We start from the raw sequence: 72,089 nt of genomic DNA on the forward strand, positions 1-72,089 counted from the left end.
AAAAGCATTATTTTAAAGGTCATCAAAGGTGACGCAAGTTGCATAAGTGTTGAGAAAAGTTTGCTCATGCAAATTGTGACCGGAGATAGAATTTGCCCTAGTTCATCTTTCTTGTGAAGAAGTTGCTGTATTTGTGCACCGTAGGGTTTTGTAACTAAGGAGCTTCTCGAACTTTATCGTGTGATGAACAGAAGAACTTTGCAACCAACAATCTTCTCTAATTGGTGATTGAAGTTGCGTGGGATCCGTGTAATTGGTTAGTCATGTACTGGGAGTCATGCATTGAAAAAGAGAGATTGTCACTACAAAACAAGTCCAATTGGGTAATGGGGTAAGGGTTCAACTGTAGGTTGGTATAAGGTCTGAGATTCCTTTACTTGTAATTTTTTGTTGTGATAATAGTGGATTCTAATGAGTGGTGACTTTAAAATCACCCGGTGGAGTTTTTTGCCATGTAGGTTTTCCCCATTCGTAAACAAGTCACCGTGTCAATTTAATTTCTGCTGCATACTTTAGTTAATTGGTGATTTATTTGTGCTACCATGTACTTTGTATGTTAATTTGATTAATTAATAATTGGCTAATTAATCTATTAATTTATCACAAGGGGTCAATACGTTTTTGGCCTATAAACAACAAAATAAAAATGATTTTTTTTTTTTTTATAGATTCTATTATTTTGTACATTAAAAAGAAATTTTTTACAACACTTTGTATAGAATCAATCATAGATAATTTTCAGATTTAAACAACGATCGAGTTACATTTTGATAGATCACAAAATGATTGAGCAAAAATGTATTAAAACAATTTAATATATTTTATTTTATTTATATTTTGTAATTATTGAATAGATATTAGTTTTGTTTTTAATATATTAATTTAATTATAGTTTTAGTATTTTTTTTTTTTTGAAAGGTTATATTATTTATGCTTTTCCCCTTAGGAAACTAATGCAGCAGAATACCTACAAGAAACAAAAAATATTTTTTTTAGGAAAATAACCTTGAATTCACAATGGGTTCCTTAAATCAGCAAGATTGGGAATCGATCATAGAAAACTAAGAAGAAACTTTGAATTTTTATAAATCTTGTTAGGACATATGTGTTTAACTTGTTAGAAACATATGTCACTATTTTATGTAATTGGGTTATCCTTTGACAAAACGCATTTTACTTGTATTTGGGTAGATTTAGGATGTGTTTAAATACTTCAAGAAACCATATTTCAAGATCAAGTGTTAAAACTTTCAAGTCTGTCCAAGAAAACAAGCTAATAGTGCAGATTCATTAAAGCAAGACAATTGGCTCGACAATTGCATCTATCGAGCTAAAGAAAGCTGTTCAAAGACTAGTGTGCTCGACACCTGCTTGACAGTTGCTCAACACCTCCTATCTGTCGAGGTTTTAAGAATTTCAGAATTCTATCTGATTTTCTTGGGATCTGTGAATATGTCTTTGAGCTTTCTTTTCTCCTAACCCTAGACATATAAAATGATTGTTTTAAGGGCCTTCAAATAGTTCACAAGTTGCACAAGTATTGAGCAAACTCTATTCAAGCAAATTGTGACTGGAGACAAAATTCTTACCCTAGTTCATCTCTTTCTCTTGAAGAAGTTGCTGTGTATGTGTATCGTAGGGTTTTGTGACCAAGCAACTTCTTGATCTTCATCGTGTGGATGAACTGAAGAACTTTGCAACCAACAACCTTCTTAGTTGGTGATTGAAGTCTCGTATTGGGATTCGCGCAATTGGTTAGTCACGTACTTGGGAGTCGTGCATTATAAAGAGGAACTGTCACTACAGAATAAGTCTAATTAGATATTGGGATAAGGGTTCAACTATAGGTTGGTAAGGTACTTGGGGTTTCTTTACTTGTAACTGCTTGTTGTGATAATAGTGGAGTTTCGAGAGTGGTGACTTAAAAATCATCTGGTGGGGCCTCATTCGTAAACAAATCACCATGTTATTTATTTTTCGTTGCATAATTAGTTTATTTGGTGATTTTTTGTGCTACCATGCATTTGCATGATAAATTGATTAATTAGTAACTTGACTAATTAATTAATTAATTTCTATCATAAGGGGTCATTCAGTTTGTGGCCTATCAAGTGGTATCAGAGCAGGCACACTCTGATTAGGGTTTAATCTTTACTGTGTTGATCCATTGACCCCTGTTTGTCATGGATAGAAGATAGTCATTAATCATACCTCCTTTATTTGATGGCACTAACTATGCATATTAGAAAGTATGCATGAGAGCTTTCTTGCAGTTTTTAAATGAGAAAGTGTGGCAAGCTGTGGAGATAGGCTGGACTAAGCCTACAGAAGCGCCAGCCGACTGGAATGATACCAAGATTAAGGCGGTAAACTTCAACAGTAGAGCATTGCATGCGTTGTTCAGGGTAGTCACCAATGAGGAGTTCAAGAAGATATCCTCAATTGAAACTGCCAAGGAGGCTTGGACCATCCTCTAGACAACTTATGAGGGTACAAAGGCTGTAAAAGATTCAAAACTTCAAAGGCTTACTACAAGCTTTGAAGAGATAAAAATGGAGGAGGATGAGTCATTCGATGGGTTCTATGCAAAGCTAAAGGACATAGTGAACTCAGCCTTTAATCTTGGGGAAACCATTCCTGAACCCAAGATTGTAAGGAAGGTGCTCAGATCTCTACCTGAGAGATTTCATGCCAAGATCACGGTAATAAAGGAATCAAAGGATATTGATAAGATTCCTTTGACTGAGCTAGTTGGAAATTTACAGACCTATGAGTTAGGGTTGATAAGGATTGGCAAGACAGGTAAAGGCAAGAGCATGGCACTGAAGGCCTAGAGCAGTGAAACAGATGAGTCTTCTGATGATAAAGATTCCAAGATGAAGTCCTATATCACCAGGCAGCTCAAGAAGTTTATGAAGAACACAAATGGAAAGGGCTTTGACAAGGACCATAAGCAAGCCAGTTCTTCTTAGTTTAAAGGCCAAGACAAAGGGAAGAAGGATGCTAAGGAAGATGGTCAGTACACTATTCCCGCAGGACCTAAGTGCTTTGCCTGTCAAGGCTTTGGTCACATGAAGCATGAGTGTCCTACATATCTCAAGAGCATTGGGAAGAGCAAGACACTTGCTGTTACCCTGAGTGACACCGAGCCTGAGGATGATTCTGACAATGAGGATGACGGAATCTTAAATGCCTTCACGGACACTATTAATCCTACTGATGGGATTGTTGAAGATGTGGTTGAAGAAGAGGAATTGGTGGAATCTAAGTTTGAGAAGATGGATGATCAAAATGACATTCATATATGAAAAACTGTACAAGCTTTCTGAGAAGCATGAGAAACTATATAGGCTAACCACCAAGAAGCTCAGTGATGTGGAACTTAATCGCGAGGAGCTTTCCACAAAGTTTGATGAGGCTAATCAGACCATTGGAGCACTGAGGTTTGAGAACAATTTCTTGGCTGAGAAGTCCAAGAAGCTTGAAGCAGAGCTATGTCAAGTCAGAGCTCAACTGGAAAGGACTTCAAGCGTAAAGTTGGATGAGATTCTAAGCATTCAGAAATCTGCTTCAGATCGAACTGGCTTAGGGTATGGTCTCTCTTCCACTAATATTGCTTCTTCTAGTACTACTGTTTTTGTTCCTCCTGCTAATAATGTTAAAATTGAGAACAATGAAATTAAAATTGAATTAGCTGGTGAGAACATAGACAAGGGTAAATCTATCTTAGGAGTACCCCTTAAACTTAAGAAGAAATATGTTAAAAACCCTAGGGTTAAGAAGGCTAACTCTCAAAAGCCTAAACAAAAGAAGTAACATCTCTGTCATCATTGTGGAGCTACCGGTCATACTCGACCAAATTGCTACAAGTGGCTTGCCACTCAACAGAGCAACAACATGATAGCATCTAGGAACTAGAATCAACTTTAATCCTCTCTTGCTTCCCTTGGAGATCTTCTCAAAGCCCTCATGTTCTTTTCGAACTTGAACGGCTTCTCTCCCTCACCACCGGTTCAAGAGTTTAACCAAAGGAAAGGTTTTTCCAAGGTGTGGAAGGAAAAGGGCTCCAAGCGATTCTGTCACTTTTCTCTCTCTTCCTGTTTTTGTATGTGCTGATAGGCCACAAATTGAATGACCCCTTGTGATAGAAATTAATTAATTAATTAGCCAAGTTATTAATTAATCAATTTATCATGTAAATGCATGACAGCACAAACAAATCACTAATAAACTAAATATGCAGCAGAAAATAAATAACACGGTGATTTGTTTATGAATGGGGAAAACCTAATGGCAAAAACCCCATCAAGTGATTTTTAGGTCACCACTCCCGAAACCCCACTATTATCACAACAAGCGGTTACAAGTAAAGGAATTCTAGTACCTTACCAACCTACAGTTGAACCCTTATCCCAATACCTAATTGGACTTGTTCTGTAGTGATAGTTCCCCTTTTAGATGCATGACTCCCAGTACGTAACTAACCAATTGCGGGAATCCCAGTACGTGACTTCAATCACCAACTAAGAAGGTTGTTGGTTGTAAAGTTCTTCAATTCATCCACATGATGAAGATCAAGAAGATGCCTGGTCATAAAACCCTACGGTGCACATACACAGCAACTTCTTCAAGAGAAATAGATGAACTAGGGCAAGAACTTCATTTCCGGTCACAATTTGCTTGAACAGAGTTTGCTCAATGCTTGTGCAACTTATGTACACTTTGACGGCCCTTAAACTGATCCTTTTATATGTCTAGGTTTGGGAGAAAAGAAGACCCAAAGACATATTCACGGATCCCAAGAAAATCATATTGAAATTCTGAAAATATTAAACCTCGACAGATAGCAGGTGTCGTCAGCTGTCGAGCAGGTGTCGAGCACACCAAATGAATAACAGCTTCCTTAAGCTCATTAGATGCAACTGTCGACTAGCTGTCGAGCTTTAATGACTTTGCATTCTGAACTTGTTTTCTTGAACAGACTTGAAAGCTTCAATACTTGATCTTGAAACAAGGTTTCTTGAAGTATTTAAAACATCCTAAATCTACCCAATTACAAGTAAAGTGCGTTTTGTCAAAGGATAAGCCAATTACATAAAATCATGACATATGTTCTTAACAAGTGAAACACATATGTCCTAACAATCTCCTCCTTTGGCAATCCGTGACAAAACCACAACAAACAAATGAACATATGAGAGAAGTCATAAATCACTCAACTCATATTCACTTGTTGAATACAATAAAATCTATCTTAACACAAACACTTGAAAAACTCTGCAAGAAGAGAGTTTATGGCAAGTAGACTTTGACAACTTATATTTCTGAAACATTTTAAACAAAACACATCAAGGCATCTTTGTGTGAAACAGAAATAAATAGATTACATATAAGTATAAGAAACATGTGTATAAAGGAAGAAAAGAAACAACACATGAAGGGGTAGGCGAAAGAAAAACATACATCAATATAGAGAAAGATATAAGTACAATGTATGTCTACAAATGGTCACAAGACCTCATGTACAAGAGTAATGTATCTAAAAAGAAAGAAAAGAAAAGATACATACTGTCCTCACTACATCCCTAAAAAAAAATGTATCAACACTCCCCCTAACAAAATGATCCTATACTAACTCTTCCCCTAAGATGGACTACTCTCATACCAAAACTACTCCTCCTTTTTGTCACGAATGACAAAGGGTAAGAGTGTCAAGTAGACATCTCATCGGCAGAGCTAGAATCTCCATCATTATCATCTGAAGCATCATTGTCATCACCATCTTCATCATCCTCATCCTCAAAAGCAGAAGCCATAGGAGAAGGCGGTGAAGGAGTAGCCTCAGGAACAAAGCCACCCACAGACACCTGTCGTCAAGCAATATGACTGACATGAATGTTCACTTGATACAACTCCGTAGAGAGTGTATCGAGGTGAGCATCCATGCGCTGTTGCTGCACCATAATATCTCCTAGAGACATATCGCTCGAAGAGAAAGGAGGAGTCGATGTGAATGGAGCCGAACGGGATAGAGCAAAATGAGAGGAAGGAGCTGTTGAATCTGATTGCCGCGACCGAAGCTGGGTCTCGCTACGTTTAATGGTAGCATAATCTATGACACACAAGACAGTGAAGTGGTCGGATGAGGGAAAAGGAACAGAAAAATGGTGTAGAATCCTCGTGATAGCGAAAGGAAAGATGAGCTTACCACGGGTCACCGAATCTAGATAAACATCTATAATAGACAAAATGAAATGGGAAGGGAAGTCTATGGTAAAATGCTCAAGAAGTGATAACAAAAACCGAGCCCGAGGCTCTGTGATGGAGTTATAGTGAGAGAGGGGATGCAAAACAAAAGTCATCACCATGTTCATGAATCTAAGATCTTTAACAAAAGGTTGACACAGTGTAAAAAGACGCTCACCCCAAGAAGTAGGGCGCTCATAAAAAGCAGACATGAACTCGTCCTTGGACACAGTCCTCAGATGCTTACAATCAGGATAGTCAAGAAAATCTATCCTGGGAACCTGATGCACATCCGCAACTAACTGCGGTGTGACACGAATGCGCGTACCTCGAACGCGAGTGAAGAAAAGAGGTACTGACCGATCAATCCCATGCATGTTGGAGTAGAACTCCTGGATCAGCACGTAAGGATAGGTGACCGGGGCATCACACAGTGACTCCTATCCCCTACTGTGAATGACAGAGGGAAGGTCGGTGTCAACAAAATCTGACAAGATGACACGGCGTTTCGAATGAATGCCTCGTCTAGAGAAGTTCTCCGAAAATGCCTTAAAGGCATCACCATCATAGAACCGGATATGAGATAAGGTGGGGTCAGATGAAGAAGAAGCACTGGAACGAAGAGGGTTCCGAGCTAGAGTGGATTTACGCTTATGTGCCATAGACATGACTAACGTAAACAACAGAGAGGGAGAAAAAGAGAGACAATCAGAAAAGTCCCAAACACTTTCAAATATATCAAATATATTGAAAGGAAGTACATATGCATGGGAAATGCATGAACATGTGACATGCAAAAGTAATTGCATCATGGGCTCAGCCCAATCCAAACCTACCAGCATACAATCATATAGCACACATCTAAATGCATGGCAAGACCATTATAATGCTAATGTGATGCAATGTATGAGGTTTTAAACACATTTAAGTGAAAACCTAACCTAAAATTTCAAGGAAATCTTATCAATTTTGAAAAACTCCAAAAATTTCCAAAAACCCCAAATCATAGGTTTCAAAACATGAAATGCATGAATAAGAAAGGATTAGAAGCTTACCAAATGAAGAATAACTTGAAAAACCTTTTTAAAATCGTTAAGAACCGAGATAGAAGTGAGATTGGAGAGTTTTAGGGAGAGAAACAGAGAAGTGTCAAGAGAGAGATCGAATGAAATGAGGACCGTATCACGCAAGGGCTTTAAATAAAAGAACCAGTAATTCTCGATAGATGAAGGTATCGATAGGTATTGAGGGATCTGTCGAGGATGTGTTGAGAAAATACACGTCGACAGTTGAGGTGTCGAAGAGATATCAAGGATTAGCACACCAGTTTTTAGAACAGAAGCTCGATCGATCCACCAGGCATCGAGAAGCTATCGAGCATACAGACCCAAACTCGATAGATCCACCAGGTATCGAGGTGCAAGCGAGATTGCGATTAGAAAAGCATAAGAAAGCTAGACAGATAGCTAGCTATCGATGAGGTATCAAGAAGGTGTCGAGCCAGCTTTTAAAAGCAGTTTTTCGAGATGTGAAAAACACAAACATGAATGCAATCCAACATGCAACTCAACTAATGATCCAATCAACACATTAAGCTCTTAAAATCATCTCTCAAATGAAAATTTAAGCACATGGATCTCCACAAACACACACATACTAAACAAGTCTAACCAATTTATATTTCAAAAACAAATCTAGACAGTTTAGTGAGCATATATTAATACTTGTAAAACCTCGTGATGGCCAAATCACATTGTACCTACACATGTATCAAGAATAGCAAAGAATATTGCGTGTTATGTGTGAAAAATATCGAAAGATTGCATAAGTGTATACATTTTATGACGATTTGAGATATGAGAAAATCACTTTAACTCACACACAATCATAACTGCTTGATGGGGACTATCACCTTTGAGGTACATCCTATAGCTTGCACATCTTCTAGAATACACGCTTGCAATCATATTTAAAGCATTTTTGATCTTTTTGCTTTTAATTTTTTTTTGCATATTTTTCTTTTAAACATATCATGCATGGGCTTATTATAGAAAGAAAAAAATACCCAATGATAATTGACATTCAAATTTTGCTACGCCTAGGCACACAAATATCATTGACACTGCATTTTTGCTATGCCGAAGTATACAAGTGTCTTATTATGATTGACGGGCAACAGTGGTGAGATGGTTATTTATGCCTTTCTCTCAGGATTTTTTAGTCCTTCCCGTCAAAAAGAGTAATATGCTTGTTAAGTTTAAAAGACAACTTAATCGTACACATCACAAACATGAGCCATAAAACTTACTTGCTTAGTTATGCATAGAGATGCTTATCTAAACTACAAAAGATACAAAGTTTTAGAAGAATTTGTTTCAATGGCCATCCAAGGTACACAAGTACCAATGTACAAAAACACACTATTTTTGTATTTTTTTTATTTTTCAATTTTTTTTTTAATTTTTTTTTTTATAAAGACCAACAAAAACAATGCAAAAACAGAAAAATGACCAAACAAAAACATGTTAGACAAACAAAGCATAAAAACTAGACTGACTCAAAACATGAAAATAGAACAAATAAGTAATGCACACACAAAAACAAGAAGAGAGAGAGAAAAGTGATAGAATCACTTGGAGCCATTTTCCTTCCACACCTTGGAAGAACCTTTTCATCTAGCAAACCTTTGAACCGGCGGTGAAGGGGAAGAATTAAAACCATTCAAGTTCGAAAGGAACATGAGAGCTTTGAGAAGATCACCAAGGGAAGCGAGAGAGGATTGAAGCTGATTCTAGTTCCCGGATGCTATTAAGCCGTTGCTCTGTTGAGTGGCAAGCCACTTGTAGCGATTTGGTTGAGTATGACCAGCAGCTCCACAATGATGACAGAGATGCTGCTTCTTTTATTTAGGCCTTTGAGAGTTAGCCTTCTTAGCCCTAGAATTTTTAACATCTTTCTTCTCAAGCTTAAGGGCTGCTTCTAAGATAGATTTACCCTTGTTTAAGTTCTCACTAGCTAATTCAGTTTTAATCTTATTGTTCTCAGTTTTAATATTATTAGTAGGAGGAACAAAAACAGTAGTACTAGAAGAAGCAGTATTAAAGGAAGAAAGACCATACCCTAAACCTGTTCGATCTGAAGCATATTTCTGAATGCTTAGCATCTCATCCAGATTTGCGCTTGAAGTCCTCTCCAATTGAGCTCTGACTTGAAACAGCTCCACTTCAAGCTTCTTGGTCTTCTCAACCAAGAAATTGTTCTCGAATCTCAGTGCTTCAATAGTCTGATTAGCCTCATCAAATTTTGTGAAAAGCTCCTCACAGTCAAGTTCCACATCACTGAGCTTCTTGGTGGTTAGCCTATATAATTTCTCATGCTTTTCAGAGAGCTTATACAGCTTCTCATAGGCTGTATGGATGTCATCTTAATCATTCATCTTCTCAAACTTAGATTCCACCAGTTCTTCTTCTTCAGCCACATCTTTAACAATCCCATCAGTAGGATTGATTGTGGCCATGAAGGCATTTAAGATTCTGTCATCGTCATTGTCAGAATCATCCTTAGGCTTAGTGTTGCTCAAGGTAATAGCAAGTGCCTTGCTCTTCCCAATGCTCTTGAGGTATGTAGGACACTCATGCTTCATGTGACAGAAGCCTTAACACCCAAAGCGCTTAGGTCCTAAGGGAACAGTGTACTGACCACTTTCCTTAGCATCCTCCTTCCCTTTGTCTTGGCCTTTAAACTGAGATGAACTGGATTACCTACGGTCCTTGTCGAAACCCTTTCCATTGGCCTTCTTCATAAACTTCTTGAACTACCTGGTGATGTAAGACTTCATCTTGGAATCTTCATCATCAGAAGATTCATCTGTTTCACTGCTCTTGGCCTTCAATGCCATACTTTTACTTTTACCCGACTTGCATATTCTTGTCAACCCTAACTCGTAGGTCTACAAGTTTCCAACCAGCTCAGTCAGAGGAATCTTGTCAATATCCTTTGGTTCCTCAATTGCCGTAATCTTGGCATAAAATCTCTTGGGCAAAAATCTGAGCACTTTCCTCACAATCTTGGGTTCAGGAATGGTTTCCCCAAGATTTAACTCTGAGTTCACTATATCCTTTAGCTTGGCATAGAATTCATCGAAAGACTCATCCTCCTCCATCTTTATCTCTTCAAAGCTTGTAGTGAGCCTCTGAAACTTTGAGTCCTTGACAGTCTTAGTACCTTTATAGGTTGTCTGGAGAATGATCCAAGCCTCCTTGGTAGTTTCAGTGGAGGATATCTTCTTGAACTCCTCATTGGTGACAGCACTGAACAATGCATTCAAAACTCTGCTGTTGAAGTTTACTGCCTTAATCTTGGCGTCATCCCAGTCGACTGGTGCTTCTGTAGGCTTAGTCCAGCCTAACTCCACAGCATGCCACACTTTCTCATCTAAAGACCGCAAGAAAGTTTTCATGCATACTTTCCAGTATGCATAGTTAGTGCCATAAAATAAAGAAGGTATGATTAATGATTGTCCTCTATCCATGACAAACAGGGGTCAATGGATCAACACAGCAAAGATTAAATCCTAATCAGAGTGTGCCTGCTCTGATACCACTTGATAGGCCACAAACTGAATGACCCCTTGTAATAGAAATTAATTAATTAATTAGCCAAGTTATTAATTAATCAATTTATCATGCAAATGCATGATAGTACAAACAAATCACCAATAAACTAAATATGTAGTGGAAAATAAATAACACGGTGATTTGTTTAAGAATGGGGAAAACCTAACGGCAAAAACCCCATCGGGTGATTTTCAGGTCACTACTCCTGAAACTCCACTATTATCACAACAAGTAGTTACAAGTAAAGGAATCTTAGTACCTTACTAACCTACAATTGAACCCTTATCCTAATACCCAATTGGACTTGTTCTGTAGTGACAGTTCCCCTTTCAGATGCACGACTCCCAGTACGTGACTACCCAATTGCGTGAATCCCAGTACGCGAATTCAATCACCAAATAAGAAGGTTGTTGGTTGCAAAGTTCTTCAGTTCATCCACACGATGAAGATCAAGAAGATACTTGGTCACAAAACCCTACGGTGCACATACATAACAACTTCTTCAAGAGAAAGAGATGAACTAGGGCAAGAACTTCGTCTCTGGTCACAATTTGTTTGAATAGAGTTTGCTCAATGCTTGTGCAACTTGTGAACACTTTGACGGTCCTTAAACTGATCCTTTTATATATCTTGGTTTAGGAGAAAAGAAGGCCCAAAAATATATTCACGGATCCCAAGAAAATCAGATTGAAATTCTGAAAATATTAAACCTCGACAAATAGTAGGTGTTAATCAGCTATTGAGCAGGTGTTGAGCACACCGAATGAATAACAACTTCCTTGAGCTCAATAGATGCAGCTGTCGACCAGCTGTCGACCAGCTGTCGAGCTTTAATGACTTTCCACTCTAAACTTGTTTTTTTGAGCAGACTTGAAAGTTTGAATACTTGATCTTGAAACAAGGTTTCTTGAAGTATTTAAAACATCTTAAATCTATCCAATTACAAGTAAAGTGTGTTTTGTCAAAAGATAAGCCAATTACATAAAATCATGACATATGTTCTTAACAAGTGAAACACATATGTCCTAACATGTGCATTACTTATGTGTTTTGCTTTCAAGTTTTGAATCAGTCTAGTTTTATGCTTTGATTGTTTAACATGTTTTTGTTTGGTTTTTTTTCAGTTTTGCTTTGGTTTTTTTTTTCATATAAAAATAGAAATAAAAAAATCGAAAAATCAGAAAAATACAAAAACGGAGTGTGTTTTGTGTACATTGGTACTTGTGTACCTTGGATGGGCATTGAAACAAAATTTTATAAACTTTGTACCATTTGTAGCTTAGATGAGCATCTCTATGCACAACTAAGAAAGTGAGCTTTATGACTCTTGTTAGTGATGAGTAAGATTAAGTTATCTCTTGTACTTAACACTCGTATCACTCTTTTTGACGGGAAGGACTAAATAATCCTAAGAGAAAGGCATTAATAACCATCTCACCACTGTTGCCTGCCAATCATAATATGACACATGTATGATATCATAATATGACACATGTATGATTCGGCATAGCAAAAGTGTAGTGTCAATGACATTTGTATGCTTAGGCATAGCAAAATTGGAATGTCAAATATCATTGGGTATTTCTTTTCTCTCTCTAATATGCCCATGCATGATATGCTAAAAAGAAAAATTATGTAAAAAGAAAAATTAAAAGCAAAAAGATCAAAAATGCTTTAAAAATGATTGCAAGCGTGTATTCTAGGAGATGTGAGAGTTATAGGATGTATCTCGAAGGTGATAGTTCCCATCAAGTAGTTATGATTATGTGTGAGTTAAAGTGATTTTCTTATATCCCAAATCGTCATAACTTGTATACACATATGCATTCTTGCAATGTTTTTCACACACAACACACAATATTCTTTGCTATTCTTGATACATGTGCAGGTACAATGTGATTTAACCATCACAAGGTTTTACATGTGTTCATGTATGCTCACTAAACTGTCTTGACTTGTTTTTGAAATATAAAATTGGTTAGATTTATTTAGTATGTGTGTGTGTTTTTGAGGATCCATGTGCTTAAAATTTTTATTGAGAGATGATTTTGAGAGTTTAATATATTGATTGCATCGTTGGTTGAGTTGCATGTTGGATTGCATTCATGTATGTGTTTTTCACATATCAAAACACTGGTTTTAAAAGCTAGCTTGACTGCTCCTCGATATCTCCTCAATACCTTGCTGTCTGTCGAGCTTCTTCAGCTTTTTCTTATCACAATCCCAATAGCTCCTCGACACCTGGTGGATCAATCGAGAATGCTTCTTCCTCCTCGATAGCTTCTCGACACCTAGTGGATCGATCAAGAATGCTTTTGCCTCCTCGATAGCTTCTTAATACTTGCTGGTTTAATCGAGATTTTGATCTGGTATTTGATGATGTGTTCCTCAACACCTCCTCGATACTTGTATCTGTCAAAGACCATTTGCTTGACACCTTCCTCGACAGATGTCTCAACACCTCTCGACACCCTCATTTGTTGAGATTTATTGCTGGTCTATTTAAACACCCTCGTGCGATCCGTCCCTTATTTTGCTCGATCTCTCTCTTGATACTTCTCTGATTTCTCTCCCAAACTCTCTCATCTCACTCCAATAATTGTTCCTCAAGGTTTCTTCAAGCTTTTTCAAGTTTTTCTTCACTTAGTAAGCTTCTAATCCTTTCATATTCATACACTTCATGTTTTGAAACCTAGGTTTTGGGGTTTTTGAAATTTTTTTGGGATTTTTCAAAATTGATGAGTTTTTATTGAAATTTTGGGATGGGTTTTCACTTAAATGAGTTTAAAACCTCATACATTGTATCATATTAGCATTATAATGGTATTGTCTTTCTTTTTCTCCCTTTCTCTGTTTTCGTTAGCCGTGTCTATGGCACATAAGCGTAAATCGACTCTAGCCCAGAACCCTCTTTGTTCTGAAGCTTCTTCATCCTCTGATCCTATTCTGTCTCATATTCAGTTCCGTGATGATGATGCCTTCAAGGTATTTTCGGAGAACTTTTCTGGACGAGGCATTCATTCGGAATGCCAAGTCATTCTGTCGGACTTTGCCGACATTGACCTTCCCACTGTCATTCATAGTAGGGGATGGGATTCACTGTATGACGTCTTGATCACCTGTCTTCTCGTGCTTATCCAGGAGTTTTACTCTAACATGCAAGGGATTGATCGTTCAATACCTCTTTTCTTCAATCGCATTCGAGGTACGTGCATTCCTATCATACTACATCTTGTTGCGGATGTACTTTGAGTCCATAGGATAGAGTATCCTGACTATCCTAGTCGTGAGCGTTTGAGGACTATGTCCATGGATGAGCTCATGTCTACTTTCTGTGAGCACCCTTCTGTTTGGGGTGAGCGTCAGCTTACACCATGTAGGCCTTTTGCTAAAGGTTCTAGATTCATGAACATGGTGATGATCTTTGTTTTGCATCCACTCTCTCACTATAACTCCATTACAGAGCCTCGTGCTTGATTTTTGTTATCTCTTCTTAAGTATCTTACTATAGATTTCCCTTCTTATTTCATTCTTTCTATTATAGACGTTCATCTAAATTTGGCGTTCCGTGATAAGTTTATCTTTTCTTCTGCTATCACGAGGATCTTACGCCATTTTTTTGTTCCTTTTCCCTCTTCCGACCATTTCATCATCATGTGTGCCATAGATTATGCTATCGTTGAACATAGCGAGGCCTAGTTTCGGTCACGGCAGTCGGATTCAACAGCTTCTCCCTCCCATTCTGCTCTATCCATATTCGCTCCTCCTTCTTCTTCGGGCGATGCGACTTTAGGAGACATCATGGAACAGCTGCAGCACATGGATGCTTGCCTAGATACACTCTCTATGGAATTGTATCAGGTGAACGTTTGTGTCAGTCGTATTGCACGGCGACAAGCATCCATGGGTGGTTTTGCTCCTGAGGCTACTCCTTCACCACCTTCTCCCGTGGCTTAGGATGAGGATGATGATAATGGTGATGACGATGATGCTTCGGATGATGCTAATGGAGATGCTAACTCTACCGATGAGATGTCTACTTGACACTCTTATCCTTTGTAGTCGTGACAAAAAAATGGAGTAGTTTTGGATATGAGAGTAGTCATTCTTAGGGGGAGAGTTAGTATAGGACTATTTTGTTAGGGAAAGTGTTGATATGTTTTGAGGGATGTAGTGAAGATAGTATGTATTTTTTCTTTTTTTTCTTTTTAGATACATTATTCCTGTACATGAGGTCTTGTGACCATTTATAGACCTACATTGTACTTCACTCTTATTTATACTGATGTATGTTTTTCTTTCACCTACCCCTTCATGTGTTGTTTCTTTTCTCCCTTTATACACATGCTTCTTATTACTTGTATGCAATCTATTATTTCTATTTCACACAAAGATGGCTTGATGAGTTTTGTTTAAAGTGTTTCAGAAATACAAGTTGTCAAAATCTACTTGTCATAAACTCTCTTCTTGCATAGTTTTTCAAGAGTTTGTGTTAGGATAGATTTTATTATATTCAATAAATGAATATGAGTTGAGTGATTTATGACTCTTCTTATATATTTATTTCTTTGTTGTGGTTTTGTCATGGATTGCCAAAGGGGGAGATTGTTAGAACATATGTGTTTCACTTGTTAGGAACATATGACACTACTTTATGTAATTCGCTTATCCTTTGACAAAACGCACTATACTTGAGTTTAGGTAGATTTAGGATGTGTTTAAATATTTCAAGAAATCATGTTTCAAGATCAAGTGTTGAAACTTTCAAGTTTGTCCAAGAAAACAAGCTAATAGTGTAGATTCATTAAAGCTCGACAGCTGCATCTATCGAGTTTAAGAAAGCTGTTCAAAGACTGGTGTGCTCGACACCTGTTCGACACTTGCTCAACACCTCCTATCGTCAAGGTTTAAGAATTTCAGAATTCTATCTGATTTTCTTGGGATCTGTGTATATGTCTTTGGGCTTTTTTTTCTCCTAACCCTAGACATATAAAAGGATTATTTTAAGGGTCGTCAAACAGTTCACAAGTTACACAAGCATTGAGCAAACCCTGCTCAAGCAAATTGTGACTGTAGACGAAGTTCTTGCCCTAGTTCATCTCTTTCTCTTGAAGAAGTTGTTGTGTATGTGCACTGTAGGGTTTTGTGACCAAACATCTTCTTGATCTTTATTGTGTGGATGAACTGAAGAATTTTGCAACCAACAAATTTCTTAGTTGGTAATTGAAGTCACGTATTGAGATTCGCGCAATTGGTTAGTCACATACTTGGGAGTCATGCATCAGAAAGTAGAACTGTCACTACAAAACAAGTTCAATTGGGTATTGAGGTAAGGGTAAAACTGTAGGTTGATAAGGTACTTGGGATTCCTTTACTTGTAACTGCTTGTTGTGATAATAGTGGAGTTTCGGGAGTGGTGACCTAAAAATCACCCAGTAGGGTTTTTGCCGTTAGGTTTTCCCCATTCGTAAATAAATCATCGTGCTATTTATTTTCCCTGCATAATTAGTTTTTTTGGTTATTTGTTTGTGCTACTATGCATTTGTATGATAAATTGATTAATTAATAACTTGACTAATTAATTAATTAATTTCTATCACAAGGGGTCATTCAGTTTGTGGCCTATCAAATCTAATTTGTCTTAGAGGCAACAATTTTTTTTTTTTTAAATACTAAAAAGAAATCCTTGGGCAACTACTAAAATGTATAACAAACCATAATTTACAGTAATCAGGAAATTAGGTGTCAAAAATAATAAATTTTACCAAAAAGAACCAAATTAGGATAATTATAGAATTAAAAACTACTATCTCTAACACATGTCCCAAGATAAATGAGACTTTATTTTGACTTTTAAATAAAAAATTATTAAGGAAACAAAAATTACTAAAAATGACAAAAACAAGGACTATGGAGCCAAAAAGAAGGTATTTGCCCAAAACGCTATGTGACTGAACACCAAAGATACTAATTTGTGTTCCCTATGCTATTTCCTTTTACATCACCAAATTTTACGCAATTCCATCACTGTAACTCCATTGACCCCTAGCTAACTTTTGTATTTCTTGTGAGTTGACTTATGGCACTTAGTTTGATCCAGGAAGGCATGAATAGTTTGATCCAGGAAGGCATGAACTATTGCTCAACATTTGATCCAGGAAGGCATGAACTATTGCTCAACATCAGAAACAATCATGGTTCAATCTCTAGTTAAGTATGCCAAAAATGATCTAAATATACAACATATTTTTTGAAAGAACGCACGCCTTATTACTAGGAGATAATTTAGACTCCCAATCTAATCATGGCTTGTTTAATTTTAATCTAATCACAATTAATGTGGAATTTACGTAATTGGCCAATTAATCAACCGAACTATCAAACAATTGCATGGATGAATATAAAGGTGCAACCCTATAATGTATAGGGTAGTAGGGAAAAAATATCATACCCAAGATAACACCAAATCTATTATTGAAGAGGAAAACTAAAGAACCCGGTGTAAAATCCTCTCTGCGGCCCTCCAAGTTAGAAATGATCCACTAGTAAATAAGTTGGAGTACAAGGAAAATCAAAGAGACCCTCCAACCTTAATCTACCTACTATACTTAAGCTCTCCAAACTTTTGCTACTGATGGACTATTCTGAGCCTTGTCTTCACTAGGTTTCCAGATCCTACAATATCGCCCTATTGCACCACCACGCCTTACCAGCTGAATATGTAGTCAAGCTCCAATGTTTCCCAAGCTCCAAAAAACTCTCAACACTTAGATTGTGTATGGGTTGTGTTTGGATGATATCTCCTCTCAAGGATTGTCAATGAGAGAGGGAGAGATTAGACACTACACAAGAATTCTCTATTAAGAAAGAGTAACTCTCTATAAAACGTGGGTATTTCTAATTTGTAAAACCGTCAATGTCTAGGTTAAAATTCATGGGAAAGAGAGTATTTATTGAGGAGGACAAAGATGCACAACTAGCCTAGAAACATTAGTTATAAGTATAACATGTGGTCACTCGCAGGTTGGCCTACTCAAGGCTTACTCGTGATTCGCTACAGTTATAATTGACTTTTGAAATTCATCACTTACTCCTCACATGTCAGCTCGAGGGTGCTGCAGTTCCGAGCTTCTCGCACTTTAGTCCCGAGTTTCACTAAATGTGAAATTCTTCACCAACTTTAGACTAAACTTATATACATTAAATCCAACAAAAATACAAGGAGATAATTGCATAAAATAAAAGTAAATTAACATGGAATAGAGCCAACAAAAACAACGTAGAAAAAATCACAACTAAACACTTTTCTTTTTTGCCTTTCTTCCTAGTTCTCCACATGCAGTGCTACTTACAAAAATGATTTATTTATTTTTTTCGGTTGTTGTTGTTTTGAGAGACTCCGTTGTATTTAATTTTTTCTTTCCTCTTTTCCGCCAAGTTGTTTCGATTTTATTAGAATCTGAGTATTTGTTTTAATTAATAAAATTGCTACCTCTATGCAGTCAAATAAGGTTAGAACTTAGAACTTAGAGCTTAGATATTTTTATTTTTTATCTTTTATTATTTTTTCGTGAGTACCACTAGAAAAATATTAGTTCAATATTATGCTGATGTAGCCCTGTATTGCATCCTTAAAGTAGATCACGGACCTCCCTCATCACTTATGTTGGTGCCACTCTATAGTAGATATGATTGAATATAACCTTCTGGGGGTATTTGGTTTGCTGTGATGTGCGCTTGATGTGATACATGTTATGATGATGTGATATTAAGGTTTTTGATTTATTTTATTTTTCTAACATTACCATAATCTAAAATTACAAAATATTACATTATCTTAATCTCATCATTTTCCTAAACAATGTAATGTTGTATTCTTGTATTAAGATTATATTAATATAAGATTACAATAATGTATTATTTCAATGTAACATAACATTACGGCAAACTAGACGCCTCCTTGAGGTTTTAAGATCCTCTGAAAGGGACACTAGAATTTTATTTTGGTAGTTTTTCTTAGTTATTTATTTATTTATATATTGATACCCATAATCAATGATAAATTTTTTTTTTTTTTATAAAAATAAATTTGAGCTCATTTAATAGGAAAATATACCAAACTAAAACATATCAATATTATTCAATTTGGATATGATGAGTTTACTATCGATTCTAGATTAGAATAAATTTAAATAAAAAATTTTAATCATTTAATGATTGGTGCGGTTAAGCTAATTTACAGACTTTGAAAAGGACAAGACACTTTTCTAAAATATCTTTAGATTCATATTTCAATTAACCTAATTTTTTTTTTTTTTAAATCTCTACAGTGAGTAGAAATGAAACTTTTCTTAGACCAAAATGTTGGGGAGATAAACACTTTGGGAAACTTCCCTAAATAATTAATATAACATATAGAAACACACTTTAACCCAAAAGGCCTAAGCCCAATGGGTATTATCGATATTGTATTTTGTCCGACCTTGATTCACGCATCAAAACAAAGACAAAAAAAATAAAAAATAAAAAAAATTAGAAAAGGTAAAAAAATCATGAATTTCAAATCCAAAAAGGGTAAAAATAAATAGAGCATGCTTGAACGATGAATCAAAAAGTCACAATATTTGAAAATCTCATTTTATAGAAAAATCTGACTAAAACCCTAATCGGGTATAGTAAAAAAGTTGACTTTTTTATCCAACCATTGGATCGTGTTGAATTTTGTACTGTCTCATAAGGCATATATTGCCCTTGGAAACAATAGTTTATGGGCCAAAATCGAAGTTAAAATGAATGAGATATCATAGAAATACTGAAACTCTAATAAATTATTCACTTTATTTTTCAGGAAAACAGGATGTTCTTTACCAGACTTTGTGCAATAAACTAAACTGATTGGGCAAGAACTAGGACGAGGGGCTGGACCATCTTGAATAACAAGGTCTTAGCTATTTTTCACCAGAAGGAATCGATGATATCAACTTCGAATTGAAATATATGAATTTTTCAAGGAAAGATGTTTAGAATTCTCAATTTTGCATCACTATCCTTCTGAGCGCAATATCTCGATGACCATTGGAAAATAGACAACCAGAGCTTTTCATGCACATTAAATTTGAAAAAAAAAAAAAAAAAAAAAAAAAGGAGCTTGGAAAGGCCACCAAACATCCGTGCAAAGATCAAGCTAGAAATCAAAAAAAGACAAAAAAAGTTGATAACGTGACGGATGAGAGGGGAGGCTAGCATTGGTGTATCAAGATATCTAAAAATATTTTCTAGGAAAATCAAAAATATTTTCTAGGAAATCCTACACAAAAAGCCTCATCCTTCCTTCATTGTTGTAATTTTTGTGGGTAAGGTTTTGGGATGGGTTTAGTTCATTAATAACTAAACCCATCCCTCCCCTTTTACTATTGTAATCATCTTTTCAGATGTTAAAACAAAAAAAAAAAAAAAAAAAAAAAAAACAAAACAAAAAAATCTTTCCTTTACTTTATCTAGATGGGTATTGGAGCATCTCCTAGGCTATGTATGGGAAGTACCCTTAGGGGGAAGAAATCCTAAGCATCTAGGGATTTACTTTTTGCCTTTAAATTTCTTGTCATCCCTAATCCCCCTTTATTTCATTGTATTTATATATATGTGTGTGTGTGTGTAAATATATATAGGCACAAAAAAAATCAAAAGATATTCTACTATCTTCCTTAAATGGTTTTTAAACCCCAATTAGAGCAAAATATGAGTATGTCTCATAAGAGTAGTAATGGCTTAGAACTTCCATTTCTTTATGTTGAAGGATCCATAAGGCTTGAAAGAGATTAGACTCTATTTAAGGGAGAATAAAAATAAATAAATAAACATTTTTAATCAACTTTACCATATTCCAAACTTTTACTTTTATGTCATTTACATTACAAGTTTACTTTTAAGCCTTTAAAATTTCAAATTTTTACATTTGTCATTTAAAATTCAAGTCCTTTACTTTTCAAGGTATTTATTTTTCTGCACGTTTTTTTGTTGTTGTTCCTTTATTTCTCTAGTTAAAAATGTGCCATAAAGAAAACATGCTTAGGTAAACATGCTTAGTCCAAGAAAAGCTTCCTTTTTTGTTAAACAAAGTTTTTTTCCAAAAAAAAAAAAAAAATCTTTTTAATCTCTTCTTTGTGCCCTTTTTGTAAAAATATTTTTAAATAAAAATATTTGAAGATATTTTTAAGTGGGAACGCGAACCTTTTCACCAAAAAAAAGGTTTTGTAAAAACTCTTAAAACTGTTAAAAAAAAAAAAAAAAAAATAACAACAACTTTTTACTGCTTTTATTCGGCCCTCAAAAAATTGTTTTCCTAAAAATCTGATTTCCAAAAAACCTGTTTTTCAAAACTGCTTTATAAAATCTGTTTTCAAAATGTAAAAAAAAAAATGTTTTATAAAATCTGTTTGCAAAATATAAAAATCTGTTTTCAAAAGTAAAAAACTGTTTTCAAAAATCTGCTTTTCTAAAACTGTTTTGAAAATCTGCTTTTTTATAAAACTGTTTTTTTACAAAACTGTTCTTTATGAAATTATTTTTTTTTTGGTAATTTTTTTTGCACAAATGTTTTTTTTTTTTTTTATAAAATTGTTTCTCTTTATAAAGCTGTTTTTTTTTAAAATTTTTTTTTTTTTAATTATACTGCTTTTTGGGTAATACAAATCTGTTTTTCTTTAAAAACTGTTTTTGTTAAAACTAAAAAATCTGTTTTCAAAGCCTTTTTTTTTTTAAAAAAAAAAAAAACAAAAACAAAAACAAAAACAAAAACAAAAAATTTGTTTTTTCTGAGAATTGTTTTCAAGAAACAAAAATCTGTTTTCAAAAAATATATATCAAAATTCGTTTTTCTTAGGAAGGCCAAAGCATAGAAGAAACAAAAAAAAAAAAAAAAAAAAAAAAAAAAGATTTTCCATTGTTTTCAAAAATGTGTTTTCTAAATATGCTTTCAAAACAAATGCTTCCCCAAAAAAAAAAAAAAATACATGTTTTCAAAAGAGGAGTTTTTAAAGAGTGTTTCCTTGAAATAACTCTTACCACGTAAAAAAAAAAATTAAAAAAAAAAACTTTTCTAAGAAAAATGTACTTTTTCCAAAATAGCAAAGTTAACGTGGTAATTTTTCTCTTCAATCTTTTCTTAGAATAGGTGTAGTTTGTGGATTTGTGTTCAAGGCTCATTCTCTTGAGTTTTTGAATATCCTATAAGCTAACGTTGTCCCTAACAATTCTTGGCACTAACAAGTTTCTTTTTGTCATCTTTTTGCATGAATGGAAAAAACGAGAAAATGGTGGATGACAACAAGATGCTATTCTTCCAACCCCCTCTTTGTATTTGTTTTGTATAGTTTTAGCATTCACATGCTAGTTATGTAATAAATAGATATTCACATGTTATTGTATAGTATACTTGTTTCTCTTCCTCTCATATGTTACTTATGTACATATATCACATTTTTTTACTGTATATATTTTTGGAGTTATTATTCACATGATAGTTATATATAAATACTTACTCACATGTATATATATGTGTAGATACCGTATTTTGTCCAAACTCAATTTTTGTGCCAAACTCCAAAAAGTCCAAAAATATTAAATTTTCTTCACGGGACCACTGAAACATCTAAATTGACGTGACACGACCCGTTTGAGCATTGAAGCACTCAAAGGACCTTTCAATCAACCTTGGGTTGACCGAAAGTCAAAGAAGGTCAAAATCATCCCAAAATAACATTTTTCATGTTTCTATATCAAAATCTAAGCTATTTGGAGATTTTTGTTAATTTTGACCAAGTTTGACTTGAGGTTGACTCTTGGGGGCACCAAAAACCCTTATTCTGATTCAATTATTAGAACAAGTTGAGACTAGTGTTCTTGCAAAGATTATTGAATTCCCTTTTTGAAGACCATTCATAGGTCGTGTGAAGCACACAAGCATGCTTCCCAAGGTCATAACTTTTGATCCATCTGCCAAAATTTCAATTTCTTTAGTGTTGTGGAAACTAGATATCCATACCTTTCCATGAACACCAAGATCAGCTCAATTGGAGTTCGGGAAGACGTTCAAATACGCAATCAAAGTTAGAATTGAAAAAAAGTCAAAGTTATTGATGTCAGCACTAGCTTGGCACACAAAAAGTGACTGACGGAAGTTGAAAGGCCACTTTTGGGCTATAAATACCCCAGACCCCTCTTAGATATATTTTAAAAAATAAAAAATCAAATTTGGGCATTTTTTGGGCAAATTCTCTCTTTTCCTCTCTAAACTCTCTCCCAAATGCATCCAAAAATCTTTGATTTCTTCTTTTTCTCAACAAACAAGTATGGGCACAAGGGGTTAGAGTTGCCACCTAGTTTTTGCAATGGTCTAGGAACCAAATATATAGCATCCTCTCGAGGAAGAACCTTTGATCTTACTATCAGAGCATGAATTCGGAGTTTAGGTACACTCTTAGGAAGGTGTTAGGCACCCAAGATCGCCCAACCTTAAGATTGGCCTCCCATCATTATGTCTCATGTCTTAACCCTATTAAAAACTAATTCAACACTTGTATTCTAGACTCACACTCACACTAATCATGCATCTAACATACAACATGACATCTTTATCCCTAAAGAAACATACTCATCTATCCACAAAGCAAAAGAGAGCCGAACCACACATAAGAAACCCTAGCATTCGTCTAACCATGGCATCAAGGCATTAGCACATTACAAACCCTAATCATATATCTAAGCATGCTTCATTATATCATCAAAATAAAACCATAACACCAATGCATGAACATTTCTAATGCATGACTTACCCTTTACTTACCTTGTAGTAACTTGGCACCTATAGCATCATGAATGGGCATGCAAATGAATGGCATGACACAAAAAAGGATAAACCCTAATTGAACATACAATGAGAAAAAAAACATGTGAACAAAAGGAAAAGAAACCTAAATGCAAATGAGAAGGTTAAAACAGGGGCATATTAGGTAAAACGAGCAAACCAAATAAAGCAAAAATCTGAATTAGGGTTTTAGGACAAGCTACGAATTCATGCTCATGACATGCATGTGTGGGGCTTATTCAAAACCCTAACCTAGAAACAAACAAGGTAGAAAACAAAGTATGGACTAAAATCCTAATTCTAACAATCAAACATGCATTTTAAGCATACAAAAACTTAAACCTAACCTCGAAAAGCATATTAAAACATATTTTAACAAACAAAACAAGCGAATAGGAAGATTTAAAAGCAAAAAATAAAAGAAAGAAAAAAGAAAAGCTTAAAAGAATACCTCACACAAAAGCTTTCCAAGCTTGATTTTTGATAGACCAAGAATGTATTGACCCATTGTGATAAATTAACCAATTAATTAACCAAGTTAATTAATTAATTCAATTAGCATGCAATAAGTGTGGTAGCACAAACAAATCACCAACTAAGTTAAATGCAGTGGAAAATAAATTTGATACAGGCGATTTATTTACGAATGGGAAAAACCATTGAGGCAAACCCCACCGGGTGAATTTAAGGTCACGACTCCCAAAAATCTACTATTATCAAAATAAGCGGTTACAAGTAAAGAAATTCCAGTACCTTATACCAACCTACAGTTGAACCGTTACCCCAATATTCAATTGGACTTATTCTGTAGTGAAAATCTCTCTTTTCAATGCATGGCTCCCAGTACGTGGCTAACCAATAGATGTGCAGATCCCAGTATGTGACTTAATCACCAACTTGAGAAGGATGTTGGCTGCAAAGTTCTTCAGCTCATCACACGATGAAGATCAAAAAGTTCCTTGATCAAAACCCTATGGTGTACAAACACAGCAGTTTCTTCAAGAGAAAGATGAACTAGGGCAAATTCTGTCTCATGTCACAATTTGTATGAACAAAACTTTGCTTCACACTCTTGCAACCCTAGATATCCCATAAAATAATCTTTATATATGTTTAGGGTTGTGAGAAAAGAAAGCCTAAATATATACTCACAAATTGGATGAAAATCAGTTTTGAAAAATTGAGTTTCATAAACCTTGATAGATAGCCATCTATTGAGTTAGCTGTCGAGCCACGAGCTGAAACAGCTTTTAAACCTTAATAGATGCTAGCTGTCGAGAAGGTATTGAGAGGACAAAAAGTTTCTCGATGGATCAAACTAGCTATCGAGAATGTGATAAAAAGCAGTTGAAGGGTCTCAATAGATAGCCTAGCTGTCAAATTCTATCGAGATTACTTAAAAACAATTTTTCAAAGAAGAGAAAAACACATATATGAATGCAATCAAGCATGCTACTCAACCAAAGATCCAACCAACATTTTGAGCTCTCAAAATCTCTCTCAATCAAGAAAAATGTTAATCACATAAATCCCAAAAAACACACACACTAAACAAGTCTAACCAATTTTATATTTCAAAAACAAGTTAAGACAATTTAGTAAGCATACATTAACACATATATTTCTTGTGATGGTCAAATTGTATTGTACATGCACGTATATCAAAAGTAGTAAAGAATACTGCATGTAGTGTGTGAAAAACATCACAAGATTGCATAAGTGTCTACATGTTATGATGATTTGAGATATGAAAAAATCACTTTAACTCACACATAATCATAACTATTTGATGGGGACTATCACCTTCGAGGTACATCCTATAACTCCCACATCTCATAAACTGCAGGCTTGCAATCACATATAAAGCATTTTGATCTTTTTTCTTTTATTTTTCATTGCATATTTTTCTTTTAATAAGCATATCATACATACCCAATGATGTTAAATTTTTGACATTGCACTTTTGCTATGCCAAAGCATACAGATGTCTTTTCATGATTAGCGGGCAACAGTGGTGAGATAGTTATTTATGCATTTCTTTTAGGATTTTTTAGTCCTTCCTGTCAAAAAGAGTGATACAAATGTTAAGTACAAGAGATTACTTAACCTTACTCATCACAAACACGAGCCTCAAAGCTCGCTTGCTTAATTGTGCATAGAGATGCTCATCTAAGTTACAAAAGATATAAAGTTTAGAAAACTTTGTTTCATTAGCCATCCAAGGTACACAAGTACCAATGTACACATATACACACTGTTTTTGAATTTTTATGATTTTTCAATTAATTTTTTTTTAAATTTTTATATGAAAAACAAAATAAAGCAAAACTGAAAATTAAACAAACAAAAGCATGTTAAACAAAGCAATGCATAAAACTAGACTGACTCAAAATACGAAAGCAAAACACACAAGTAATACAAAAACAAATACAAAAAGGGGAGATAGAAAAAGTGACAAATCACTTGGAGCCCTTTTCTTTCCACACCTTGGAAGAACCTTTCCGTTTAGCAAGCCCTTGATTCAACGGTGAGGGGGAAGAGTTAAAACTATTCAAGTTTGAAAGGAACATGAAGGCTTTGAGAAGATCTCCAATAGGAGTAAAGGAGGATGGAAACTGATTCTGGTTTCCCGACGCGATCATGTTGTTGCTCTGTTGAGTGGCTAACCACTTATAGCAATTAGGTTGAATATGTCCAGCTACGCCACAGTGATGATAGAAATGCTGTATCTTCTATTTGGGCTTTTGAGTATTTCCCTTCTTAGCCCTAGAGTTCTTAATCTCTTTCTTCTCAAACTTAGGGGGTGCTCCTAAGATAGATTTACTCTTATTTATGTTTTCATTAGCTAACATAGATTTATCCTTATTTATGTTCTCACTAGCTAACTCATTCTTAACATCATTGTACTCAGTTTCAACATTATTAGTAGGAGGAACAAAAATAGTAGTACTAGTAGAAGCAATACTAGGAGAAGAGAAATCATACCCTAAACCGGTTCGATTGAAAGCAGATTTCTGACATTTGAGCATCTCATCGAGCTTAGTGCTTGAAGTCCTTTCCAACTGAGCTCTAACTTGGAACCGTTCTACCTCAGATTTTTGGTCTTCTTAGCCAAAAAATTATTCTCAAATCTCAGTACTCCAATAGTCTAATTGGCTTTATCAAACTTTATGAATATTTCTTCTCGCTCAAGCCCTACATCACTAAGCTTCTTGGTGGCCAACCTATACAACTTATCGTGCTTTTCAGATACCTTGTATAACTTTGCATAGGTTGTGTGGATATCATCTTGTTCATCCAACTTTTCAAACTTAGACTCCACCAATTCTTCTTCTTCATCCACATCTTCAACAATCCCTTTAGTAGGATTTACAGTGGCAGTGAAGGCATTTAGGATTCCATCATCCTTATTATCGGAGTCATTCTCAAGCTCAGTGTCGCTAAAGGTAGCAACAAATACCTTGCTCTTCCCAACAGTCTTGAGATACGTAGGGCATTCTTGTTTCATATGACCGAAATCCTGACACCCAAAGCATTTTGGTCCTGAGGGAACAGTGTACTGACCGCCATCCCTAGCATCCTTCTTCCCTTTGTCTTGACTTTTGAACTGCGAAGAACTGAATTTCTTTCGGTCCTTGTCAAATCCTTTCGCATTGACATTCTTCATAAACTTCTTAAATTGCCTTGTGATATAGGATTTCATCTTAGAATATTCATCGTCTGAAGGCTCATCAGTGTCATTGCTCTTGGCCTTCAATGTCATGCTTTTTTTCTTGCTTGATTTCACGATCCTTGTCAACCCTAACTCATAGGTCTGCAGATTGCCAACCAACTCTGTCAAAGGAATTTTGTCAATATCCTTTAATTCCTTAATTGTGGTGATCTTGGCATGAAATCTCTCGGGTAGAGATCTGAGCATCTTTCTCACAATCTTGGGTTTAGGAATGGTTTCCCCAATATTAAGGGCTGTGTTCACTATGTCCTTAAGCGTGGCATAGAACTCATCAAATGACTTATCCTCCTCCATCTTGATTTCTTCAAAGCTTGTGGTGAGCCTTTGAAGTTTTGAATCCTTGACAGCCTTAGTTCCCTCATAGATTGTTTGGAGGATGGTCCATGCCTCTTTTGTAGTTTCAGTGGAGGATATTTTCTTGAACTCCTCATTTGTGACTACACTAAATGAAGCATTCAATGCCCTGCTGTGGAAGTTTGTCGCCTTGATCTTAGTATCATCCCAATCGATTGGTGCTTTTGTAGGCTTAGTCCAGCCTATCTCCACAGCTTGCCACACTTTCTCATATAAAGAATACAAGAGAGCTCTTATGCGTACTTTCCAGTATGCATAGTTTGTGCCATCAAATAAAGGAGGTATAATTAGAGACTATCCTCTATCCGTGACAAACAAGGGTTAATAGATCACACAGTAAATATTAACACCTAATCAGAGTGTGTCTACTCTGATACCACTTGATAGGCAAAGAATGTACTGACCCCTTGTGATGAATTAACCAATTAATTAGTCAAGTTAATTAATTAATTCAATTAGCATCCAATAAGCATGGTAGCACAAACAAATCACCAACTAAGTTAAAATGTAACAAAAAATAAATTTGACACAGGTGATTTGTTTACAAATAGGGAAAACCACCGAGACAAAACCCCACTAGGTGAATTTAAGGTCACCATTCTCGAGAATCCACTATTATCAAAATAAGTAGTTACAAGTAAAGGAATCCCAATACCTTATACCAACCTATAATTGAACTCTTACCCCAATACCCAATTGGACTTGTTCTTTAGTGACAATCTATCCTTTCAATACATGGCTTCCAGTACGTGACTAACCAATAGATGCGTGGATCCTACTACGCGACTTAATCACCAACTTGAGAAGGATGTTGGCTTCAAAGTTCTTCAGCTCATCACACGATGAAGATCAAGAAGCTCCTTGGTCATAAAACCCTACGGTGTACAAACATAGAAGCTTCTTTAACAGGAAGATGAATTAGGGCAAATTTTGTCTTAGGTCAAAACTTTGCTTCACACTCGCGCAACCCTAGACGGCCCTTAAAATAATCCTTATATGTGTTTAGGGTTGTGAGAAAAGAAAGCCTAAACACATACTTATGGATTGGATGAAAATCAGTTCTGAAAAATTGAGTTTCATAAACCTCAATAGATAGCCATCTATCGAGCTAGTTGTCGAGCCACAAACTGAAACATCTTTTAAACCTTGATAGATGCTAGTTGTCGAGTTTTAAAATCCAGCATTTCTTCACTCGATTATTGGACAAACTTGCATGGTTTTAACACTTGAACTTGAAGCCTTGTTCCTTAGAGTAATTATACTCATCCTAGATCTACCCAATTACAAGTAAAGTGTATTTTGTCAAAGGATTAGCCAACTACATAAAATATTGACATATATTCCTAACATTGAATCACATATGTCCTAACAATTTTGACTGTTCCCCTTAGTCAAGTCTATTCACAAACTAACAAAAAAGTGATTAACAACGTTAAACTAAAAGGATTAGGGCTAGAAAAGGTTCCAGTCAAATAAAATTGACTTGAGAGTGTTTTGTAAAAAACTCTCTTTTGATTCACTATTTTCTTGTAAATCTTAGGTTTTTCTCATGGGATTTCTATGTGTTTTGAAAATGAATCATGTAAGGCTTTATATAGTGGAAAAAAGAGATTTAGAGTGGCTTCCAGACGAGTGGGATTCATTCCAAACCTCAGCCATTATTGTAGAAAACTTGTATTTCGTATGTTTTTGAAACCCTAGTTGTGTACTCAGAAATGTGCTTGTGTATGCAAGCTTTGGCCCACGTACACAGGCCGCTGCCCACATACGTGGGCTGAGGGCCACTTTGGTCATTTTATTTTTAAAAATAGATTTTTGCTCATCTAAAATGTTATATTTTCCATTTTAACATTCCTTAATTCAATTTAATATCCGATTAGGCTCTAAATTGGCCTTGGGCCTTAGAGTTTGAGAATTATTGAGGGAACGAGGCCCCGAGTCGTAAGGGGTACAAAATGCAGTGTCTACAGATGCCCTTCTTTTGATTTGTGAGCTTTGCTAATAGAATCAAAAGAATAAAAGAGAAAACATTTTGTTTCAATGTACGGCTCTACCCAACCTATGCACATGACATACATCATGCATAAATGGGGAGAGGTGCATCTCTAAAGAGTTGTGTGGGATTCATATGTCCGAAGTCCCACCTTTTTTGCTCTAGAAACAAGCAACGACAAGTTTGCTATCCCAGAACCTGTTTTGCCAATTGCAAGTAAATAGCGAGTGACTCACTATCCTTGAGTCACTTAAAAAGAAAAAAGAAAACAAATAAAGGGTGCCTTTATTAGCTAACCCAACAAAAAACAAAATGATATAGTCTCTATGGTGTCTATCCAGGGTTCTTGCCTCAAACTTCTTTGAGTGACTTTTTCCTCTTATCTTCTTCACTTCTTTCTCTACCTTATATGGTGAGGCCCTTGCGTCGGGTTAACCTTAGCCTCTTTCTCTATTTCTACCTCTACCTTTTTCTATCATGCTTGCATGTTCAAATTTTCGAAGGATATGTGCACGAATAGTCTTGGTTGTTGGATCCACTAGGGATGGTGAAAACTCACTAAGGAGTGGGCTTGCATGGGAAGGAATCTTCTACCTCTTCATGACTTACTTGGGGATGAGAAACTTATTGAGGAGTAATAGGAATGGACTCGCTGAGGAGTAGTGTAGATGTATGATCCACAGGGGAAGAATCTTCTACTTCTTTTGTGGTTTACTGAGGACTTTGAGGAAGAATCTTCTGCTTCCTCACAGGGGATACTTTAGGTGTACCTAATTTATAGAGGATACTTTGGGGAAGAATCTTCTGCTTCCTCACTAGGGATTGCTTCAATGTGCTTAGGTCCATCGGGGAAGAATCTTTTACCTCCTCTATAGGGATGATATTCTAGACATGCTTCAACCATTATGGAAGAATCTTCTACTTCCTTTATAGGGATGACGCTTGATATGCTTGAAATACTGAGGAAGAATCTTATGCTTCCTTATTGGAGATATTGTTCTTAATATGCTTGAACCATTGAGGAAGAATCTTCTACTTCCTTACTGCTCACTGGGGAGTCCTTTGATGATTTCATACCTAATTTGGGCAATTTTAAGATGTTCTTCATTTTTGGAAGAAGGGAATTTTTTTTACTACTCATGACTAAACTACATGTAGTTTAGCCATCAGGTGTGTTCCTACCTTTTCATTTTCTCCAACAGTTACCGACCATTTCTTTTTCTTCTTCATTCCCTTTATCTTCTTCATCTCTTCATATTCTCTATAACTCCTATTCTCTCTACAAAAACCTGCTCCTCTCCTTCCTCTCACTTTCTGACTCTCTCAAAATCTTAAGCTCCCTCATTCTCTCACTTTCTCTCTAACTCTCTTCATCTCCTCCAACGGCACCCAAGGGCAAGAAGACCTCCTACGTCCTTTCCTCTAATACATTCCACCTCAATTGTTGGAGTGGGGCCATGAGATTGATGGGGTCTCAACCATGGACATACTGGCTAGAAAATCACATTCCCATGGCTGAATCTATAAGTTTTCAAACTTTTTCTCATTTTCAAGTTTCTCTATAATCTTCCATTTTAATGTGTTTTTGGCCATGTAAATGCTTGGGTTTTGCTGTTGGATGATTTTAGATGAAAACTTGACACAGTAGGAGGGGTAAGAACATGTCTAGGATTAATTTTGGATGATGTATCCTTGAAAATGTCAAAAAACTGCTTCTATCTGTGCTTTTGCATGTGTAGGCTTAGGCCTGCGTATGCAGCTTACATTTATGCATACGCAACTCCGTTCTTGCGTACGCATGTGTGTTCTTAAGGTTCTGCATACATGGGGATGGGCCTACATACACGAGGTCTTATCTACATAGGTGGGCTTTGACCCGCGTACATGAGATGCTTGGCAGAAACTCTACTCTGCCCATTTTCACTCCTTTTTCAACTGTTCCATATGCAATCCTAACACTCCTTTTTTGTCATTTTTGCATCTGAACATCAATGTATTCTTCTTTTTATCTTCATTCTTGCATTGAAAACACCATTTTCATATTTTTGCTTAAAACAAGAATCTAATGTCGTCTTCCCTTTTTTGCAATCATCATCCCTATATGCTTATAGGGGAAGTACTAATAAGATGGTGGAATGGTACAACCTTCTCGCCCCTAATACTAGCGCCTACATTAGGAAGGCGGGCTTTGAGCCCATTATTGGTCTTCTTCTAAAGAAGTTTGCGAGAGCCACTTTGGTGTAGTGCCTCATTGAGAGGTGGTGGGACATCACCCACACCTTTCATATTGTTGAGCGAGAGATAATAGTGACTCCTTATGACTTCTACTACATGACCAGCCTTAGCTTCGAAGGGGCCATCATCAACTTGGATGGTGTGTTAGGCATCTAGTTAGGTCTTGACATATTAGGGAGGAAGTAATCCACTAATATTCATCTCCTACCAACGACCATGGAGGAGTGCATCCAGATGGCTATGGCCTTCCTTATTCACTTGTTGGGGGCTTACCTTTTCGCCAGTGGTGGGCAAATGGTGTCTTTGAGGTGGTTGACACTCTTCTAGGACTTTGGAGAGGCACGGAGGGTTAACTGGGTACAGGCATGTCTTATCTATCTTTACTCCACCCTTGACACTCTCAGTTGGGGTACATTGTGGCAGCTTGTGGGGCCTTGGAAGCTCCTTGAGGTTAGTTTTCTTTTCATTCTTTGCACTTTCACTTGTAGCTTGTAGTCTTGCAAACTGAGTTATCTTGAAAACTGTCATCTTTCATTTGTCATCTTGCAAACTATCATCTTGCATCTAACCTATGGTTTATGCTTCTTTTTGTATCGATGGGTGGTTATGTATGGCCTCATAACCCTGGGCACCGACCTTATTTTGAGGGATTTTCCTCTAGTAAGGGCCCACCTTGCTGGGTTGACTTCTGATGAGTTAAGTTCATAGTTCTAGTTTTCACACTTCTTTATACATTTTCCATAGGATACCCTTCTTCTAACCTTGTGTCACTATAGGTTAACTAGACTCCATGGGCTGGCCAGCCCCTTCCTACTTCTCGAGATTTAAAGCCTACTGCTCTCATTGCTTTAGAGATCACCTGAGCTTTTGAAGGAGCGAGCTTGAGGGTGCTATATTTGGGGGAGAGGGTGTGGTGCTAGTTGGTGGGTAGGGATGACCTCTAGATTCTGATGGACCCTCCTGAGTTCATGCTTGCCCCACACTCCATGATCGATGTTGAGTACCATTCAAGGGGGAGTGGTGGTCCCTACACTGGGTGGCCTCTCGAGGGGTTGGACTACGAGGAGTTCAACATCACCCGCCTTATGCTTTCCCTCACTGCTTGAGTATGTGCTCAATCTCTCCTTTTTCTCTTCCTTTACTTTACCTTGTTTGTCATGCCTTCTAATGTGGAAAACTGTAACAGGAGGAGCCTACAATCTGTGAGCTTATTAACCTTCCACCCCTTGCTTGGACAATCTATGCCTATAGCTCGGATGGCTTTGCTCGGAAGCGTGGGGTGCCCCGTTACCCTAATGTTGTAGGCTCTCCTTTCCCTCCTAACATTCGGGTGGTGAGTTCTTTGTTCCCTTTGTTCTTTCTCTTTTTGCCAATCCTACCTTTTTTTTTAGTCACTAACCATTCTTTCTTTGAATTGCAACCCACTATCCAAGAGCATGAGGAATTGGTATGGTTTGCTGAGAATCTCAAGTTAAAGGTGACCAACTATTCGAGGGAGCCATATGGTCTTGGAGGAATGACCTACCCAGGTGGTGGTGATGATGATGATGATAGTGGCGAGGAGGAGGATTCAAAGGTGACTCCTAGCTACCAACCAAGGAAAAGGCGACACCATTGATTACCTGCAGTTCAAGATATAGTCATACACATAGATTTTCTTTTTCTTTTTTTTTTTGCTTTTAATTTTTTTCATTCACTTAGCAAACATTTGGATTTAAGTTTGAGACAAAGGATTGTATTTAAGAACATCTTTTTACATTTATGCTTTTGATTGGGACCTAGCACTTAATTTACGAAATATATGATAAATTGTATGTTTTTATATAACTTTGCTTCTTGGATGCTTGAAATCTTGTGCTTGGAATGTGCTTTGGATGATCCTTTAGGTCATAGGAACCCTAGGAATGCTTTGGAGTGAAAAACTCTGCTTGAACAGGGGAACATGGGCTTCTGCCAAGCGCCGTACATAGCTTTGACTTTGTGTGCACAAGATTGACTTTGCGTACGTGGGTCGCGAATTAGAAAAACCCTAACCAACTTACTTAAGAATAAAAATAGCTATTTGAGTTTAAAACCCTTGCCAACGAATTTTCAACCTAGGGAGCCCTTTTTTAAGATCCGTCAATGGCAAAAAACTCTCCTTTTGATGTTTTAGCTTGGATTAGTAGGCTTGGTATTGATTTCAAGGATTCCACTGCTCCCTATGGTCTTTCTTGTGTCTTTACCTACCATCAAATCAAAGTGAATGAGCCTCTTCTTCATGTTCCTGTCAACTATTGGGTTCATCCTCAGCATATATTATGTTTCAATGGAATAGAACTATACCCCACTATTGAAGAGTTTGGTGCTATCATGGGTGAACTAGAGATTGATGATCACATCTTTGCTACCATGGATGGGTGTCTTCCTTCTTTACTACGAGTTGTGTAGGTGTCTCTACTGCCATGGCAAATAGGTGGTGTGTATTTGGCAAACTCAACCTTAGGTTGGTCTTTGAGTATTTTTCCGGTTGGTCTTTGCAAGGTATTTCTTGGTTCAAAAGTCATATTTTGTGGACCCCCGAATGTGCATGGTGGCTTATAAGCTAAAGAGAGGTAATCTAGTGGGCTTGATCTTGGCGAAAACCCTCAATGGTTTGGATGCCTTTCATAGGAAGAAAGTTAGCTTCTCTACAGGAAGTCCTCTTCTTCTTCAGGTATAATCCCTAACTTATGCCCAGGTTCTTGACCTAGCGGGATTCCTCAAATTTTTACATGGATTGCCTTTCAGTTTTCAACCCATCGAGGCACCTTATATCGTCTTTCAATTTTATTTTTATTTTGTCTTACTCATGCTCTCCATCTTTTCTTCCCTTTCTTTTTTTCTTCTATCTCTCTTCTTTTTACCTTCTCTCTCTCTATTTTTTTTTTTTTTTTTTAAAGATATGGCTAAAAGAGAGGCTTTGGTTGCTTCAACCTCCGACTATACCCCTCAACACCTACCTTCTTAGGCATCTTAGGGACCATCAGCTTCATCAAAATGACATGAGCTTTGAGGTGTACATGGAGCTTATGGGCTGCCTTAAGGAGACCAACATTCAGTGGGTCATGGAATGGGGGCACATCTCAAGCATGGTCCATAGTTGCTGCAAGGATCGTTGTATGACTTTAGTCGGGCTTCGTTATTGCTCCTACTACTCTACTTGTCCCTTCTCAAGGAAATTTGGAGAATGTCAAGGAGCTCCTAACGATAAAGGTGCCTTCCACACCGTGGTGTTCACCAATAGGATCCTGGGTAGGATCAGTGAGGCTTGGCCATGCTATAGGGTGATGAAAGGCATTGTTCCTCCTCGATAGATCTACCCCACTGTAAGGTACAAGCAATGGTTGGAGGATGACATGAAGTGGATTTTGAGGGATGAGAAAGCTTACATGAGGACTAGCAAGAAAGCAAGAAGAACTAAGTGACCACCTTCATATGCCCCATATTTTAATTTTCTACACTTTTATAATTCTCGTATTTTTGTTTTTGAAGTTAATAAAGGATTATAATGTTCCAAATCTCCTATGAAAACAATCTTATTATCTTTTAATTTCAGCAATGAAAGAATCACTTTCTTATTATCTTCACTCATCGTCATATCAATTTTCTTTTCTTTTCTTTTCTTTTTCCTTTACCATGTAACTTTTGCCCTTGACGTCCCTTTAGGAATTTTCGCCATGCCATGGTCTTTTCCCTTAACTTTGGCCTAGACTGCCCTTTTGGGTTTTCAATCTAGCGGGGTTCTTTTGCCTTAATTTTTGCCTAGGCTGCCTATTTGAGCTTTCAACCTATCAGCCTTTTTTTTTTCTATTTTTTTTTAATGTGGTATTTTCGGAGTCTATCCATATTAATCGGGCAAAGCATCTCTTCCCCATCCAAATTTGTGATCCTTATGGCGCCTCCATACGTGATCTTGTTAATGATAAAAGGCCCAAACCACATCAGTTTTATCTTTCCTCTTGGATCAAAAGTTTCATCACTAAGCACCTCTAGGACCAAGTCCCCTTCTTTAAGGATTCTTGGTTTCACCTTCTTATTGAATGCTCTAGCAATCAATTATTGGTACCCTTGTGCATGATATTGTGCCCTAGTCCTCTTCTCATCTATCAAAGCTAATTGTTCATATCTTGCCTTAGCCCAATTCTAGGACCTTGGTTTTCACCAATACTCTCAAAGATTGTATCTCTACCTCAATGGGAAACATCGCCTCACTACCATAAACCAAAGAATAAGGTGGTTCCCAATTCGAGGCACAGATAGAAGTTCTATAACCCCACAAGCCAAATGGAAGCTTCTCGGCCCAATCTTTGTATGTCACTACCATCTTGGCTAGGATATTCCTCATATTCTTATTAGCTATTTCTGCAGCCCTATTAGCTTGTGGTCTATATGGTGAAGACTTGTGATACTCAAGGCTATATCCTTTCATGACCTTTCGGACTTTGCCCTTAAAGTGGGAACCATTATAAGAGATGATCTCTTAAGGTACTCTAAACCAACATATGATGTTGTTTTCTAAAAACTGAGTCGCATGCTTAGCCTTCAATACAGAGTAGGAGGCTACCTCCACCCACTAAATGAAGTAGTTTGTAAGGTTGAATTTATTCAACTATGTGTTGGTTTTATTTCGTGTCAAATTTGCTTGTAATTCAGTATTTAGAAACCATGTATTTAGGTGGGAATTGTGTAAGGGTTGTGAGTGAGAGAATGTAAAGATTTGATCAAGTGTGTGCATTCAAGAGCATTCTCGCGAGTAGAACTTGCGACTAACTTGCAAGTGGTGACTTGCCAGAAGTGTCACAACGTGTGGAGCATGCAGGAAGTTGAAGGGTCAAGATAGTGACAGTTTTTAGACCCCTTAAAAAATTGATTAAACCTAGGTAATTAGCCAAGTTATTACTTAGTCCAATTATGCAAGTCTAAGTTATCACAATAATAAAGATCAAATCATGCAAAGCAGCAGAAAATAAATAACACACGATATGATCACCCAGGAAACCAAACCGATAAAAATCTGGGGAGGATTTGACCTAGCTATCCTCAAGGTAAACTTGAATCCACTATCTTGAAAGAATCGAAGTTCATACAAAAGGACTTACAAGCACCCCCGCTTGACTTCCTAATGCTACCAACCAGTAGAACTTACTGACACGACCACGTGCAAGCTCCGAATCCACGGACTCCTTCTTTCTTTGGATTCCCACCAGCTACAAGCACCCCGCTTGTGTATTCTTTAAGCTTTAATGGCAGCAACTGTTTTGATCATCAAGGTGTAGAAACTATCTCCTCCTTGAAAACCCTAAATTTGTGTAAATGAAAGCTCCTCTAGATCTCACAAGAGATTTACACAAACCGCAATATGAGCAACACTAAAACGTGGCTAGGGTTTACCTTTTATACTTAGGACAAATAAGAAAGCCTAAAAATGTTTTAAAAAAACTAGGGCTGAGTTGGAAAATTCTACAGAAAAGCAATCTGCCCGAGCTTCGATCGGTCAAGCCTAAGCTTCGATCAATTGAGCCAGGCCGAAAGCCACAGTGCTTTCTGCTTTACACTCGATTCCAACTTTACATTGACATACAACTTCGAGCTAGCTTTAAACACTTCTAAACACATTGTTTTAATCATGGTTTGCCAACAATACAAATTAGAGTTCTAAATACACAAAGTCTTAAACTTTAGAACCTAACAAACTCCCCCTTTGGCAATCCGTGACAAAACACAACATAGAAGCTCAAATTTTACAAAAAGAAAAGCCCTTTACAAAATAATGCTCATAAACCAAATTCAATCCTAACTACTATCCATCAGTTGCAAGTGTAGACAGCAGCTCAATTGAATCAACCTGTATATTTCCTGAAACACTAAACAAAATGCATAACCGCATGTGTGGAAATAATACAAGTAAACAAAATAACTTCTTGAATTCAAACAACACACTAATAAAGACATATATCAATGAATAACTCATAAATATAAATCAATAAGTAGTTTGAAACAAGAAACAAATAAAGTACCAACAAAAACATAAAACTCCCCCTAACATGAATAACCCATCAAAAACAAGGTAAGAGCTAAAAATGTTAAGTACACAGTGAAGCACCTAGATACAATCTAAAACTCCACAAGCTCCAACCAAAATCAAAAAGTCTCCCCCTGAAAACAAAAAACCTACAAGTACTCCCCCTTTTTGTGACGGAATGCCAAAGGGCAAACAAGATATCCATCATCAAAAGGGAGGTGGTCTAAATTGCGCCAACTCCGCACGCAAAGCTCGGATCTCATCAAGCACGTCCACCAAAATCTGTCCTTGAGCCGCCTGAACGGTCAAGACATGATCCAACTGACGACGAATGTCTGAATCATCCGAAGCAGTCGATGGAGGAACATCAGCCTCAGCAGCAGTAGCAACACCTGAAGTCTCAACAGCAGCTGTACCTGTAGAAGAGGGAGGAGGGACAACACTACTAGATGATGCACCTCTAGTACGAGAAGGAGCAACTTGTAACTGAGTAGCCCTCTGACGAAGAAAGGTGGCACCTATGGGAGCTATCACATGAATAGGCTCACCTGATGGAAAACCATCTAAACCTAAATAGAGCAGAATCCTATGAATGAAAATAGGATGAATCAGTGCATGCCCTACGGCAGAACTCCTATGAACCTCGTTCAAAGAACGAAGAAACAAGTGAGGAAAACTGATGGATGCTCCAAAAGCAAAGGCATGCAAAAACACACATCGTTCTAAAGGGATGGTGTGTAAGTGAGAGATAGGTCACAAGGAATGACACGCAATCCTAAAGAAAAGATAGGCAGTCTCGGTGAGCTCAGCGGACGTGATCTGAGGATCAGAACCCCCCTGGATAGATGACCCAGTGATGTAAGACATGACAACATCTAAAGAGGGTGACTCATCATAGGGATAGTCAGCATCCTAAACAACCTGCACCCCAAGAGCCTCAGCCACCACTCGAGGGGTAATGGTGAACTCTACACCTCGTATCCAACTCCTAACTAAGGTGTTGGAATCATAGATGTGGCAAGAGAGGTTCGAGTAGAACTCTCTAATCAGGGTGGTCAGAGGGGATGATCTATCTCTACGAGAGGCAACCAACCCCTAGACTCAAAATTGGCCCTAATGGCTGGATCAAGTGCATCTAACACAACGGCTCGCTCAGACCAGATCTTACGCCTACAGTTCAAGGTGTCATAGGCTTCTCTACACTTATCATTCTTAAACAGCTCTACTCTAGGTGGAGACTCAAAGGAAGTGGAAGTGGTCCTGTGAGCTCTAGTTTTCCTAGGCATGGTGCTAAGATAAGGATCAAAACACAGAGCGAAAAAGAAAAAACCACAAACCAAAAACCAAGGGCAGACTGCAAGTTAGCACAAAAAACAAAAAAAAAATCAAAATCTATATGATGCATGAACAAGTTTAAATGTCATGATGCATGTGCTAATGCAGTGAATTAAGTCAAAAAGATTCAAATTACTAAATTGGCTAGCACATAAAGGTTTTTAACACAAAAATCCCAAAATATAGAAACCACTTGATCAATTTTAAAAAAATTGACGAATTGATCATTACACATGATATAATAACAAAAATAATGACCAAATACATCAATTGGAGAAGCCAATTTCATCAATTTAAGTCTAATTTGACAAAATCCCCAATTCGGATCAAATTCAAAACCCTAGAATTTCCAATTTTTCAAAAACGACAAAATTGATCAAATTAAACTATAGGGAACATCAATATAATATCATGGCACAAAAACCCATTGATCAATTACACAAGAATAGGCTTGAATCATCAAAAACCCCAAAAATTTTGAAGATGCCGAAAATAGCCATGAGAATGCATGAAAAATGCATGAAAACAAGAAATAAACTTGAAAAAGAAGGGCAAAAGGGTCTTATCGACTTCTAAGAACAAAAACCTTGCAAAAATCTTGAAGGAAAACGACAAAAATTTGATGGTGGAGCCAAGAGCCAATGTGGAGAGAGAGAAAAGCTTGAAAAAGTTTGAATAGTGACTTTGAAAAAGTCCTATTCTGCTTTTTAAAAAACCTGATACACGAGTTTCGATCGGTCAAAAATCAGCCTCGACCGGTCGAAACAGACAGAGACTCCCTCTCTCAAAAATTTTAAAAATTTCGATCGGTCGAAAAACAAAATGGACCGATCGAATTAGGCAGAGGCTCACCATATTTTTCTGGAAAAACACAATTTTTGAAAAACAAGTTGATTTAACTCAAAGCATTAAAATTTAAGACCAAAAGTGCATGAGTATGAGATGATATGATTTTCCAAACAAGAATTTTAAGCCCAATATTCCCAAAAGCAAAATTTTGCATTCTCCACAAATTTTCAAGCAACAAATTTAGTTTGCACATAATTCAAGGTGATTGAAAAAAAACTTGGTTGGTCAAACCATAAACACACACAATAACATGTACAATGTTTAGCAAAGAGTAACTCGTGTAGTGTGTGCAACTAGCAAAGATTTGAGATACATGTGAGGTGATATGTAAATAGAAATCAATCACAAAGTCTACAAAATTCATCACAAAGAATTTAAAAGAGACTATCACCTAAAGAGTTACATCATATAACTCCCACGTCTCCTAGATCATAAGCTTGCAATCATATAAGTTTCTTGTATTTATGCCTCATAATATACATTCCAATTTTAAGTTTATGTGAGTTTGGCATCAAGCCTAATAGTACACACCAATTAGATTTTAAGAATTAAGCACTTTTACCGAGGCTTCACCTCATGTTCTTTTTGTGCATGTGCTACACTTTCTCGAGTACAAAATCTTATGATATGCACTAAGGTGTTCATGATTGGCTAGTGAACAGTGGTGAGATGGTTATTTATGCCTTTCTCTAAAAGTTCAAGTCCAACATTTAAAAACATGTGACTTCAAGATTAAGACATAATAATCAAAAACCATACACATCTTTCCCACACAACATGCACTACAAATCTTCAACTAGTAAAGTGCAATAAATAAGCTCATTAAAGTTAAACAAGGTACAAAAGTCATGTTATGTGAAAATAAATTGACCATCCTCGTTCTCAAAAACCAAGAAGAATAATGCAAACAAAATGTGCTTCCTTTTCCCCCTTTTTGTTTATTATAAAAATAAAAATACCTAGAATGAAATGCATGAATGTTATGCTATGCAAATCCTAGAGACAGAAAAACAAAACCAAAGAACAATGGTCACAAATGGTAAAGCAATGAAGCACAAGGACCAAGTCAGAAAGACTCAGTTAGGTCGAGTCTTTTGCATCCAAAACTTTTTAGATTCACCACAAGCATTGGAGTTCTTATTCACTTGAGAATGATTACCAACTCTAGGATTGGAATAAAGGTTTAAAGCCTTTACCAAATCACCAATAAGTACCATAGGATCAAGTGCTTGAGGCACAGGTACTTTTGGTTTGTTTGCTCTCTTTGCAGCTTGCAGCTTGTAGCAATTTGGACGTATGTGTCCATTCTTTCCACAAAAGTGACAAACCCATGCAGGTTTATCATGTGTCTTGTCCTTAGATAGGGTAGGCTTCTTAAGCTTAGATTCTTTCAGATCAACCCTAATCTTCCTAAATGATAAACCTTCTAAGGATTTAGCAACCTCACTCACAGAGGGATTGACAGTCTCACTCACTATCTCACTCACAGAAGGTTCAGAAGAAAAAGATGAAGGAATAAATTTAGTGGAATGGGGAGCGGACACACAGATGCTATCAACATATCCTAAACCAGTTTTGTCAGAAGATGACTTTTGAACACTCAGCATTTGATCAAGTTTAGAACTAGCAGATCTAGCAACAGATAAATCAAGTTCCAAAGATTTAACTTTATTAAGCAAAAGCATGTTTTCAGTTTTCACATTGTTCAAAATATCATTAGCATCAAGCAATTTAACAAGCAAATTTTTCTTTTCAAGCTCAAGAGATTCAATTTTCTTTAGGCCAAGTTCAACATTCATAGCATCCTTTGCAGCAACTTTGCGAAGTTTGTTATAGGCCTCTTGAAGATCTGCATCTTCAGAGAGTTCCCTATCAGAAGGGTTCTCTTCAACAGATATACTCTCATCAACTACAGTAGTAGTAGTGAAAGTAATGAAGTTTTCATCCTCATCACAATCAAAATCATGATCAGAAACTTCATCATCACTAAGGGTTACAGCCATAGCCTTACCCATAGACTTCAAATAGGTTGGACATTCAGATTTCATGTGTCCATACCCTTGACATCCAAAACATTGAGAGCCCAAAGAATTATTGGAAGTTTGACCTACTCTTTCTCTAGGTTTATCATTGTTATTAACCTTAGTGGGATCATGCTGCCTAAAATTTCTAGGTTCAGCAGTGTTTGTACCTCTTGCCTTTCTATTGTTATTCCTGAGAAAGTTTCTAAAGTTCTTGGCAAGATAGGCAATCTCTGTAGCAGAGAGCTCATCATCAAATCCACCACTATCAACATCATCAACTGACTTAAGAGCCATTGATTTGGATTTGGTAGTTTTGGGTAGATCCAACTCATAGGATTGAAGAGATCCTACAAGCTCATCCACAGGGATGGAGTCCACATCCTTGCTTTCAGTAATGGCAGTCACCTTGGGTCTAAAGTTCTCAGTCAAAGATCTAAGAATTTTCTTAACAATTTTATGTTGATCATAGATTTCACCCAAGTTAAAAGCAGAATTAACAATATCATTCAGTTTAGCATAGAATTCATCAAAGGATTCATCATCAGACATCCTAATGCTTTCAAATTTAGAAGTCAATTGCTGCAATTTATTTATTTTGACAGCCTTTATGCCTTCATGTACTGTCTGGAGGATATTCCAAGCAGTATAAGCGATCTCAACATTCGAGATTCTCTTAAATTCCTCCATAGAAACAACATTAAAAATCGCATTCATAGCCTTGCTATTAAACGAAGCTGCTTCTTTCTGAGAAGTTTGTCACTCACTAACAGGAGTAGTGGGCTTCTCCCATCCATATTCAAATGAGTTCCACACCCTCTCATCAATGGATTTTAGGAAAGCTTTCATCCTTACTTTCCAGTAAGCATAATTATTCCCATCAAAGTGAGGAGGAATAACTAGAGAGTGTCCGTGTTCCATGACAACAGGGGTCAAGGATCAGCTCAGTGATCAAAGGATTAACAACAAAAGAGCAACCCGCTTTGATACCACTTGACAGTTTTTACACCCCTTAAACAATTGATTAAACCTAGGTAATTAGCCAAGTTGTTACTTAGTCCAATTATGCAAGTCTAGGTTATCACAATAATAAAGATCAAATCATGCAAAGCAGCGGAAAACAAATAACACACGATATGATTACCCAGGAAACCAAACCGGTAAAAACCTGGGAAGGATTTGATCTAGCTATCCTCAAGGTAAATTTGAATCTACTATCTTGAAAGAATCGAAGTTCATACAAAAGGACTTACAAGCACCCCCGCTTGACTTCCTAATGCTACCAACCAGTAGAACTTACTGACACGACCACGTGTAAGCTCCGAATCCACGGACTCCTTCTTTCTTTGGATTCCCACCAGCTACAAGCACCCCCGCTTGTATATTCTTTAAGCTTTAATGGCAGCAACTGTTTTGATCATCAAGATGTAGAAACTATCTCCTCCTTGAAAACCCTAAGTTTGTGTAAAGGAAAGCTCCTCTAGATCTCACAAGATATTTACACAAACCGCAATATGAGCAACACTAAAACGTGGCTAGGGTTTGCCTTTTATACTTAGGACAAATAAGAAACCCTAAAAACGTTTTAAAACAACTAGGGCTGAGTTGAAAAATTCTGCAGAAAAGCAATCTACCCGAGCTTCGATCGGTCGAGCCTAAGCTTCGATCGATCGAGCCAGGCCAAAAGCCACAGTGCTTTCTGCTTTACACTCGATTCCAACTTTACATTGACATACAACTTTGAGCTAGCTTTAAACACTTCTAAACACATTGTTTTGATCATGGTTTGCCAACAATACAAATTAGAGTCCTAAATACACAAAGTCCTAAACTTTAGAACCTAACAGATAGCTAGATCACTACAGGACAAAAAGTACAGTCTGGCCATTCTGGTATTTGGCGATTGGAACTCATGACTCATCCCAGTCGTGAGTCACTCGCCAAAGCCCCCTTTTTTTGCAGAAAAATGACTTTTCTTATTCCTTCTCATACCCTACTATAAATACCCTTATACCCATGAAATGTAGAGAGCTTCTAAAGGGAATATTTAGAGATAAACCCTAGAGAACAACAAGATTGATTCATCTAGAATCTTATACCTTTGATTCTCAAGTTCCTCTACTCTCACCCTTTCCATTGTCATACCCTTGAGAGGATCTTTAGCCAAATCCTTACCTCACCATATACATATCAGTGGGAAGGTTATTTGGTGCTTAGGAAGCAATTTAGAGAGGACCAATTCATTTGGTTAATGCATTGGGCTTATTGCAAGATTCGAAAAACTAGAGAAGACATGGTTAGACTTAACCCTGTTGGAGCAAGAAGCTTGGAAGGCTTACGTGCATCGGGTAGATTAGGGTTGGAGAGTCTATTGCTATTCATGTATCCCAGTTAATTTTCTAGTAGATTATTTTACTACTTGGAGGGCAGCGAAGAGGTTTTTCGCCAAGATTTTTGGTTTCATCTTTGGTAAAATGTGCCAATGTTGTCTTGTGTTTGCATCTCTCTAATCCTTACTCTTTGCCTTTAATCACAGCTGTTTTGTGATTACATTATGGCTTAGAGTAGTTCAGTTGTTTGGGTATAGCTTGTACATATCATTCTACACATATATTGTTTGAGTTTAAACTTGTGTTGATTATTTAGAAATTAGAGGTCTAAACATTTACTATTGTTTTATACACCAAGTGAACTTTTACAATCAATTGCCACCAAAATGTACTTGTGCCCATTCAAGGTCTTAGGAGCTATCCTTCCAATCACATCTATGCCCCAAACTAAGAATGGCCATGGAGAAGTCATGCTATACAACTCACTAGGTGTTACATGGTTCAAGTTTGCATGTGTTTGACAATCATGGCAACTTTTCACGTAGTCCATGCAATCAATCTCCATTGTATTCCAATAATACCCAATCCTTGGGACTTTTTTGGCTAACATTCTTCCATTCATATGAAGGCAACAAATCCCTTGATGAACTTCTTCCATTACCCTCTCTGCTTCTTCTTTCTTAAAGCAATGAAGGTGTATATCGTCATAGGACCTTTTATAGAGTTGTCTTCCACATAGGATGTATTGTGTTGCCATCATCCTAATGGAACAACGTTCTCTCTTGTCGACACCATTTGAATATGCCCCTAATCCCAAAAACTTTACAATGTCGTAGGACCATGGAACTTCCTCTTCCTCTACGGTTATTACTGAAGCTTCAGTCTTCCTTTTGTGCACTTCCTCATAACTTTGCTTAATCTCTAAGGGTCATGTCTACACTCCTTTAGGTATTTCAACCACGAAGGCCAAGTAGCTAAGGCATCTGCAAATTGATTTTAAGCTCTAGGGATAATTGTATACTCAATCTTGTCAAAGGTTTTGGTCAAGTCTTCTAGGTATTGTTGATAAGGCTTTAAGTGTTCCTCCTTCACCCTCCATAACTTTTGTACTTGGGCTATAACCAAAGTAGATTCTCCAAAAACTTTGGCCTCTTTTACCCTCAACTCTTGAAGAGCTTCCATTCCAATGATACAACCTTCATATTCAGAGTTCAACTTGATTGCCAAAGGTATGTGAGATCCCTTAAGAGTGATCAAGAGTACTCCTATCCCATTCCCTTATTGGTTTATGGCTTCATCAAAGTACATCTTCCAAGTCCCTAACTTAACATCCAAAATGTCCTCATCTAGAAAGTCTTCTTTGCCATCTTCCCCCTCTATAGGATTCTTGGCACCAAATATTGACACATATTTAGAAAGGTAAAATGATATGTCTCAATTTCTGGACAGCCCAAACTAGTACAAAGCATGACTTTTCTATGGGAGTGTATCTAGTCCCATAATCATGGAACCTTTTGCTCAAGTAATATATGGCCCTCTCATTCTTCTCATTATCTTCTTGTGCTATCATACCGCATCCCCTATGATAAAGTCGTATAGGAGTAAGGGTTTTCCATGTTGTGGAGGCACTAGGATAGGCGGATGGAGGAGATATTCCTTGATAAGTTCAAAGGCATTTTGGCACTCATCATTCCATGTATGTGGTTCATTCTTCCTTAAGACTTTGAAGATGGGCTCACAAGTGGAAGTGAGCTTGGCAATGAATCGACTAATGTATTGTAATCGACCGAAGAAACTCCTTATTTCTTTCTCACTTTTGGGTGGAGGCATCTCCAATAAGGCTTTGATTTTAGATGGGTCAACTTTTATCCCTTTGTCACTCACTGAGAAGCCTAGCAATTTTCTTGTAATTACTCCAAAGGTGCACTTTTGTGGGTTCAACCTCAATCTATATTCTTTAATCCTCTCGAAGAACTTACTCAAGTTTATGGTATGGCTTTCTCTATCCTTGGATTTCACTATCATATCATCAACATACACCTCTACCTCATTATGCATCATATCATGCAACAAGGCTGTGGCCATCCTTTGGTAAATTGCCCCGGCACGGCATTCTTGAGACCAAACGGCATCATCATGTAACAATAGATTCCCCATTTGGTAATGAAAGTGGTTTTGGTCATGTCCTTGGGAGCTATCTTGATTTGGTTGTACCCTAAAAAACCATCCATGAAAGACATCAAGGCACTTCCTATCGTGTTATCTACCAAGAGATCAATGTGAGGGAGAGGGAAGTCATCCTTAGGGCATGCCTTGTTCAAGTCTCTAAAGTCCACACACATTCTCACTTTCCCATCTTTCTTAGGTACAGGCACGACATTGTCTATCCATTTGGCTTGGTGTACAGTTTTGATGAACCCTACTTTTAATTGCTTGGTGACTTCCTCTTTGATTTTTATGAGCCATTAGGTCCTCATTCTTCTTAACTTTTGCTTGATGGGTACCATGTGATCATGAGTATCAATGTAATGTTGAGCTATCTTGGGGTCGATTCTAGGCATATCTTCATAGGACTATGCAAACACCTCTTGAAATTCCATGAGGAGTTCTTGAAGATCTTTTCTTTGCTTTTCTTTTAGAGTTGAGCCAATTCTGATTAAGCGTGGATTCTCATCATTGCCTAAATTAATAGTTTCAAGAGTTAGTTCCATAGGTTCAATTTTCTTTTCCAATTGTTTATTAATTTCATTTTCAAATTGATTTGAATTATTTAAGTGCAGAATTTCAATGTTATGGGACACATCAACATAATCCAAATCAGAATTCATCTTATTGAAAAAATTGAAAAGTACATTGGAACTTGCATTACAAAACTTTTTTCCCATGTTATCAGAAAACCCAACCCAAGTCCAACTATTAATGGGCCCCACAATAGGCATGATGAATTTGAGAGGGTCACTTGGCTCTTCATTAGTGATGGCAAACACATCCCTACTCGTTTTCATCATGGTCTTCATTGCTTTGGCATCCATGTAATTCACCCAATCAATTTCTTCTTATATCTCTTTGATAACCATAGTAGACTTCTCCTTAAAAGTGAGTTTTTCAATGAAGAACATCTCCCAACCTGGATACACCTTTCCATCCCTACCTACCCAAGGTTTGGGGAAGCCACAATAAGGGAAGTCTCCTCCTTCTTTCATGAAGTGCCTATTGAGAGTGCCATGGTCTTTCTTGATTTCGTTGTAGCCTTTAAAGAATTCTAGACCTTCCTTAGTCACTTAAGTCTTGACATTAGGGAACTCAAATACTCCTCTTCCTTCCTTCCCAAGGCCCATTCCAGGCATGTATCCCATGTTCTTCATCATTGCAATCACCTCATGGCTACAATATGGGAACAAGTCAGTAGCATACTTTTCATCCTTCAACCCATAGTTAGCCATATTCACAAACTCAAAGCCATTCATTTGAAGCTCACTTCCTCCTTCCTTGAGTCTACAAACCAGTACTAGAATTTCATCGTCTCCAAACACTATGGAAATCCCTACTTTCGATGGGATCTTCATCTTTTGGTGTAGTGAGGAGGGGATTGCCCCATGGGGGTAAAGCCAAGCTCCTCCTAAGAGAAGGTTGCAATTTGGGGTAATGTCCATGACATGAAAGTCTACAATAGTTTCTGTTAACCCAAACTCGCAAGGAGCCTTGAAAGTACCCATGACCTTCCTTGAAGTATTGTCATATGCCCTTACGGTTAAGGGAGAAGGGAAGATAGTCTCCATATCTAGGCCAATAACGAGGGTCGTCCTAAAAAGGCAAATATTCAAGGTGGACCCATTATCAATAAGAACCATTGGAACCTTGGCACCCATACATTCAATGGTGATTTGCAAGGCTCTAGTATGAGTTGCTCCTTTGGGAGGTAGATCTTCATTAGAAAAGGCAAGGAGGGTGTGTGAGGAACCCTCGACTCCCATGAGAGACAAAACCTATTATGGTGTAGTTTCTATAGGTACTTCTTTCCCATTCAAAGTGTCTAAGAGAGCCTTATAATGCTTTTGAGAAGCCATGAGTAGGCCCCATACGAACACATGAGCTTAGGTTTTCTTTAATTGCATTAAGACCATATCTTTTTTTTCTTTGTCTCCTTTAGGTTTCGTGGGCCTGGATCCTTCCCTTAAATCTCTACCAAGATGATCCTTTTCCAAAAAGAATGGCTTGTAGTGCTTCCTATGTTGGAAAATATGGTTTTGTATCTCATACAAAATACACAGCAGAAGTAACAATTAGGGATCTACTTCATTCATGAGAGATAATAAGTAACCTTGAATTCTAGAATAAAGAATAGAAAGCATACCTTGATCCTATGAAAATCAAAACTAGTACTTTAGAATACCTTTAATCTTCATCTGAATTCCACATGTTGCCCAAGAAGTGTGGTCTTTCAATCAGTATTTTATGTATGTTGATTCTCAAAGAAAGTCTTTCTTCTTCTCCTTGTAAAGAAAAACTATTTTCTTTTCTTTTCATTATACGTACCTTTTAACTACCTTGGTAGTTACTTTATTTAATAACTCTTATTAAATAAAAACTGATTATTTAATTGGGTTAGCCTTTTGGGCCTACCCAATTAGGCTTTAGTGTGTGGCTTAAGATGGGACCAAAGGGAACAAATTAGACTCTGGCTCCAATGGGCCTTGGGCTTTTCTGTCAACTCTTGACAAGTCCAAAGTTACCATTAATTATATTTAATATCACTATATAAATATAATTTCACTCTAGACCTTATTAATAAATTATATCCTAAGACTCTAATGATATCATTTGACCCCTCCTTGAAATATCCATAGTGAACGAAGTCATAAAGAGCTATCACTTTGTAAACAACTATTTTATCCTTGAATACCCGGTTTAATCTTTTAGTTATTCACATTTATTGAAATTCAATTTCAATAAATATAAGCTTTAGTAATTTCTTACTAAAGTAGGCGCCCTAAATAACCAATTCCTATTAAACTTATCTCAAGTGGATATTTCGTGTCTCTACAAAGAGATCATGGATTCCATCTTGAGAATATGTGTTCCCTCAACACTACGTGTGGTTACCCAACATACTAAGGTTTTGACTGTGAATATTAGATCTCACTCCTGATATATCAGAGTAACCTATATTTCATGATCAGGTCCACTACCCTCTCAGGATTAAGAGTCTAAAAAATTAAGTCGTGAGATTAATTATTCATGTGATAGTTGTTGATTGAATAATTAATCTCATAACGGTCCAATTCAATATGTCTTAACTCTTAAGACACATCAACACATCAACTAGAAGTCTCCACTTTCATGATAAAGACAAACCATCTTAGTTAATGTGTTATAGTCTTCGCAAATGAAACGCCCAATTTCATCATCAACTACAAACTATATTTTGAGTTTACAAGGAACTTGTGATTTATATTTTTGTGACTAAATCACATAAATCACATACAATGCATCTCATGGACTATGATAATGTCCCATTAGTTCATTTATAAATAGTCTCATATAATAAGCAATTTAATTATTTATGACATGCCAATAAATTGAATTTTAGGGCATAAACCCCAACAATCTCCCATTTGCCCTCAAAGACAATTTACCATATATCTGACACTTATTTGCCTTTTAGAGTCATTCATAGTCACCCTAAGGCAAGGTTAGGGAACAAGTTTCAACCAAATTTATTGCATAAATTATCTTTTCTACTACTACATCTCATGTACTCATATCTCTCTAATGAGATAATACATATGCTTAATTTGTATCTTCACCACCTATGATGAACACATATCTTGAAGTCCAATTTCATAAATCACAATCAAATTACAAGTCAATATTTGTACAACTAGTAACTATCAAATCCTCACTTTGGTGGACAAGTATATAATCAATCATTCTCCTAAGATATTTGAGTATATGCTTTACTCCCACTAAATTAAGTGATCTTAGATTCAATTGGCATTTGCTTACCATGCCCACCGCAAAATAGATATTTAGCCTAGTATATAGCATAGCATAAAGACTTCCTATTGATATGGTATAAGGAGCTATCTTAATATACTCTTTCCTTTATATGTCTTAGGACAATAGTCCTTTATAAAGGAACTTCAAACTTAAAAGGAAAGAATCCTTTCTTGAAGTATTACATGCTATACTTGGCTAGAATCTAATCTATTTAAGCAGTATGAGATAGACCCAACATCCTCATTTTTGAATTTAAAAAAGTTTAATTCTTAGGATATGACCAGTCTTTCTCAAGTACTTTATATCGAACTAGACGAGATAACAAAAAAACTTCATTGATGACAATAACTCTACATCATTCTAAATGATTAGAATGTCATCAACATACATTAAGAAATTTATTATTCTATATAACTTTTACACACATAAGGCCTTTTAACGCTTGATCAAAATCAAACAACTTGATTGCTTGATTAAAAAATGATATTTTATGATTTAGATGCTTGCTTTAGTCCATAAATAAACTTTCAGCAACTTGCATACTAAACACTACTGGTTCTCTGCTATGAACAAGTCTAATTACATCATATAGATGTCTTCCTCAAGATTTCTACTAAAAGAAACTTTCTTGATATCCATTGCCATATTTCATCTGAATGAAATATAATAAATAAGAGAATCTAGATAGAGTCAAACTTGACTATTGGTGAAAAAATCTTTTCATAGTCGAACCATTTCTTTTCGAATAAATCTTTTCGCCACTAGTCTTGACTTTGAAGGTTTGCACCTTCTAATCTATCAATCTCATTTCCTTGTAGAACTATTTGAAAACAATAAGCTTAATGCCACTAGGTGCCTCTACAAGTTGTAGACTTTAAATAGAATCTAATTCTATTCACATAACCTTGATCTAGTAATCCATATTCATATCATCTATTGCCTTTACGTAGGACCGAGGATCAAATTCATATCCTTGTGGAATGACTTCAAAAGTTTATTCCAAAAGTAAGAATCTATTTGGTAATCCTCCCACTAGGGTATTGTACAGGTGTAATAGTTATTTACAGAATAATGTCTTATGATGTATCTAATACAACCATCTCATTTCTAAATGTATTTTATAGTCGTCCTATAGCAAATTCTGACATTTTTCTTCTAGAACAATCTACCTTTAAAAGAGCCCTATTCCTCCTTTGTAACACCTGCCTCACTTAAATTACTTCTGGAGTGAAATTGATGAATTATTTAATTTATTTTGAAGGTGATATTATTTTATATATTGATATCTACAAAGAAAATAAATAAAAGAGAATGTAATGTGAGAGTTATTTTGTGGATTATTCATATTTAACTTTTAGTCTCCTTATTAGTTAAGGAAAAGGATAAGAGATTTCCTATTTGGATTAGGAGTTTAAGCGTTATTGGAATTCTTTAGAGTTTTATCCTATCTAAACAACTTTAATATGAGTTTTAGTGGGAATTAAAGTCTTGGAAGCTTATTTAAGTTTTAGTGGGTCTTAAACTCTAGTCTAAGTAGGAGTGTTATTTAAAAGTACTAATTGGAGTGGGATTGATCTTCCTAGACTGAATTGGAGTGTTATTTTAGAGGTATATATACTAGGTCTTTTAAGTTAGTCACGTGAAAGGTAGAGAGAGATGCTGGATGCTAAAGCTACGGCAAAAAGGATTATTGCCAAACTTGACAAAGACAACATCAAGGTAACTATTAACAAGCTGATTATTGATTGTGTGTGGTATCATAGGTTAAAGATACGTGTTGTTTATCTCCATACAGTAGAGTTTATATTACAATATTACATGGCCAAGATATCTCTAAGTTGATAGTATAAGATTTCTTGAAGTTTCTGCGTTATGACTTTATTAAGTGATATGATAGGTATCTATATATATGTAGAGAGTAAAGAGTCGATATTGATGTACATAGCATAGTGAGTCATAAGATTACATGATATCAATACCCTAATTGAAATCGAATTCCCTATGTCCAATTTAAATAGACTATCATGAGATGTAAGTAATACTGATGCTTGTGGATGATTTCAGATCTGATGGTAAAGTATCAAATACTAATGATAGGCCTTTGGTTAAAAACATTGTTAGTATCTAACATGTAAGTATGATGTATAAAGGTCCATATATGATTTTGGAAGAGGGATAGCATGAATGGTTTATATAAATAGTGTAAGTATGGCTTAACACAGTAAAATCATCTATTTGTGTATTAGGTTCAAGTGACATCGGCTTGGATAGTTGAGATCTAACGTGTTTGGTGATTTGAGGTAAATGGACTTCAAAACATGATGTCTCTCAGGATGTATTTATCTATATATATTTGTGGTGTATATATATATATATATATATATATATATTTATGTATACATAATTACAAAAGTGAAGTTTCCAAAAACTTATACCATTGTCAATGCTATACACATACCTAAATCTTATTATTTCTTGTATATTACTTTAAAACTGTATAAGTTAAGAATGACTCAAAACTATATTTTTGAGAAAGTATTTGGTTATATGATATATGATTGGTATTGACAATGTTGTGTTAAAGAAAGAATGTTTTCAAATGGTTAGCTAGATAGTCTGCAACCTTTGCCAACATAGGGTTAAGTGTTGGTCTTCGGCCGATGTAGTGTTATTGTGGTGTGGTGCAGTGTTATCGTTTGCTCTTTGGAGCTAGTGTTGCCTCTTTAAGGTTAGTGTTATTGTTCCCCATGGGAATCACCCACCGAGTGTTTAGTAGTTTATGTCTCTGTCTCGCTAATGTTTAATATTTTCCATATCAAACTACTATTTTATTGTTACTGATCTTTACAAGTGGAAAAATTGTTTATTGTCATAATATATTGTTTCTACCTATTTAGTGTATTTTTGGCTAACTCATTATTTTATTTAATGATTATAGTGTTATAGTAAATGTCTTATTCTTGATAGTTTTGTAGAATATATTATATTACTATTAACACTATATGCAAGTGTTTTGTAAAGACTATATTTTGTCAATGATACTAATGTTTTGTTTTGAAAGACATCCTCATGTTATGTAGTCTCTTATTGGGCTTTCAGATTAGAGTAGTGGAATATCTTTTGGTGGTAGATCATTGGAGACATAGATTGAAGATTTCTTTTGAAGCTATGTTAGTTGATGGAGTGTTTTAGTATATTTTCTTAGGATAGTGAGTTTGGCATTTGTGGAACCCTTTGATATTGTATTTTTGGAGACAATATTGTTAAATTTTTGTTTTTATGGATTTCATAGGAAAGATTTTCATGGTTTGAAGTATATATGTGGATATTTAATTTCACTCTGTTCCATTATATTATTGTTGATTATTTATAAAACAAGTTGTGCATCTAAATCCTTGGTATGGGTTTGGGGTGGTACATCATTTATGTATGCACTAACTTAAAGCAATCATTGGAACTTCATTCCTTTACGAAAAGGAGCCCTAGAACACATTATACTCTAAATATAATTCATAGACTGGGAATATAACAAATAATGGTTCTAAAATCCCATCTTTCACCAATCTTGAATATCATTTAGATTAATAAGATCTAGACATAAGTGCCAAAACATACAATACCAAAGGATGGAAACTTTCTCTTTAAAAAGTAAAACATGTAAATTTCCATCTAGAAAACAATCATGGACAATGCTTAACTTTACCAAAACATAAACACTTTCCTTTTGGTCATAGTTTTGAGTCTAATTTCTTTTTGGCAACTGCTAGGGCAACTAGCTTGTCAAACTGTTTGGTACTATAATTCCTCTTCTTACAACCCTTACCTTTTAGTTCGGGCTAAGAATTTGAAATAAATCATATTGATCATAGCCTTAGTTTTTACGATGTCTTCCATTGCATAGAACTCACTTGTGGATTATATCCATATGAAATTAACATTTAATCTCTACATCCAAGAATTTCAATTCATTTTAAAATAAAACATTTTCATAAAATGGTTTAGAATTGGAACTCCTTGAACCTTTCTTAGCACTCAGTATGATTCATGCCAAACATCTCATTTAGACTTAATATAAAATCTAAGTCTAGTACTAACTCTTGCATCTCATGCTATAGCACAATTGAGATAGAAGCTAATGTAACATTTTAGCATTTCAATGGAGACTATGATCACATCATTGGCTATTTTCCATAAATGCATCATGTATAGGAAATTACGACAATGCTAAATCGAAACATATTTATGTACTTTAGCTCCTTTAAGCACTATGTCTAAAATTATTTCTTAGTTAATGTGATTCTATTAAAATAGCAGTTAGAGAACAAAAATTTATGACAACTATATTTTGAGACTATGAACATAAATACAAGGACATTATATTTTGCATCCATAACCATAAAATATGGAACCCGAAAACCATACTATACTAGGTGCAATGACAACCTAATCCCGCAATTAATATTCCTTAGCATAGAGTGAATACCAACCACTATGATCAGGCGAGAATTATTCTCATTGTTAATGCTATCATGATAACTCTTACCAAACAAAAATAATTTGTTGCTTTTCCTTTAGCCTCTAAGTAGTAATAGTAATAACTCAGCATAGAGGATACTATCAAACTTAGTCTAGTGTACACTGTTTCCTAGACCCATGTGTAGCCACATGACTCTACCATTGTAAGGTTTAATCTTGTAGTACCATGATGCAAAACACTCTCCGCATGGAACGCAAGGATCAAGGCCAAGATGAGGTGTTTGCCCACACCACTGTAAACTAGGAAGTTCAATCTTGTAGTACCATGGAATAAACACCCTCCACATGGAACGCAAGGCTCGAAGCCAAGACGAGATGTTTATCCCACACCACTATGAACCAACAATGGAGGCCATGAGATCCAACCCTTGTATCTCTCTCCCACTAGAAATTTTAAAACAAGTGGATTGTCTTGAAATCATTGTGATCTTATCACAATTTTAACCCTACACATCATAGGTGTTTAACTGTTTAAATTCAATGTGATCTTACTAAGTTACGTCACAATAGTGTAACAAATATTCGCTAATCACAAAGAAGCTTAATCATGTAATTTGTGAAGTAAATACCCTTTGCATGGAATGCAAGACTCAAAGTGAAGACAAGGTATCTATTCACATTACAATAAACTTAACAAAAGGGTTATTTCAGCACTCCCACTCATCATTTGGGTTTTTCTTAAATAATTGTGATCCCATCACAAGTAATAACCTTGCACTTGATAAAGACTAATCTCATTAGAATCACTAACTAAAATGGAAGTCCTAAACTAATTAGGATTCCTTAAAAACTAATGAATCAAAAATTAGTTATATAGAACTCTATTCTTAATTTACTAGATAAAGTATTCTAATCTCATTAGAAACTATATAACTTTAATTAGAATTTTAACCTCATTAAAAACCTCTAATTAAAAAAATTAAGGACTTTTAATCATAAAACACTTTAGGACTAAGAGTTCTATTTAATTAACATCTTTGATCTCATTACATCTTTTAGTTAGATAATGATTAATATATGTCCTTAACTTTTAAGGACTATAAAATTAATCATCTAGCCTTGCTTTTTATCAAAGTTTTAACACCTAGTCAAAAACAAGTGAAAATTTAAAATTCGATTCCTTCAATCAACCGAACCTATTACTCGATTGATTGAAAAATGAAGAAATTCATCATAAAGCTTCTGCTTCGTTCGATTGATTCTTGATTTCTATTCAATCGATCAAAATTAACATTCGATTGATCGAAAGGAATTCTTGATCGATCGAGACAATGACGAATTTCAACATAGAGTTTCTTCCTAACTCGATTGGTTCTCAATTCCTCTTCAATCAATCGAAAAGTACATTCGATTGATCGAAAGGAATTCTCGATCGATCGAAACTCGCAAAAATGAATCTTTCTCAGAATTTTTCAGGTAACCATTTTTGACATCTTCATTGTTCTTCCATCAAAAACACTTTTTGATTTTTATCAACGAAGATTTACAGATCAAACATTAAGGTTTTGAAAATCATTATCAAGAACCCTAATAATGCTAGAAACCCTTGAAAACATAATCCTAATCTCATTAGGAATAAATTTCATAATCCTAGGATTAACGTGATAGCATGTATATCAGTAAACTTAAAAGGAAAATTCCTTGAAGTTTACAAAGATACCTTTCGCAAAGGAACAACATACCCACGGCCAAAATTAATATATATATATATATATATATATATATTCCAAGAATGCAAACATTCAAAGAAATTAAACTAAAGTGGGCCGTATCATACAATCACAAAACTGCTCATATGATATCATTTATATCCGTGTATCTCCATATAATTTTGTTACATATGAAACACACATCAATGTTAACATACGGATCCAAGGCATCCAAGGCAATTAACACGTGCTTATAAGATGGCCAACAAGCATTAATGATAGTTATTGAATGAAATTCAACAATGTGCCCAATTGCCAACTATATCCATAATTATAGAAGCATGATGGATAGCAAGTATCCCACGCACTACCGAAAACCAAAAAACAGTTTTAATATTTAACTCTTTGATTCGGGCACAGAAACAAAGACAAACCATTTGGCTTTCGTCATTCTTTAATCAAGACTGAATGTGGGCGCATGGTGCAGAAAACAAAAAACAACTTCATACAGTTCCCTTCTCGCTATCTCAAACAAAACATACAGAAACATGTTCAATTATTAATCTGACAATAAATTAATAAAACCCAACATGTATCTATATCAGACCACACGTGCAATAAGTATGCAGAAAATTTTACTGCAGAAAATTAAAACACCAAGAAAACTATTTTCTTTGATTCTAAAACTCAATCACATGTTATACAAGCATGATATTGAAGACCGCTCTAATACCAATTGTTGGAAAATCTGGTTTTGTATCTAATACAAAAATATATAGCGGAAACAAAAATCCCGGATTTACTTCATTCATGAAAGATAACAAGTAAACTTGAATTCTAGAACAAAGAAAAGAAAGTGTACCTTGATGCTGTGAAAATCAAAACCAGAACTTGAGAATATCTTTAATCTTCATCTCAATTCCACATGGTGCCCAAGAAGCGTGGTCTCTCAATCAGTATTTTATGTACGTTGATTCTCAAAGAAAGTCTTTCTTCTTCTCCTCGTAGAGAAAAACTATTTTCTTTTCTTTTCATTATACGTACCTTTAAACTACGTTGGTAGTTACTTTATTTAATAACTCTTATTAAATAAAAACCGATTATCTAATTGGATTAGCCTTTTGGACCTACCCAATGGGGCTTTAGTTTGTGGCCTGAGATAGGACCAAAGGGAACAAATAAGACTCTTAACTCCAATGGACCTTGGGCTTTTCTGTCAACTCTTGACAAATCCAAAGTTACCATTAATTATATTTAATACCACTATAAAAATATAATTTCACTCTAGGTCTTATTAATAAATTATATCCCAAGACTTTAATGATATCATTTGACCCCTCCATGAAATATCTATAGTGAACAAAGTCATAAAAAGCTGTTACTTTGTAAACAACTATTTTATCCTTGAGTATTCAGTTTAATCTTTTAGTTACTCATATTTATTGAAATCCAATTTCAATAAATATAAGCTTTAGTAACTCCTTACTAAAATTGGCGCCCTGAATAACCAGTTCCTATTAAACTTAACTTAAGGGTATATTTCATGTCTCTACAAAGAGATTATGAATTCCATCTTGAGAATATGTGTTCCCTCAATACTATGTGTGGTTACTCAACATACTAAGGTTTTGACCGTGAATATTAGATCTCATTCCTGATACATCAAAGTAACCTACATTTCATGATCAGGTCCACTACTCTCTCAGGATTAAGAGTCTATGAAATTAGAAGTCGTGAGATTAATTATTCAAGTGACAGTTGTTGATTAAATAATTAATCTCACAACGGTCCAGTTCAATATGTCTTAACTCTTAAGACACATCAACACTTCAACTAGAAGTCTCCACTTCCATGATTAAGACAAACTAGCTTAGTTGATGTGTTATAATCTTCGCAGATGAAACGCCAAATTTCATTATTGACTACGAACTATATTTTGAGTTTACAAGGAACTTGTGATTTATATCTTCTGTGACTAAATCGCATAAATCACATACAATGCACCTCATGGACTATGATAATATCCCATTAGTTCATTTATAAATTGTCTCATATAATTAAACAATTTAATTATTTATGACATGCCAATAAATTGGATTTTAGGGCATAAACCCCAACATCCCACTCCTAGTGATATTTGCTACATTGTCTTCCATGACCATTTTCTTCAATTCTATCACTCTTTTAGGAAGTATTCCCTATATTGCTACCGCCTTCTTCAAGGCTTCATCTTCTTCATCCCATATTCCTTGGACTTCCACGACATTGATATCGATATTTGTGGTCTCTATCAACTTTTTGCAATCCTATTCAATCTCATTCATTTGCACCCAATTTTGACATGGAGGGAGAGCCCTATGGTATTTAGGCAAAGGGTTCTTTCTAATGTCGGATTCGGTGATGATGTTGGGATTTGAGAGGGTTTCATTGTCTATGAGGTCTTGTATCTCGTGTTTGAGGCGGAAGCAATTGTAATTTTTGTGGCCGGATTTTTTATGGTAGTGGCAATATTCATTGAGGTTCCAAGTGGGAGGTATAGGATTAGGCATAGGTGTCGGGTCTAGAGGTTTGATGAATCCTTTGGAGGATAGGTTTTCATATTCTTGAGTAAGGATCATAGGTCAAAGAATTTTTGGCGGGCTTTCTTTAGGTAGGCTAGTGTTTGTTAGGGCATGATGGCTCTTACATTTATGGATTGGGTGCTTTAATGGAGGTTGCTCCCCCTCCATATGTTTTCTTGGTTGGAGGCTTGCTTCCCCTTTCTCCAATTTCCCATTATTGAGAGCATCTTTGATTCTTGTCCCACAATCACATAGTTTTCCAAATAAGCTAATAGGCAATGACAAAAGCCTACTATTATAAGCTGGAAGCAAGTTCTTGATGATCATGTTGATTTGGTATGATCATGTTAATTTGATCTTTCTCATTTGGCCTATTGACCATTCTAGATGCCTTAGTCTTCCATCTAGTCAAGTATTCGGAAAATGTCTCCCCCACACCTTGTTTGGTAGTTTCCACATCCCTTAGAGTCACATCAGTCATGGTGTTGAAGATGAATTGGTCCACGAACAATTCCTCTAGTTCATTCCACACCTTAGTTTTTCTTCGATCAAGGCTATAGTACCACCTTGATGTACCTCCCGTGAGTGAAAGGGGAAATGATTGCAAAGTTTGCTTGTCATCTAGCCCTTTCATTTCAGCAATGCGTAGGTATCTTCTTATGTGCTGCTTCAGATCCCCAGTCCCATCAAACTTTTCCACATCGGAGATCTTAAATTTGGGAGACAATGCAATAGGAGCTTTTGAACTTACTCTTCATATGTTATAGAGGTAAACGTCCATTCCTTGCACCTTACAGAAGGCCAGTTGTATTTTCTCCATCTTTTCCCTTATAGCTACGCTTTCCATAGTGAGCTTCTTAAATTGCTTGTTTCTTTCATATTCTGCTTTGTCTCTTTCGTCCTATTCCTCCACTTCATCCTCGTCATCATGGATTTCCACATGTGAGATTTCTTGAGCTTAGATTCCTCCAACCTATCGAGACACCCTCCCATTTTCTTAGGGGCCTTTCCATGTTCATCCAAGGCCTTAAGGATCTTTTGTGCCACTGAATCTTCCATGGAGGTAGCCATTGTTTCTTGGAAGGTTACTTCCTCTTCTTAGTGTGTGTCCTCAATCTTGATCAAGTGCATTCCTTTCTTTTAATCCAAATAGGAGTGGGGACGTGTTTTCTTGACTTTGATGGTGCAATAATGCCCAAAAAGAAACCCTGTTTTTATTAATTTCATGTCCTAATTAAAGGTTCCTTTTAACTTTTAGATGTCCTTAGAAAATTCTTTAGTCCATTTTAATGAAGGCCCAATTACAATATCACTCCCTTCCTTCTCATGGATTCCTACCCCTTGTTTCATTGAGCTTTGGTCCATTTACAATAAAGCTCTCATCTTATTCTCATGGGCTTTCATTAGAATGTATGTTAGGGACATATTTTATGTAATTAGCTAATCCTTTGATAAAATGCACTTTACTTGTAATTGGATAGATCTAGGTTAGGTTTAAGACTTCAAGAAATATGTTGTTCAAGTCAAGTGTTAAAACCATGAAAATCTGACTAAGAAACAAGTGAAGAAGAGTTGTTCATTAAAGCTCAACAGCAATCTCGACAGAAAGATTTCTATCGAGATTTAATGTTGAAACTCATCAGAAGCTCGACAGAAGCTGTATCTGTCGAGAATTACGAAATCAGACTTTTTAAATTTGATTACGTGCATATGCTTATGTATTTGTGTAGGGTTTCTTTTCTCACAATTCTAGACATATATAAGGATTATTTTAAGGGCCGTCGTACATACATTGTGTGGCCAGAGGAAGAAATTGCTCTAGTTCATTATTCTCTCTGAAGAAGTTACTACATCATTACGCAAAGGGTTTTGTGACCAAGGAGCTTCTTGATCTTCATTGTTGATGAACTGAAGAGCTTTGCAACCAAAAATCTTTGTAGCCAACAATCTTTTTCAAGTTGGTGAATTAGTCACGTACTGGGATCCATGCATCATTGGTTAGTCACGTACTGGGATTCATGCATTAAATGGAGATATTGCCGCTACAATACAAGTCTAATTGGGTACTGGGGTAAGGGTTCAACTGTAGGTTGGTATATCGGGATACGCCAAACAGTTTAGTAAAATTTCTTATACTTGTAACCACTTGTGATTGATAATAGTGGATTTTCGAGAGTGGTGACTTTAAATTCACTCGGTGGGGTTTTGTCTCGTTGGTTTTCCCCATTTATAAACAAATCACCTATGTCAAATTTAATTTTTGCTGCATTTAGTTATTTGGTGATTTGTTTGTACTACCACACCATTGTATGTAATTGAATCTAATTAATTAACTTGGGTAATTAATTAATTTGCAAGGGGTCAATTCGTTTTAACCCAACAATTTACTTTAGGAATTTTCAACCCTTTGTCTCAAACTTGGGCTTACAATGTATTCATCACTTTTGTGCTTTCCATTTGTATTCATCATTTCACCTTTTTTTTTTTTTTTTCCTTTTGAAATAGCCCTTTAGCTAGAATTAATTGTAGCCTTCCTCTCAAAGTCCATGAAGTTCTCATCATTTTGGGCCTAAGCATGCAACAAGGAGGCCCAAGATTAAGGAAGTTCATATTGGCTTTGTAGGATTTTTGGATGCTAAGTCCATAGCATATTTGTTACCTTAGGCCCAAAGTCCTCTTTTTCAAAAGGGCTTTTTCCACTTGGGCCTATGATAGCAATTAGGTTATGGTCTTGTGAACCTTTCAAGTTAAGATATACCTTTGGATTTAGGGACAAGCCTCTTATATGTGAGAGTTTCTTTTCTTTTATCCCATAACTTCTTAGGGTATACCATAACTTTAGGATCATCCCTTCCATTTTTTTTACATCTTTTATTATTATTTTTTTTTAGTTAGGTGAACACATCATAAATGGTTGAACAAACAAGAGATATAAAAGGTATCCTTGGTGATAGGGATCTCTCTAGGGTGGGTAGGCTCTCTAAGGCTAAAGGGATAGATAAGTAGGTCACTCACAACTAGGTGGGCTATGATTCCAACCGAGGGCCTAAATGGACCCCATAGTGGATTGGTAGTAAACCTTTAACGTACTTAAAGCCCATTATAGGCGATGGAACCAATTATGAGTTGGTGGGATGAACTGGCCCAAATAAAGTCTTCCACCTTACCACTCATCACCAACCGAGGTTAAGGGACAAAAATAACAAGTGAATGTGTGTGCAAACAAGTATTGAAAAAGTTTTTATTAAGGTTAAGAAACAAGACACATAGAAATGAAACTCGAAATCCCTAGTGAAGTCACCACTGTGGACACAAGGGGTTGGAGTCGCCACCTAGTTTTTACAACGGTCTAGGAACCATATATATAGTGTCCTCTCAAGGAAGAACCTTTGATCTTACTACCAGAGTATGGATTCGGAATTTAGGTACACTTTTAAGAAGGTGTTAGGCACCTAAGAATGCCCAACTTAAAGGTTGGCCTCCCATAATTGTGTCTCAGGTATTAACCCTATTAAAAACTAATACAACAATTGTATTCTAGACTCATACACATACTAATCATGCATCTAACATACAACATGGAATCCTTATCCCTAAACAAACATATTCATCTATCCACTAAGCAAAAGAGAGCCAAACCACACATAAGAATCCCTAGCATTCATCTAACCATGGCATCAAGGCATTAGCACATTGCAAACCCTAGTCATACATCTAAGCATGCTCCATTATGTCATCAAAATAAAACCATAACATAAATGCATTAACATTTCTAATGCATGACTTACCTATGACTTACCTTGCAGTAACTCAGCCCCTATGGCATCATGAATGGGCATGTGAATGAATGGCATGGCACAAAAAATAATAAACCTTAATCTAACATACAATGACAAACAAACATGTGAACAAAAGAGCAAAAAAAAAAACTCAAGCATATGAGAAGGTTAAAATAGGGGCATATTAGGTAAAACGAGCAAACCAAACAAAATAGAAATCTGAATTAGGGTTTCTGGGCAAGCAGCAAAGCTTAAACTACATACGCTTGCTCATGACATGCGTGCATGGGGCTCGTTCAAAACCCTAATCCAAAAACGAACAAGGCAGAAAACAGAGTATGAACTAAAATCTTAATTCTTACAATCAAACATGCATTCTAAGCATACAAAAACTAAACATAACCTAGAAAATCATATTAACATATATTTTAACAAACAAAAAAATCAAACAAGAAATAGAAAAGCTTAAAATAATACCTCACACAAAAGCTTTCCAAGCTTGATTTTGACCATTCCCCTCAATTAAGTCTATTCACAAACCAATAAGAAAGTGATTTTAGCAATGTTAAAATAAAAGGATTAGGGGCAGAAAAGGTCCCAATCAAATAAAATTGACTTGAGGGTGTTTTGTAAAAACCTCCCTTTTAATTCACTATTGTCTAGTGAATCTTAGGTTTTTCTTGTGAGATTTCTGTGTGTTTTGAAAAAGTACCGTGTAAGACTTTATATAGTGGAAAAAAGGGGTTTGGAGCAGCTCCCAAACGATGTGAGATTCATTCCAAACCTCAGCCATTATTGCAGAAAACTTGCATTTCTTATACTTCTTATTGCAGAAAACTTGCATTTCTGAAACCCTAGCTACATACACAGGAATGTGCCTGCATGCACAAGATTTGGCCCACGTACACAAGCCGTTGCCCACATATGTGGGTTGAGGGCCACTTTGGTCATTTTATTTCTAAAAATATATATTTTTTTCTCATTTAAAATGTTATATTTTCCATTTTAACATGCCTTAAATCAATTTGATATCTGATTGGGCTCTAAATTGGCCTTGGACCTTAGAGTTTGAGCATCATTAGGGAATGGGAGCCTGAATTGTAAGGGGTACAAATTGTGGTGTCTACATCAAGAGGTAGTGTTCTTGCTCTCTTTTTCCTTTCCTTGGTCTTAGGACCTTGGATTTGAGGTTTTAAGGGTGTAGATGTCGCTTTTTAGCTACTATCTACACCCTTTGCTTTCCTAGCATGGTTATTGCTTTATCTTGCTTCCTAGCATGTTTTATAGCTTTCTTAGCATGTCTACTTGCTTTTTTCCATGTTGTATTGCTTTGATGATGTTGGTCTAGCCTTCTTGGGCTAGAATATGTCTAAATACTATGTTTGCGCTTAGATATATATGCCTAGGTGCTTTTTGCTATGTCTATACTTAGATCTATATGCCTAGGTGTTTTTTCCTATGTCTATGCTTAGATCTATATGTTTATGTGCTCCTTGTCATGTTTTTGCTTAGACCTATATCTTGATGTGCTTCGTGCCATGTTTATGTGTCTAGATCTACATGTTGGATGCAATGCCATGTGCTTTTATAGCCTTTTTGTCTCTTGATATGTCTCTTTCTTGCATTTTGGCCCTTTAGGTAGGGTATAGATCTAGATCTTGTGGTCTAGGCCAACATTCATACATATAGGCCTATATCAAAGGGTTTGGATCATTTCCTTTATGCATATGTTTGCTTGCTTAGTTCTACACTTTTTATCATGTTTGTCTGCCTAGATCTAGGTTTTGCCATGCTTGGTGCCCCCTGTGGGCTTGTGCTTGTGTGGTTGCATCTGTCTCTCTTGTGGCTTGTTTGGGTGTAACCACTTGCAAGAACACATCCTCATGAGGTTGGTTTGCTTGATGCATACCTTTTCTCTGCTCTGTGTGATGATATGCTTGCCTTGCTTAATTTGTGCCACCCGTTTGGCTATCCTTATCTCTTTGCATGCTTGCCTTTATGTTCTTGTTGGAGTCCTTGTGCTTGCTTGTGTCATCAAGCCTAATTCCTACTATCTCGTGCGGGTTCACACCCATCTTTGATACACGAGACTGCAACTCCCATTTAGGAATTTTGCTTGATGGCACGTATATCGTCCATACTCCAGTCCAATGGAACTATGGACACCCAATCCAGACCTACATTTGTCTTCCTAGTACACCCCTTTTTGTCTGATAACATGCTTATTTAGCCTTTTGTGGGCTTAACATGCTTGTTTGCCCCCGTCTGGCTCTCTTTGTCAGTGTGTCTCTTTGTATGCTTTCTTTACCTTTTGGCTATCTTTTTTGCTTGTCTGTTGGCTTATTCTTTGTTTGTAGCATGTACATGCTTGGTGCGAGGATGCTTAGAGTGAGGGTGCGACCTCCTAAGTACGAGCAAAAAAGGCAAGGGTGCAAGCAAGAATATGTAAACCAAAATAGGGCAATGTTTATTAGATTAGAAGGTTTAGCCTCCCCACTTAGCCACTTCTTTAGAGACTTGCATTAGGATTCTCATCCTTGTATCCAGTTTAGGCCACATTCTTAAGGTATGGCAATGTCTATTTTATATTTCCTGCACTTTGTTGGGCTATACCCTAGGGATGTAGGCATGTCTCATTTATCTTTCTTGTGCTTTACCTGGGCTGCGTTCCTTGGGTATGTGATTGTCTCGATTCATGTCACTTGAGTGACATCAGTTTTCCCGTGTATGCGATACACATCAATATGCTTGATGCTTTGAGGGGCTCTAGTTCGTCTTGGCTCGAGCATGTTTGCACGCATTGTATACATAGACGTGAAACCCTGCCGCACCAAACACAAAACTCTGCCAAATTTTTGCCATAAAAATGGGGCACCTTCGTTGCTGTATTCTTACAACAAAAGCTTGGTGAGAATAGTATTTGTGTGCTATGACACACCTGAAGCGAAGTGTTGCTGAATTTTTACCACAAAAACAAGGCGAAATGCTGCGGAATTTTTGTCATGGAAATTTGGCACCAAATCCAAACATGCTATGGAAGTATCGATTAAGACTACACCCTTTCTGAAACCAAACTTGAGAGTCCAATTCATTTAAAGCCCCAAAAGCTAATGTCAATAGCTCGTTTTTAATTGTCAATGTCTGAAAATTACGATTTTATCAAAACAAAGGATTGTCCTTGGACAAGCATTGAAGGATGCCTAATACCTTCCCCCACACATAACCAGACTTATGAGCTCAAGAATCAAGATTTTTTATCCATTCATATTGGATTAGGAAAAAAATACATTTTTCTTAGCCTAGGATTAGTAATAAAATCAAATAGAGTCAAGTGACCAATCACGCCTTAGAAAAAATCCAATGATTGGTGGCAACTTCAATTACCATTGGTAACCTGATTAAAATTGACTCATTTTCCAGTCATATACCAAAGGTTTACTCTTTTTGCACAGCACTCGAGCTCCTGAGCTTGCAACTCTGTGGGCGTGCAAGATCGTTGCCACAATGGGTGGTCGAACCGCCAAGTATGTTGTTTGCAAAAATCAACAATATGTATATTGTTTTCAAAAATCTTTTCAAAAAAAAAAAAAAAATCAAAATGCCGAGTATTCTATTTCTTCATAAAAAAACTAATGTTTGAAATAAATCAAAATGAGGTACTATCTTCAGATAGGCATTACGGGTTGCCTAAGACCTTCCTCACACGAAACCAAACTTCTGAGTCTAAGATCTTTGGTTCAAAGACTTTTGGTTTACCTTAATTAATGAACCTTTAAAATTTGGTTTAGTTAATAAGGTGACTTAAAATGAATTAGACATCCAAGTGACCAATCACACCTAATACAAAACCAATGGTTGGCAGCAACACTTAAAATAAAAATAAGAAAAAAGGACTCACACACACCCCCCACCTCAGAGACACTATCACACAAGAGGCATGTCGCCAAGGACTTAATGTGCGATGAAACCCAAAAACAAAGTTTCCCCAAAGATTTTTTTTTTTTTTTTTTTTTCAGAGGGGTGGGGGGGGGGGGCATCTATAGGTATGTGCTCAATCACATTATATTAACTACTCATTCTTCTTTTCATTATTTAATGTGGGACTTCACTCACATGTATATACCCAATAATCACACCCTCACGTGTGAGTCTCTGCCTCTTTGTGAGCTTCATGACCTTTCTATGGGCCATGGATAAGTCCTACTCACTCCCCCTTACCTAATGGGCTTTTTCCCTCACTAGTGCATCATTCATGGACCTTCACATATCAACCCCACACGTCTTTTATACTCCATGAGAACCTCACACCTCATCATTGTCTAGCACTATTAGCAATAATACTCCTTTGTTAGGCCTTTTCTAAGATCGTTTGTGTGGGCTTTATCAGCTTACTTGGTGCAATATACTGTCCTTGCTCCAACTATGAAAAGGACCTGCCTTCCTTCATTTATGCAAGGGCTTTAAGTACACACACCCCGTTCTTGCTCCAACAGTGAAATGAACCTCGATAACCTTGCCGCCTTTGCCCCACTCCACCATGAGCTCTAATACCACTTGTTAGAGAGATAAAAACCTTGGGGAGTTTCCTTGAATAATTGATATAACATGCAAAAATATACTTTAACCCAAAAAGCCTAAACTCAATAGGTATCTACTCAATTATGTTATATTAACTACTCATTCTTCTCATCATTATTCAATGTGAGATTTCACTCACACATACCCAACAATCTGAGTGTTGCCAACTTTGAGAAGATAGCCAAGGAGAGCTACGTGGAAAGAGAAGGAAGAAGGAATGAAAGTTAGAGAGGAGAGAGCAAAGTGTTGCTGCCCTCTACGTAAATAATTAGTGTGTGTAAGAGAGAGAGAGAGAGAGAGAAAAAAAAAAAAAAAAAAAAAAAAAAAAAAAAAAAAGAACGTTTTTCTTTAGTAATGAGACACAAAGAGAGTGTGTGTGAGAGTAAAGAAAAACAATGAAATTTTTCTTTAGCCGTGGGATACAAAGAGAGTGTATGTGAGAGCAAAGAAAAATAAAAGAGATTTCTCTTTTGCAATGAGACATACACGAGATATTATAGTTGATTTGATAATAGTGAAAGTGATTTGGAGTTTGTCTTGTGGTTTTTCCCTTCAAGGAGAAAGGGTTTTCCACTTAAATATTTGTAATCTTATGTGTGATTGCTATTTGGAATTAATAATATTAGTGGTAATATTATTTGAGACCCAACAGTGGTATCAGAGCTTGGTTGATTCAGTGGATGACTTTTTATGTGAATTAAGATGTAAGAGAAGGGATTGCTTTGATTAAGGTGGAGCTATTCCAAGAGGAAACTAGACAGTTGAAGACAACTAATAGAATTTGAGTCAAGGTGGAGATTGTTGGGAAATTGCCTCAAATTCCAATTGTGACTTGGAAAGTCAATTAGGTTTCTTGGTTGAGGAATGAAAAATTAATTTGAGTTCCTTTGTGTGGAAGGAAAGACTATTCCTTGTTGTGGAAAGTCCTTGGCGTGGAAGGAAAGTCTACTCCTTTTCAAAGAAATAATGTATTCCTAATCCAAGAGGGAATAAAAAAAGAGTCTTATTTATAATAAAAAAATCCTACAAAGAATTTGATGGCTTTGAACCAAGGATTCTCCCTATGAGGAAAGGAAAAATAGAGCATGAAACCAAGAGAGGAAAAAAAATATTTTCACTTGGGAGATAACCAAGGAGTAGAGAGTAAAGTGTTGCTGCCTTCAAGAAGATAGCCAAAGAGGAGAAAGCAAAATGTTGCTGCCTTTGAGAAGATACCCAAGGAGAGTTAAGTGGAAAAGAGAAAGGAGAAGAAAAGAAAGTTAGAGAGAAGAGAACAAAGTGTTGCCACCCTCTAGATAAATAATTAATGTGTGTGATTGTTATTTGAAATAATATTGATGGTAATATTATTCGGGACTCATCACAAAATTTTTTATATTTGGCCCTCTTGAATTGAAAACCAACCTTCACAAACAAAGAACCCAAAAGTTAAAATAACCACGTCACGTTAATCATATCTGTATTTGGTACGAAACTTTGATTGTTTACTGTTTCATATCAAAAGATATGTGTTTGGGATTTAGGCGTTGTCATGCTGTATGGCTCCACCTAAAGAATTGTATAGATTTTTCTTTTTAATTCATTCTTTCCTATGCATTTTTATTTATTTACAACACTAATTGAGTATACATATATATAATAGAAATATGAAGCTGTTTCGCACTTCCCTTTCAAACAAGTCATTATATATACGGTTGTCATTTTAATGTTTATTAGGATTTAATTTACTTCCAGTATATTTTTAATTAGACATATTATTTTGTTTTAAATATACAACAGTAAGTGGGAGTGAATTTTAATTCTTTTATTTTATTTAATTAGTAAGAGATGTATCAATCACTCATTAAAAAAAAAAAAAAAAAAAAGGAAATTCCTTTTAAAAATTAGTATGGGAAGTAAGCCAAATCTTGTCGATTAGACCCTACCTACTCTGGATGTAATGCGCTCGTAAAGAACAATACTGGTCTTGGAAAGCATATTAACTCCAAGTCGATCGCCTATTTTATAGCAGGCTCACCAGCCTCAGTTGTACACAAATTAAGAACTAGGAAGTAACACAACATTTTCAAAAAACAGAAAAGAAAAAGAAGCAATGAGGTTCTACCTACTCATACTTTTCGTTTTTCTCTCTACGGTTGCAGTTGGGTTCCTAGCACAGTCTCCTGTATGTACGTGGAAGAGAGGCTGACAGAGCTGTATGTCCCAACGATGAATGTTGCGGCTCACAAGGGCTTTGCGGAAGCACTGAGGAATTTTGCAGCGCTCAAAATGGCTGCCAGAGCAATTGCCAACTTCTACCAAGTAATATAAGCGATCTGATTAACCGGACCACGTTTGAAAGGATTCAGATCCTCTAGATTTTCTAGGGTACTCTACCAAATAGATTTCTTTAAATCTTAATCATTCTTTAATGATTTAATGGTCTAGATTCTGCCATGTCAGCATTCCACTAACAATAATCTTAATTGTTTTGTTTACAACATTATTTTATTATTTTAAAAATATTGTTAGTGGAATACTGACATGGCAGAATCTAGACCATTAAATCATTAAAAAGTGGTTAGGATTTAAGAAAATTTACTGGTAGAGTTCCCTAAGAAATCTAGAGGATCTGAATCCCGTTTGAAAATATGCCTAGTCACCGCAACGATTCTTCGTGTGAGGGGTCCTTCTACACCTATGATGCATTTATGGCGGCTACCTGTGTATTTGGAGGATTTGGATGAATTGGCAACTCCATCACCCAGAAGAGAGAAATTGCAGCCATTTTGGCTCAAACTGCATATGCAACTGCAGGTTAATTTGCCAAATAGAAACTAAACCTTTTTTTTTTTTTTTTTAAATAAAAAATAAAATATAGTTTTACCATATTATATGTTTATTTATGTTGCTTTATGTTGTGCATGGTGATGAACTTACACAACCAAGGAAATGCATCGGATCCCTATTACTGGGGTTATTTTCACGTTGTAGAGCAAAACGCTACCAAGGAAGATTATTGTATTGAAGGAAGTATAAATTGGCCATGTGCAGAGGGTAAACAGTATTACGGCCGGGGTCCCATTCAACTCTGATAGTAAGAAATCGATAATTAGTTCTGAGTTTAATTTATGTAGTAGAGCATCGATCCATTGAAGCTATTGGCTTAATTTGACTGAATATGTTGTAATTACAGCAACACCTACTATGGTCTGGCCGGATTAGACTTGGGTTATCCACTTCTATCCGACCCAGATCTGATTGAAAAGGACCCGGTCATGTCAAGTCCGCATTGCACTATTGGATGAATTACCATTTACAAAAACCCTCATGGCGTGCTGTTGTGACCAACCAATGGGGTGCCAAACTCACACGATTTGGCAGCGAATCGAGTAGCAGGCTTTGGTCTCATTACCAATATCATCGATGGAGAAGTTGAATGTGGGAGTGGAGAGATCGGTCCAAGTGACAGGACCAGGTTGAACTTCTACCTGACCTTCTGCAACCTATTGGACGTGCCTTATGATACTGAGACAAGAAAAACTGGCACATTTGATTGCTCCAACCAGAAACCTTATGAACCCTCTTCTGTCACGAAGATCTTCACAGAATAGATCCGTACGTGCGTTGTCATATATAGAACTATGGCCCAAGAAATAAATCAATGATTATTATTTATATATATATATGGTAGTTATCATTGACTTATCTATCTACTTAAATAAATGAACCTTGCTAGCTACTATATATATATATATGGTTCTGCTTGCGTGGTTTCACTGTTACCAAAATTTAGCGAATGAACTTCGTGTACTCTTCTGCATGTTTAATGTAATCAATATTATATAATGTTTTATGTTCTAGTACTTTGTATTCATGATCTTTGGCGTGGTTTGATCTTCATATATATTCTACTGCGTGTGACGATATATATGCATATGTATATATTCGGCTTTCCTTATTCTTTACCTCCATAGTTTCTTCTCTATATATAGTTCGTTAATGGATCACAACCATCAAAATGGATATATTATCAATAGGCAGTGTTTGTTTTACACCCACTATATTTTTATAACTTTAACTTGAAAACGTGACTTTAAATCATTTTTTTAGTTATAAATCATAATGCTTGTGTGTAAAACAAGTTTTTGTACACAAGTTAACGTAACTTTTTTATTCTCAATATGCTGGTGGGATCTCCAGCAAAATCTTTTGTTAACATTATATTATTAATATAATTATATGGTGTCGACTTTGGACGACGGCCACATTAACCAAGCTTCTCTATGGGATTGTTACTGTATTAGAACAAGTATTCAGAGTCTAATACGACGGGAAGAAAAATCACGCATGGGTCTGTGCATGGGAAGAGAACTAGCAAAGAGAA

The 72,089-nt window shown here is 36.2% G+C and overlaps 1 protein-coding gene across 1 annotated transcript; it reads right to left on the minus strand.

The window, feature by feature from the left end:
* Window positions 1-36,195: 36,195 nt before the first annotated feature.
* LOC115964852 (uncharacterized protein K02A2.6-like) lies at window positions 36,196-46,777 on the minus strand. Its single transcript, XM_031084088.1, has 4 exons — window positions 46,193-46,777; window positions 44,990-45,299; window positions 38,452-38,654; window positions 36,196-36,510 (listed from the first exon to the last, which is right to left on the minus strand). Exons 1-4 carry the CDS (start codon window positions 46,775-46,777, stop codon window positions 36,196-36,198), a joined length of 1,413 nt encoding a protein of 470 aa, XP_030939948.1.
* Window positions 46,778-72,089: the final 25,312 nt, after the last annotated feature.

The sequence above is a fragment of the Quercus lobata genome, chromosome 10, assembly GCF_001633185.2.
Source record: "Quercus lobata isolate SW786 chromosome 10, ValleyOak3.0 Primary Assembly, whole genome shotgun sequence".
NCBI lineage: Eukaryota > Viridiplantae > Streptophyta > Magnoliopsida > Fagales > Fagaceae > Quercus > Quercus lobata.

Coding starts and splice junctions, on each gene's coding strand:
- LOC115964852 (XM_031084088.1), bottom strand. CDS start 46,777: ATGGGGAATCTATTGTTACATGATGATGCCGTTTGGTCTCAAGAATGC. Junction 45,300..46,192: donor ACTTTATCATAGGGGATGCG/GTATGATAGCAC, acceptor CATTGCTTTAAG/AAAGAAGAAGCAGAGAGGGT. Junction 38,655..44,989: donor CATTTTGGTGGCAATTGATT/GTAAAAGTTCAC, acceptor TGCTCTATTTAG/GTTTAGATGGTTTTCCATCA.